This window comes from Pseudophryne corroboree, chromosome 4 (genome assembly GCF_028390025.1).
Source record: "Pseudophryne corroboree isolate aPseCor3 chromosome 4, aPseCor3.hap2, whole genome shotgun sequence".
NCBI classification, from domain to species: domain Eukaryota; kingdom Metazoa; phylum Chordata; class Amphibia; order Anura; family Myobatrachidae; genus Pseudophryne; species Pseudophryne corroboree.
This window is the reverse complement of record NC_086447.1, coordinates 709,161,995-709,234,083: the sequence shown is the minus strand read 5'-3', so window position 1 is coordinate 709,234,083 and position 72,089 is coordinate 709,161,995. Positions and strand designations below refer to the sequence as shown.

Here is a 72,089-nt window from a genome sequence, read left to right as displayed (position 1 = left end):
CTCAGCCTCAGTGTGCTGCATGATAATATCATCTATGTATATCTGACTGTGCTGAGTGCTCACTGCTCATACAGCTGAATTGTGGGGGAGACTGGGGTGCAGTTATAGCAGGAGTACAGTGCACACTTTTGCTGCCAGTGTGACTGACCAGTGACCACCAGTATATTGTCTGCCTGAAAAAGTTAAACACTCCTGTGGTGTTTTTTTTTTTTTATTCTATAAACGCATTCTGCTGACAGTGTCCAGCAGGTCCGTCATTTATTATATTATATAAATATTTACCTGCAGTAGTGTTATATTTTTTTTGTTCATCTCTATCATCTTTATCATCTCTATACTAGCAGACGCAGTACGGTAGTCCACGGCTGTGGCTACCTCTGTGTCGTCAGTGCTCGTCCATAATTGTATACCTACCTGTGGTGGTTTTTTTTTTTCTATCTTCTTCATACTAGTAGTTTAGGAGTCTGCTGACAGTGTCCAGCAGGTCCGTCATTATATTATATATACCTGCAGTAGTGATATATATATATTTTTTATATCATTATCATCTCTATACTAGCAGACGCAGTACGGTAGTCCACGGCTGTAGCTACCTCTGTGTCGTCAGTGCTTGTCCATAATTGTATACCTACCTGTGGTGGGGTTTTTTTTTCTATCTTCTTCATACTAGTAGTTTAGGAGTCTGCTGACAGTGTCCAGCAGGTCCGTCATTATATTATATATACCTGCAGTAGTGATATATATATATTTTTTATATCATTATCATCTCTAAACTAGCAGACGCAGTACGGTAGTCCACGGCTGTAGCTACCTCTGTGTCGTCAGTGCTCGTCCATAATTGTATACCTACCTGTGGTGGGGTTTCTTTTTCTATCTTCTTCATACTAGTAGTTTAGGAGTCTGCTGACAGTGTCCAGCAGGTCCGTCATTATATTATATATACCTGCAGTAGTGATATATATATATTTTTTATATCATTATCATCTCTATACTAGCAGACGCAGTACGGTAGTCCACGGCTGTGGCTACCTCTGTGTCGTCAGTGCTCGTCCATAATTGTATACCTACCTGTGGTGGGGTTTTTTTTTCTATCCTCTTCATACTAGTAGTTTAGGAGTCTGCTGACAGTGTCCAGCAGGTCCGTCATTATATTATATATACCTGCAGTAGTGATATATATATATTTTTTATATCATTATCATCTCTATACTAGCAGACGCAGTACGGTAGTCCACGGCTGTAGCTACCTCTGTGTCGTCAGTGCTCGTCCATAATTGTATACCTACCTGTGGTGGGTTTTTTTTTCTATCTTCTTCATACTAGTAGTTTAGGAGTCTGCTGACAGTGTCCAGCAGGTCCGTCATTATATTATATATACCTGCAGTAGTGATATATATATATATTTTTTATATCATTATCATCTCTATACTAGCAGACGCAGTACGGTAGTCCACGGCTGTAGCTACCTCTGTGTCGTCAGTGCTCGTCCATAATTGTATACCTACCTGTGGTGGGGTTTTTTTTTCTATCTTCTTCATACTAGTAGTTTAGGAGTCTGCTGACAGTGTCCAGCAGGTCCGTCATTATATTATATATACCTGCAGTAGTGATATATATATATATTTTATATCATTATCATCTCTATACTAGCAGACGCAGTACGGTAGTCCACGGCTGTAGCTACCTCTGTGTCGTCAGTGCTCGTCCATAATTGTATACCTACCTGTGGTGGGTTTTTTTTTTCTATCTTCTTCATACTAGTAGTTTAGGAGTCTGCTGACAGTGTACAGCAGGTCCGTCATTATATTATATATACCTGCAGTAGTGATATATATATATTTTTTATATCATTATCATCTCTATACTAGCAGACGCAGTACGGTAGTCCACGGCTGTAGCTACCTCTGTGTCGTCAGTCACTCATCATCCATAAGTATACTAGTATCCATCCATCTCCATTGTTTACCTGAGGTGCCTTTTAGTTGTGCCTATTAAAATATGGAGAACAAAAATGTTGAGGTTCCAAAAATAGGTAAAGATCAAGATCCACTTCCACCTCGTGCTGAAGCTGCTGCCACTAGTCATGGCCGAGACGATGAAATTCCATCAACGTCGTCTGCCAAGGCCGATGCCCAATGTCATAGTACAGAGCATGTAAAATCCAAAACACAAAATATCAGTAAAAAAAGGACTCAAAAATCTAAAATAAAATCGTCGGAGGAGAAGCGTAAACTTGCCAATATGCCATTTACCACACGGAGTGGCAAGGAACGGCTGAGGCCCTGGCCTATGTTCATGGCTAGTGGTTCAGCTTCACATGAGGATGGAAGCACTCAGCCTCTCGCTAGAAAAATGAAAAGACTTAAGCTGGCAAAAGCACAGCAAAGAACTGTGCGTTCTTCGAAATCACAAATCCACTAGGAGAGTCCAATTGTGTCGGTTGCGATGCCTGACCTTCCCAACACTGGACGTGAAAAGCATGCGCCTTCCACCATTTGCACGCCCCCTGCAAGTGCTGGAAGGAGCACCCGCAGTCCAGTTCCTGATAGTCAGATTGCAGATGTCAGTGTTGAAGTACACCAGGATGAGGAGGATATGGGTGTTGCTGGCGCTGGGGAGGAAATTGACAAGGAGGATTCTGATGGTGAGGTGGTTTGTTTAAGTCAGGCACCCGGGGAGACACCTGTTGTCCGTGGGAGGAATATGGCCATTGACATGCCTGGTGAAAATGCCCAAAAAATCAGCTATTCAGCGTGGAAGTATTTCAACAGAAATGCGGACAACAGGTGTCAAGCCGTGTGTTGCCTTTGTCAAGCTGTAATAAGTAGGGGTAAGGACGTTAACCACCTCGGAACATCCTCCCTTATACGTCACCTGCAGCGCATTCATCATAAGTCAGTGACAAGTTCAAAAACTTTGGGCGACAGCGGAAGCAGTCCACTGACCAGTAAATCCCTTCCTCTTGTAACCAAGCTCACGCAAACCACCCCACCAACTCCCTCAGTGTCAATTTCCTCCTTCCCCAGGAATGCCAATAGTCCTGCAGGCCATGTCACTGGCAATTCTGACGAGTCCTCTCCTGCCTGGTATTCCTCCGATGCATCCTTGAGTGTAACGCCTACTGCTGCTGGTGCTGCTGTTGTTGCTGCTGGGAGTCGATGGTCATCCCAGAGGGGAAGTCGTAAGACCACTTTTACTACTTCCACCAAGCAATTGACTGTCCAACAGTCCTTTGCGAGGAAGATGAAATATCACAGCAGTCATCCTGCTGCAAAGCGGATAACTGAGGCCTTGGCATTCTGGGCGGTGAGAAACGTGGTTCCGGTATCCATCATTACTGCAGAGCTAACTATAGACTTGATTGAGGTACTGTGTCCCCGGTACCAAATACCATCTAGGTTCCATTTCTCTAGGCAGGCGATACCGAAAATGTACACAGACCTCAGAAAAAGACTCACCAGTGTCCTAAAAAATGCAGTTGTACCCAATGTCCACTTAACCACGGACATGTGGACAAGTGGAGCAGGGCAGACTCAGGACTATATGACTGTGACAGCCCACTGGGTAGATGTATTGACTCCCGCCGCAAGAACAGCAGCGGCGGCACCAGTAGCAGCATCTCGCAAACGCCAACTCTTTCCTAGGCAGGCTACGCTTTGTATCACCGCTTTCCAGAATACGCACACAGCTAAAAACCTCTTACGGCAACTGAGGAAGATCATCGCAGAATGGCTTACCCCAATTGGACTGTCCTGTGGATTTGTGGCATCGGACAACGCCAGCAATATTGTGTGTGCATTAAATATGGGCAAATTCCAGCACGTCCCATGTTTTGCACATACCTTGAATTTGGTGGTGCAGAATTATTTAAAAAACGAGAGGGGCGTGCAAGAGATGCTGTCGGTGGCCAGAAGAATTGCGGGACACTTTCGGCGTACAGGTACCACGTACAGAAGACTGGAGCAACACCAAAAACGCCTGAACCTGCCCTGCCATCATCTGAAGCAAGAAGTGGTAACGAGGTGGAATTCAACCCTCTATATGCTTCAGAGGTTGGAGGAGCAGCAAAAGGCCATTCAAGCCTATACAACTGACCACGATATAGGAGGTGGAATGCACCTGTCTCAAGCGCAGTGGAGAATGATTTCAACGTTGTGCAAGGTTCTGAAACCTTTTGAACTTGCCACACGTGAAGTCAGTTCAGACACTGCCAGCCTGAGTCAGGTCATTCCCCTCATCAGGCTTTTGCAGAAGAAGCTGGATACATTGAAGGAGGAGCTAACACGGAGCGATTCCGCTAGGCATGTGGGACTTGTGGATGGAGCCCTTAATTCGCTTAACAAGGATTCACGGGTGGTCAATCTGTTGAAATCAGAGCACTACATTTTGGCCACCGTGCTCGATCCTAGATTTAAAACCTACGTTGTATCTCTCTTTCCGGCAGACACAAGTCTGCATGGGTTCAAAGAACTGCTGGTGAGAAAATTGTCAAGTCAAGCGGAACGCGACCTGTCAACATCTCCTCCTTCACATTCTCCCGCAACTGGGGGTGCGAGGAAAAGGCTCAGAATTCCGAGCCCACCCGCTGGCGGTGATGCAGGGCAGTCTGGAGCGACTGCTGATGCTGACATCTGGTCCGGACTGAAGGACCTGACAACGATTACGGACATGTCGTCTACTGTCACTGCATATGATTCTCTCACCATTGAAATAATGGTGGAGGATTATATGAGTGACCGCATCCAAGTAGGCACGTCAGACAGTCCGTACGTATACTGGCAGGAAAAAGAGGCAATTTGGAGGCCCTTGCACAAACTGGCTTTATTCTACCTAAGTTGGCCTCCCACAAGTGTGTACTCCGAAAGAGTGTTTAGTGCCGCCGCTCACCTTGTCAGCAATCGGCGTACGAGGTTACTTCCAGAAAATGTGGAGAAGATGATGTTCATTAAAATGAATTATAATCAATTCCTCCATGGAGACATTCACCAGCAGCAATTGCCTCCACAAAGTACACAGGGAGCTGTGATGGTGGATTCCAGTGGGGACGAATTGATAATCTGTGAGAAGGGGGATGTACACGGTGATGAATCGGAGGATGATGATGAGGTGGACATCTTGCCTCTCTAGAGCCAGTTTGTGCAAGGAGAGATTAATTGCTTCTTTTTTGGTGGGGGTCCAAACCAACCCGTCATTTCAGTCACAGTCGTGTGGCAGACCCTGTCACTTAAATGATGGGTTGGTTAAAGTGTGCATGTCCTGTTTATACAACATAAGGGTGGGTGGGAGGGCCCAAGGACAATTCCATCTTGCACCTCTTTTTTATTTCATTTTTCTTTGCGTCACGTGCTGTTTGGGGAGTGTTTTTTGGAAGGGCCATCCTGCGTGACACTGCAGTGCCACTCCTAGATGGGCCAGGTGTTTGTGTCGGCCACTAGGGTCGCTGAGCTTAGTCACACAGCTACCTCATTGCGCCTCTTTTTTTCTTTGCGTCATGTGCTGTTTGGGGAGTGTTTTTTGGAAGGGCCATCCTGCGTGACACTGCAGTGCCACTCCTAGATGGGCCAGGTGTTTGTGTCGGCCACTTGGGTCGCTGAGCTTAGTCATCCAGCGACCTCGGTGCAAATTTTAGGACTAAAAATAATATTGTGAGGTGTGAGGTGTTCAGAATAGACTGAAAATGAGTGGAAATTATGGTTATTGAGGTTAATAATACTTTGGGATCAAAATGACCCCCAAATTCTATGATTTAAGCTGTTTTTTAGGGTTTTTTGAAAAAAACACCCGAATCCAAAACACACCCGAATCCGACAAAAAAAATTCGGTGAGGTTTTGCCAAAACGCGTTCGAACCCAAAACACGGCCACGGAACCGAATCCAAAACCAAAACACAAAACCTGAAAAATTTCCGGTGCACATCTCTAGTGATTAACTCTCTACAGTCTACCCTGATTCACGTGTGTCTGAACTCCGGCTTCCCAGCAACCATTCTCCAGCTTCTTCTCCAGCGATCCCAAGCATCACTTCATGCTTCACCTGTGCTTCTAAGTACAATAGTGCATTTCTATCTGCGAACCCCAGCTTCACGCAAAGCTTACCAACAATCCCAAAGTAACCATCGGTGTACCGTCATCGATTCCAAGTCACCATCGGTGTTCTGTCATCGATCCCAAGTATTTCTCTGAACTGTGTTTCCTATTACCAGTACCAAGTCATCAGTATACCTCTGAACTGTGTTTAATAAAACTTTTGAACTTTCCCTTGTTGTCGTGGTCACGCCTTCGGGCATTTGTTCTAAAGGTTCCCTGCATGTCCAAGAACCCTATACTGCCTCCCAGGTACACATATACCTCAGCCCCTACAACTGAGGCTTCCCCCTGGTCAGCACCAGCCCTCAGTTGTGACAGTAAGCACTGACCTAATGGATCCGGCCGGAGACCAGGTCCAAGCGACCAAGCCGATGCAAGAACTTGCAGCCTGCCTTGAACGTCAGGAGACTGCACAGGGCCATGTGATCCGCTGTCTCCAGGACCTCTCCTCTCGGCTGGATGGAATACAAGTAACCCTCCGTGGTTCAGGGGCGTCCAGTGTGCTGACTGCAGTACCTTTGGTGGTATCCCCACCCACCATTCCCGTTTCTGCTCCATGTCTCCATTTACCGACACCTGCCAAGTTTGATGGTTCCCCAAAAGCCTGTCGGGGTTTCCTAAATCAGTGTGAGATATATTTAAAGTTACAGCCTGGCAGTTTCCCAACTGACTGCACCAAGGTTGCTTACATCATCTCCCTCCTCAGTGGCTACGCCCTCGATTGAGTATCATTTCTATGGGAGAAGTCTGATGCCCTGTGTCACGATCTAGGTAATTCCTTATCAGTATTTACCTTCCAAATGCCTCCTGAGACAGTGTCCTAGTGTTCCAAGCCTGGATTCCATCTGCACTGTCTGTGTGCAGCACGCTGCATCTCATTGTCTCAAATCTCTTTACTGTGATTCTGGCAGCTTCATGGTTAAAGCTCACATTCAAGTTACAAACAATCTTTCCCTCCAAAAGCTACCATGGGCGCAGCCATGTTTTCCTAATCACATGTTACCTTTCAGCCTATCAGCTGCACTCTGCTCTCAGCCTGATTACACAGCAGCTGCACTCTGGTCTCTGGTTAATCAGCCAGCCAATCCCTGCTTCCCAGCAGGTATAAATATCCTATTCCTGGGGTGGAAAGATGTCAGTGCTTCAATTGTCTTCAGTGATTCCAGTGTGCAGTTCTCCCATGGACTTTCTCTGCAGTACAGCCTGACTCCCTGGTGATTATACTCTGCAGTGTAACCCGACACTCCAGTGATTAACTCTCTACAGTCTACCCTGATTCATGTGTGTCTGAACTCCGGCTTCCCAGCAGCCATTCTCCAGCTTCTTCTCCAGCGATCCCCAGCATCACTTCATGCTTCACCTGTGCTTCTAAGTACAATAGTGCATTTCTATCTGCGAACCCCAGCTTCACTCAAAGCTTACCAACAATCCCAAAGTAACCATCGGTGTTCCGTCATCGATTCCAAGTCACCATCGGTGTTCTGTCATCGATCCCAAGTATTTCTCTGAACTGTGTTTCCTATTACCAATACCAAGTCATCAGTATTCATCTGAACTGTGTTTAATAAAGCCTTTGAACTTTCCCTTGTTGTCGTGGTCACGCCTTTGGGCATTTGTTCTAAAGGTTCCCTGCATGTCCAAGAACCCTGTACTGCCTCCCAGGTACACATATACCTCAGCCCCTACAACTGAGGCTTCCCCTTGGTCAGCACCAGCCCTCAGTTGTGACAAGTTGATTCAGATAAAGTACCCGCCAATTAGCCCCTAACTGTCATGTTACAGGGTGTGTTTGAAAAATGACACATTCTGGTGGTACCTGGTGAAAATCACCAATGCGTTAGACTATGCGCCTCAGCTCTAGGTATTAGTGGTATTAGTAAGGCCTACTAGTATGAGTAACATCCATATCATCCATGTGAGAGTTGTGACAAGTGTATTCTGGGTTTAGATGTCCCTCAGAGTGGAAAAATAGCAGGACTTTGACATTACTACCTTAAAGACTTGTATTGCACTACATTTTTTAGAGCCACAATGTGGATAGCACTTATCTCCATATGAGGACATTGATATGTATTGCTCTAAACAGGAGCCATTCTTATGCTATTTTCTTACAGCAGTTCTCACAGCATGGGAACCTAATGAACACTGTATGATGTTTTCCCCCTAGCTTCCACCATACCCCTTAAACTGTCAAAACTACTGTACTATAATTTAAATATATAACTGTATGTTTCCTTGGTTTCCTATTTTCCTTTAGTATCCTACGCTTGAGCTTGATCAACATCATTGTTTATCAAAAACATTCTCCTGCGCTGAACAGTCATTTTTAAAAACCATAGAAAATACAATTACACATACTGTACTAGAGAATTACAGACAAGATGGAGATGCAGATCATGTGACAGAAGGTAACAAGAGCCCTGCTCATCAGAGCTTGCTGTTTAATGGATAAAACAAAAAAAAGAAATTTTTAAATAATATTTCACTTGAAATTCATGAAACTGTGCATTCCACTTTGTATTTTTTTTTTAGATTGCATATTTGACTCTTATTCTTTGACTGTTAGATCACCCCTCTCCTATGTCCTCCATAGTGACCATGAATACTGTATAGGTTTGCAATTGTTATGTCCAGCAACTTACCGCATCCCCTCTTTTTCTGCCTCCTTGAATTTTTTCCTTTGTTTGTTCTAGTTTATTAGTTCTAATATTTGTTCTGTTTTCCAGACCAGGAAAAAAATTCAAAAACAGAAATTTACAGGGAGCCTCTTGATGAGTTTGCAGTACAGTGTTTAGGGTCATGTTTATTTCTAAGTAAACTAACTTCTTGAGTTATTCATCAAGCAGTAACTTCAATATATGATGAGAGATATATGCTACGGTATGTTCAATCTCTTAATAGCTAGTGATTCTTTCTAAGTCAGTCACAGATCATATGGTTCAGTCTTAACTTAAAATCCATAAAGAGCTAATTCTATTGCCTCTGTTTCCTTCTTCATAGCACTGTTCTATTAATATTCTGGTCAGTGTGGCTTGTTTATCCTTCATTTATATTACATTTTATCTGTCTTCCTCTGTAATCACATTCTGGAAATCTAAATTTTAAAAATAATCAGCATTGTAAATTCTCAAACTTAACTAGACATGATAAAACATCAATTAAAGGTTGGAAAATTATTTATTTAAACTAAAATTTAAACATGTGCCCCTGCTATATTTCTTTTGTTTATAAAATACATTTTAAGTTCTATGTTGTCGGTCCCATTAAAATACAGGTGTTTTACAACTTACATTAGCGTAAATGAATTTTTAGTAAAATAAAGAATTTTGCAAGTTAATAATTAGTGTTAGATTATATTGGGGGTCATTCCAAGTTGATCGTAGCTGTGCTAAATTTAGCACAGCTACGATCATTCAAACTGACATGCGGGGGGACACCCAGCACAGAGCTAGTCCGCCCCGCATGTCAGTGCCGCCCCCCCCCCACTGAAGTGCAAAGGCATTGCACAGCAGCGATGCCTTTGCACTTCAAGAGTAGCTCCCGGCCAGCGCAGCTTTAGCGTGCTGGCTGGGAGCTACTCATTGTTCCCTGGCCTGCAGGGCTGCGTGTGACGTCACGCAGCCACTGCGGCCTGCCCCCCGTTCGGTTCAGCCACGCCTGCGTTGGCCGGACCGCTCCCACAAAACTGTGGCTAAACACCGCCGTTCTGCCCCCTCCCGCCCAACAGTCACCTCTGCCTGTCAATCAGGCAGAGGCGATCGCAGCCCTGCTACGCCCTTCGGCCATCTGGCATGCGCCGGCGCACTATGGCACCGGCGCATGTGCAGTAGGGACCCGTTCGCTCGGCTGTGACAAAAAGCAGCGAGCGAACGGGTAAGAATGACCCCCATTGTTATAATAATAGTTTCCAGATCTCTTTTTGTGTAAAATATTTCTGGGTAAAGTACTACCATAGATTTTTTTGTTGTTAGTTATCACTGTAGGGAAAAAGCTAATTAATGTGCAATGCAAAATAAATGATTGAATAAAGATATATTCATACACTAATACACTAAAAAGGCCAAGTATTAAAACTGGGCTGAGATGTTTTTTTCTCTCTCGAATAGATGCACTTTTCTCCATCCAAAGAAAAAGAAATTTCTTTATAAGTGAAATCAAATTAGTAAAAACAAACAAACAAACAAACAAATAAATAAATAAATAAATGAATACACAAACACATTTCTGGTCTTTTACATTTCCTTTAAAGGAAAGGAATATTACTATAACATTATTTACTAATTTTTTGCTGCCATTTTATCGACCTTCTATCACCTAATAATCCTAACAGCTAATTTGAAGGTTTGTGCTGACACAGTTTTATGGTTTCCTTAATTAGAATATAATCAATTAAGACAGTGGAAACAAAGAGAATGTTTTTTAATTATGCATGCTAATCCTGACATTGGCTCGACAGCCATGTTTTAAAATATCCCTGGTTACATGTTTCCAATTAGCAGATTTACATGATTTATTTTATCACTTGACCCACAATTGTTTATATTTCCCTGCTAGGAAGGAAATATTATTAAGAATAAATTCAAAAATTATTAAATGTGTTTTCCTATATATTTAACAATATAATGTGTAATGCTAAACACAATTTTTTGGATATGGCTGATTAATTTAAGTGTATAACAATACAATTATTTTATTGGTATAACTACGATTACCATGCTCCCTTATTATAAAATGTCCTTTATAATGTCACCCTTACTTACCACTATGCATATTTTATGCACAAAAGTTGATTTAATTGTATCTATTCTATCACATATCATATCACCAGCTTTATAACACTGTACATCATTGTCACTATGATACTATGATGTTATAATCTAGTGGTAAACAGAAAGTACTGGCTGGAAATCTATATTCTGCATAGAAAGAGCAATTTTATAAATTGCTTTCGGTTTAGATATGATAAAATAGATTTTATTTTGTCTTGAGGTCTGCAGTATATGAAACATTTTAAAGCTATGGGGTTTTCTTAAGGGAGATGATTTGCTAACCAAATTATAATCCCTTTAAAAATAAATTCTTCTCAACAAATTACAATTCAAAAGGAATCTTTTGTAAATGTAACTTATTATTATTATTATTATTATTATCCTTTATTTATATGGCCCCACAAGGGATCTGCAGCACCCATTACACAGTACATAATCAAATGAGAAAACAAGAAAACAGCACTTACACTTCAAGACAATATAGGACATGTATAGAAAACCCAGGGTTGGGTGCTATCAAAGGGAGTAAGGAGTATAAGATTCTGTAAGAAAAGGAAAGGCACATAAGGAAAGAAGTCCCTGCTCTTGCGAGCTTACAATCTAAAAGGTGATGTGCTAACAGAAGGGGTGACACAGAAGGGGTAGACAGTGAGCATAGACAAGAGGGTTTGGAGGAGAGTTGGCTGGGTTTGGTGAAGAAGTGATTTTTGAGAGCCCGTCGGAAGTTTTGTAGAGAGTTGGAGAGTTGGATGGGGAGAGGTAGAGCATTGCATAGATAGGGAGCAGCACATGCAAAATCTTGTAGGTAGGAGTGGGAGGAGGCAATCAGTTGGCAGGAGAGATGGCGTGCATTAGCAGAGCGAACAGGACAGGTGGGAATGTAAAGAGAGAAAAGGTCAGAGATGTAAGAGGGAGTAGAGTGGGTGAGGGCTTGTAAGTGAGTGTGAGATGCTTGAATTGGATTATGAATGGGAAGGGTAGCCAGTGTAGGACCTGCAACAGAGAGGATGTGGATGTAGTACGTTTGGTGAGAAAGATGAGATGGGCAGCATCATTGAGGATAGATTGGAGTGGAGAGAGGCATTTTTGAGGGAGGCCAGATAGGAGGAGATTGCAGTAGTCCAATCTGGAGATGACCAGTGAGTGGATGAGGGTCTTAGTAACGTCCTGGGTGAGAAAGGGTCTGATCCTGAAGATGTTTTTTAGATGAAAATGGCAGGTTTGTGAGAGGTACTGAATATGTGGTTTGAAGGAGAGGGAGGAGTCAAGGATTACTCCAAGACATCACACTTGGGGACTAGAGGAGGTAGTTGTGCCATCAATGGATAATGAAATTGTGGGACGTGAGGTTATGCAGGAGGGAGGGAAGATGATCAGCTCAGTCTTAGACATGTTAAGTTTAAGAAAGCGCTGGGACATCAAGGAGGAGATAGCAGAGAGACAGTTGGAGATACAAGTGAGGAAAGCAGGGGAGAGGTCAAAGGGAGAAAGGTAGATTTGGATATTGTCAGCTTAGAGATGATATTTTAAGTCAAAAGAGCTAATGAGCTCATTTAATGAGGATGTGTAGAAAGAGAAAAGGAGAGGCCTAAGAAGAGAACCTTGGGGGACACCTGCCAGTAGAGGAAGTGGGGGGTAGGTGGAGTCATGAGAGGAGACAGAGAAGGAATGGTCAGAAAGGTAGGAGGATAGCCAGGAGAGACCAGTATCATGCAAACCAAGTGAGTAAAGGATCTGCAGGAGGAGAGGGTGGTCTACAGTGTCAAAAGCAGCAGAGAGGTCAAGGAGAATAAGTAGAGAGTAGTTAACCCTGGATTTAGCAGCAAGTAGGTCATTGCAGACTTTCGTGAGGGCAGTTTCAGTGGAGTGCTGAGGAGTGCTGAGGACGGAAGTTTTAGTGGAGTAGAGTGCTGAGGAGTGCTGAGGATGGAAACCAGACTGGAAAGCAGTGAGTGGGAAGAAAGAAAGACAGTAAGGTGGTTGTAGACAATACACTCAAGTAGTTTGTAGGCAAAAGGGAGAAGAGAGTTGGATCAAGGGTAGGTTTTTAAGAATAGGGGAGACAAGTGCATGCTTGAAGGCAGAAGGGACAGTGCCTGATGAGAGAGAAAGATTGAGAAGATGGGCAAGATGGGAACAGGCAGAAGAAGAGATGATGTAGAGAAGGCGCAAGGTAATAGGGTCAAGTGGGGAGGTGGAGGGGGGTGAGGACCGGATGAGGACCATGACTTCCTCTCCAGATATAGGGAAGAAAGTTGTCAGAGTTGGAAGGAGGGAAGGAGAGGGGGGTCTAGAAATGGAGGAGGGGGGTTGCTCAGGTTCTGGTGGGTTGTTATGTCCTGATGAATGGAGTCATTTTGGATGTGAAGTAGGTGGCAAAGTCAAGAGCAGAAAGTGAAGAGGGGAGTTGAGGCAGGGGTGGGCAGAGGAACGAGTTGACAGTGGCAAAGAGGCACCGGGGATTAGAGGATTTGAAGGAGATGAGCTTTTTGAAGGAAGATTGTTTAGAGAGGGTAAGGTCAGCAAAGTAGGATGAGAACATAAATTTGTAGTGGAGTAAGTCGGCCTTAGAGCGTGATTTCCTCCACTGTCACTCAGCGGTATGTGAGCATTTTTGCAGATATCTTTTGCATTTGGTGTGCCAGGGTTGAGGTATTGATCTGCGAGGGTGAATAGTGGTTGGTGGGGTGACAAAGTCAAGAGCAGAGGTAAGGGATGCATTGTATAGAGAAGTAGCTTGTTCAGGGCAGGAAAGAGAGAGAATAGGAGAGACCAGAGAGTCAAACAGGAAAGATAGGGAAGTGGTGTCAATAGCCTCAATATTACGCTTTGTGATGGTAGTCTTAGGTGGTAAAGATGGAGAAGCAGATAGAGATAGGTTAAAAGCGAGCAGGTGATGGTCAGAGAGGGGTAACAGGGAGTTGGAGAAATCAGAAAGATCACAGCGGTGAGTGAAGACCAGATCCAGTGAGCTTCCACTCACATGGGAGGGGGAGGAGGTCCACTGGGAGAGACCAAGAGAAGAGGTGAGGTAGAGGAGTTTAGAGGCAGTTGATTTTGTGTGGTTATTCATAGGGATGTTGAAATTGCCTAGGATAATGGAGGGAATGCCAGAAGAGAGGAAGTGAGGAAGCCAGGAAGCAAAGTTGTCAAGGAATTTGGAGGGCATGCCAGGGGGGTGGTAAATGACAGCTACTCAAAGAAGAACAGGTTGTAAGAGGTGTATGGCATGGACCTCAATTGTAGAGAATGTAAGGGATGGTTCTTGTGGTATTAGTTGGTATGAGTAGCTAGAGGGTAGTAGGAGCCCAACACCACCACCGTGGTGACCCCCAGGTCAGGGTGTGTTTGCGAATGTGAGACCCCCAGCTGAGAGAGCAGCAGGAGAAACTGTGTCAGAGGGTGTAATCCAGGTTTCAGTGATGGCTAGGAGATGCAGGGAATTTGAGATGAAATGGTCATGGGTGGGGACCAGTTTATTACAGACAGATCTGGCATTCCAGAGGGCACAGGAGTGAGGCAGAGAGTCTGAGGGAGTGATGTGAATAAGATTATCAGAGTTGCTGTAGCAATGAGGTGAGATGGATTTAGAAGACAGGGATACAGAGGATGTAGTGAGGGTGCTTGCTCCTGGGCTAGGAAGGGACACTGCAGCAGTTGAGCATGGAGGAAGTAAAGTGTGGTACAGAGGGATATGAGGTGAGGTAGGAAGAGGAGAGAGCAGGGCAGAGTGGTGGACGATTGGGCCCATGGTAGGGTAGCGGTGAATGACAGTGGGGTGTCAGGGAAAGAGTGGAAGTGAGGCAGTGGAGTGGATGGGAGACAAAGGAGGGTAGAGAGAAGGAAATGTAGGAGACTAGAGGAGAAGGATAGAGGTGGGAGCAGGGGACAGAAAAAAGGATAGGGCAGACAAGGAGTGTTGGGGGGTCATAGTGACAGGCAAGACATGCTGTAGTGTGGATTAGGTAAATAGTAAGATACATTTGTAAATAAGAGTGGTTGTTGTAAGATGAACAGAGCAGTAGAATTGCAGAAATGCAGGTGAAAGTACAGTGGCATTAAAATTTGGTTACAGCAGAAAGTTTATGTTGTTGCAGAAATTGAAGTCGAAGGATGTGTTAGAAATGAGAGCACATGAGAGGTTTAGCAAAAAGCAAAGGTAATTCATACTGGATCTGCAAGTATGTAAAGACAAAATGATATAGGTTTAACATGTGCATGAAGATGTTTGTGAATACTGCAAATAAATAAATATACAAGTAACAGAAGAGAAATTAAAAATTGTAAGTGCGTCAAAAACATTGAAATACAGTGCTTATTGTCCAGGTTACACAGACAGGATTTGCTATATGTGAAAAGAAGGAGAACTTACAATTGTGCCAATGAAGATCTTTGTGATCCTGATTATGGATGGAAACTTGATCTTACATATGTTCCTTTCTGCAAACGGGTTGCATAGTGTTCACAGAGTGAAAGTTGGAGGGTGATACATTTTCATATCCAGTTGATATTGATAAGTAGTTCATCTGTTGTTATTTGTGTTGTTAGATGTTTTAATTCTGTTTTCGTCCAGACATACTGACATACTTACATAAGGACATACTGGGCTTCTAAACTCTAATTATATGCTAAAGTAATTTAATTGCTATTACTATATTGTCAGTTTGAAACTGTATCCCTCTGCTTTGTGATGTGTCTATTGTATTGCCATTTTTTGTCCAATTTCTTTTACTATACCCACCCCATGTGCAATCATCTGCCATACTGTTATCCCCCAGCCCGCCTTTTTTCAGTCTCACCTCTGCTTCCCGCTCTTCACCCTCACCAAAATCATCTCTCGTAATTCTCTCCCCATATTTATCAACACTCATACTTCTATCCATTCCCAAATTAATTTGCCTACCTATTCCTCTCTCTCTTTATCTGACTTTTCCTTGATTTCCCTATTTCCTTGCTCTCTCCCTCTCAGATTCAGGGCTTTAACTAGGGTGGAATGGAGAGTGCCACTGCACATAGCACCACAGGGTAGTGGGCGCTGTTGGTGGCACTTGTCAATAATCTGTTTTAATTACTTTTCACTTGTAACAAAATGACTGTCTTATATTGTATCTGCATTAAAATAATTACCTTCTAAACTATTCCTCTCTCTCTTTTTCTGACTTATTCTTGATTTCCCTCTTCCTTGCTCTCTCCCTCTCAGATCCAGGGCCATAACTAGGGTGGAGCAGAGCGTGCCACCGCACATAGCGCAAAAGGGTAGTGGGCGTTGTTGGTGGCACTTATAGATGACCTGTTTTAATTACTTTTCACTTGTAACAAAATGTCTTATATTGTATCTGCATTAAAATATTTAACTTCTAAACTATTTTCTTTAATGCAACATGACTTGCATAACTATGGTGGAGTAAAAAAAGAAAACATTACGTTTCCGGATTGGAATTACCATCAAGAATAATAGACCAGTGATTAGTGATGCTATCTCAGTAATCAATATGCCATATATTTGTGGATAAACTCTTTGTGTAGTTTAATAATGAGCAGCAATGGTTGTCACTATTTTTAATTAGAGGTCCTACAGAAAGAATGTAAAACGTAAGTATGCCACTAAACATAAATAATTTATTGTATCACAATGAGATTCAGTTGCTTACTTCAATGACCTTTCTACTATGCTTTTTTTCAGAGGTTAGCACAGCAACAATCTCCAATGTAAAGTAAAGAAAACAAAATAGACAAAATGTTGTGAGTGAAAGAGCAAAACAATTGTGACATTTTTTTTATGTTTGCTCCAATAAATTGCAGTAGTGATATATCACATAATAAGTTGTAAAAATGTTTTGATTAACAGCGAAAACACTTAAAAGCTAAATAGAAATGTAGTTTTGAAAGACAGCAATGTATGCACTGCACAAATGTACCTACATAGGGTTAATATGCATTACAAACCTGTCTAAAATATATATTTATTTTGAAAGAGTATGACCAGTAATAATGTGTTCAGTAGCAAAATATACGTAGTAATATTTGCTGTAGTAGAATTACTGTATGCACAGTAATATGCCTCAGTAATATACCATCAGTAGTAATATACTCAGTAGAAGTAATATGTACAGTAGGTAATTTTCACTACAGTATTAATATGCCAAATAATGTGCTCAGTAATAGGAAAATTACTAGTAATTTATCCATCACTAATAACACAGCTAGTAATGTAGGAATCTGTCACTGTGTGTGTAGGGCGGCATGTTTAATGCTAAAACACTTGTAAGGTTAAAATATTGTATTTTAAGTAACATTAGAAGTTTGAATAAATCCCGGCACCAGCATAGTCACTCTCGTCATAGTAACTATTAACACATATTCATCCTGTATGTGGGAAGAATTCAGTCTCTGAACAATTTTGTTCTACTGACACCCTTTTAATTATCTGCAGTTTTTTTATGGTGGAACACCGGGGTTCACAGTACCTTTTCTTCTGATCTAATTTGCAATTCTTTTAACTAGTTTCAGAAATGGGACGAAATCAGTGAAATCATTTTAAAAATGACTACTAAATTGAATGCAGAATCTATTATAAATGATGTATCAGCGTGTAGTCTTAGGTAAGTATCACGTCCTTTTTTCTGAGTACTGTCACTTTTTTCTTAGAAAAAAAGCATTGATTCTCTGTTTAATAATTAAGCTTTTTTTTCAGGGATTTAGGTACACTCTATTACACTGCCAAATGGTTTATATGTACATGGGCCTGCTAATGTACCTGCTAGTTAGACTGACATGTATATACTGTAGTAAGGGTTGAACAAATATAAGATTTTTTTATATTATTTATTTTGTTTTCTCCCCAGCACATGTAAGCTTTATCTATAAACCTCATATAGTCTGAGGATTGTCCGTAACAATAAAACCTTAACATCTTAACACTTAATTATAATAAATAAAGACACGGAGACTTGAATTTGGCAGAAAATGTTAGCTATTTATTTAAGTGAACCATTAACTGTGAATAATTAAACTAAAGTATGGTGGCCAGAAAGAACGGCTAAAACAACCCTATCCCATAAACCAACTATCTTATAAAGAAAACTGATGTAAACCTTCCAACATACAATAGGTATCCGCTCAACCTCCATCCTGACTACCCACCCATGAAGGTGATGAGGCTGCCACCCGAGAAGCCGGTCCAGCAGATGTAAAAACCAGTCAGCGAAGGAGCAGGGCAGAGTGGTGGGCGATTGGGCCCATGGTAGGGTAGAGGTGAATGACAGTGGGGTGTCAGGGAAAGAGTGGAAGTGAGGCAGTGGAGTGGATGGGAGACAAAGGAGGGTAAAGAGAAGGAAATGTAGGAGACTAGGGGATAAGGATAGAGGTGGGAGCAGGGGACAGAAAAAAGGATAGGGCAGACAAGGAGTGTTGGGGGGTCATAGTGACAGGCAAGACATGCTGTAGTGTGGATTTGGTAAATAGTAAGATAAATTTGTAAATAAGAGTGGTTGTTGTAAGATGAACAGAGCATCATACTGGATCTGCAAGTATGTAAAGACAAAATGATATAGGTTTAACATGTGCATGAAGATGTTTGTGAATACTGCAAATAAATAAATATATAAGTAACTGAAGAGAAATTAAAAATTGTAAGTGTGTCAACAACATTGTAATAGAGTGCTTATTGTCCAGGTTACACAGACAGGATTTGCTATATGTGATAAGAAGGTGAACTCACAATTGTGCCAATGAAGATCTTTGTGATCCTGATTATGGATGGAAACTTGATCTTACATATGTTCCTTTCTGCAAATGGGTTGCATAGTGTTCACAGAGTGAAAGTTGGAGGGTGATAAATTTTCATATCCAGTTGATATTGATAAGTAGTTCATCTGTTATTATTTGTGTTGTTAGATGTTTTAATTCTGTTTTCGTCCAGACATACTAACATAAATACTTTAGGACATACTGGGCTTCTAAACTCTAATTATATGCTAAAGTAATTTAATTGCTATTACTATATTGTCAGTTTGATACTATATCCCTCTGCTTTGTGATGTGTCTATTGTTTTGCCATTTTTTTGTCCAATTTCTTTTACTATACCCACCCCATGTGCAATCATCTGCCATACTGTTATCCCCCACCCCGCCTTTTTTCAGTCTCACCTCTGCTTCCCGCTCTTCACCCTCACCAAAATCATCTCTCGTATTCTCTCCCCATATTTATCAACACTCATACTTCTATCCATTCCTAAATTAATTTGCAACCTATTCCTCTCTCTCTTTATCTGACTTTTCCTTGATTTCCCTATTTCCTTGCTCTCTCCCTCTCAGATTCAGGGCTTTAACTAGGGTGGAATGGAGAGTGCCACTGCACATAGCACCACAGGGTAGTGGGCGCTGTTGGTGGCACTTGTCAATAATCTGTTTTAATTACTTTTCACTTGTAACAAAATGACTGTCTTATATTGTATCTGCATTAAAATAATTACCTTCTAAACTATTCCTCTCTCTCTTTCTCTGACTTATCCTTGATTTCCCTCTTCCTTGCTCTCTCCCTCTCAGATCCAGGGCCATAACTAGGGTGGAGCAGAGCGTGCCACCCCACATAGCGCAAAAGGGTAGTGGGCGTTGTTGGCGGCACTTTTCAATTATCTGTTTTAATTACTTTTCACTTGTAACAAAATGTCTTATATTGTATCTGTATTAAAATATTTACCTTCTAAACTATTTTCTTTAATGCAACATGACTTGCATAACTATGGTGGAGTAAAAAAAGAAAACATTAAATTTCCGGATTGGAATTACCATCAAGAATAATAGACCAGTGATTAGTGATGCTATCTCAGTAATCAATATGCCATATATTTGTGGATAAACTCTTTGTGTAGTTTAATAATGAGCAGTAATGGTTGTCCCTATTTTTAATTAGAGGTCTTACAGAAAGAATGTAAAACTTAAGTATGCCACTAAACATAAATCATTTATTGTATCACAATGAGATTCAGTTGCTTACTTCAATGACCTTTCTACTATGCTTTTTTTCAGAGGTTAGCACAGCAACAATCTCCAATGTAAAGTAAAGAAAACAAAATAGAAAAAATGTTGTGAGTGAAAGAGCAAAACAATTGTGAAATTTTTTTTATGTTTGCTCCAATAAATTGCAGTAGTGATATATCACATAATAAGTTGTAAAAATGTTTTGATTAACAGCGAAAACACTTAAAAGCTAAATAGAAATGTAGTTTTGAAAGACAGCAATGTATGCACTGCACAAATGTACCTACATAGGGTTAATATGCATTACAAACCTGTCTAAAATATATATTTATTTTGAAAGAGTATGACCAGTAATAATGTGTTCAGTAGCAAAATATACGTAGTAATATTTGCTGTAGTAGAATTACTGTATGCACAGTAATATGCCTCAGTAATATACCATCAGTAGTAATATACTCAGTAGAAGTAATATGTTCAGTAGGTAATTTTCACTACAGTATTAATATGCCAAATAATGTGCTCAGTAATAGGAAAATGACTAGTAATTTATCCATCACTAATAACACAGCTAGTAATGTAGGAATCTGTCACTGTGTGTGTAGGGCGGCATGTTTAATGCTAAAACACTTGTAAGGTTAAAATATTGTATTTTAAGTAACATTAGAAGTTTGAATAAATCCCGGCACCAGCATAGTCACTCTCGTCATAGTAACTATTAACACATATCCATCCTGTATGTGGGAAGAATTCAGTCTCTGAACAATTTTGTTCTACTGACACCCTTTTTAATTATCTGCAGTTTTTTTATGGTGGAACACCGGGGTTCACAGTACCTTTTCTTCTGATCTAATTTGCAATTCTTTTAACTAGTTTCAGAAATGGGACGAAATCAGTGAAATCATTTTAAAAATGACTACTAAATTGAATGCAGAATCTATTATAAATGATGTATCAGCGTGTAGTCTTAGGTAAGTATCACGTCCTTTTTTCTGAGTACTGTCACTTTTTTCTTAGAAAAAAAGCATTGATTCTCTGTTTAATAATTAAGCTTTTTTTTCAGGGATTTAGGTACACTCTATTACACTGCCAAATGGTTTATATGTACATGGGCCTGCTAATGTACCTGCTAGTTAGACTGACATGTATATACTGTAGTAAGGGTTGAACAAATATAAGATTTTTTTATATTATTTATTTTGTTTTCTCCCCAGCACATGTAAGCTTTATCTATAAACCTCATATAGTCTGAGGATTGTCCGTAACAATAAAACCTTAACATCTTAACACTTAATTATAATAAATAAAGACACGGAGACTTGAATTTGGCAGAAAATGTTAGCTATTTATTTAAGTGAACCATTAACTGTGAATAATTAAACTAAAGTATGGTGGCCAGAAAGAACGGCTAAAACAACCCTATCCCATAAACCAACTATCTTATAAAGAAAACTGATGTAAACCTTCCAACATACAATAGGTATCCGCTCAACCTCCATCCTGACTACCCACCCATGAAGGTGATAAGGCTGCCACCCGAGAAGCCGGTCCAGCAGATGTAAAAACCAGTCAGCGAAGGAGCAGGGCAGAGTGGTGGGCGATTGGGCCCATGGTAGGGTAGAGGTAAATGACAGTGGGGTGTCAGGGAAAGAGTGGAAGTGAGGCAGTGGAGTGGATGGGAGACAAAGGAGGGTAAAGAGAAGGAAATGTAGGAGACTAGGGGATAAGGATAGAGGTGGGAGCAGGGGACAGAAAAAAGGATAGGGCAGACAAGGAGTGTTGGGGGGTCATAGTGACAGGCAAGACATGCTGTAGTGTGGATTTGGTAAATAGTAAGATAAATTTGTAAATAAGAGTGGTTGTTGTAAGATGAACAGAGCATCATACTGGATCTGCAAGTATGTAAAGACAAAATGATATAGGTTTAACATGTGCATGAAGATGTTTGTGAATACTGCAAATAAATAAATATATAAGTAACTGAAGAGAAATTAAAAATTGTAAGTGTGTCAACAACATTGTAATAGAGTGCTTATTGTCCAGGTTACACAGACAGGATTTGCTATATGTGATAAGAAGGTGAACTCACAATTGTGCCAATGAAGATCTTTGTGATCCTGATTATGGATGGAAACTTGATCTTACATATGTTCCTTTCTGCAAATGGGTTGCATAGTGTTCACAGAGTGAAAGTTGGAGGGTGATAAATTTTCATATCCAGTTGATATTGATAAGTAGTTCATCTGTTATTATTTGTGTTGTTAGATGTTTTAATTCTGTTTTCGTCCAGACATACTAACATAAATACTTTAGGACATACTGGGCTTCTAAACTCTAATTATATGCTAAAGTAATTTAATTGCTATTACTATATTGTCAGTTTGATACTATATCCCTCTGCTTTGTGATGTGTCTATTGTTTTGCCATTTTTTTGTCCAATTTCTTTTACTATACCCACCCCATGTGCAATCATCTGCCATACTGTTATCCCCCACCCCGCCTTTTTTCAGTCTCACCTCTGCTTCCCGCTCTTCACCCTCACCAAAATCATCTCTCGTATTCTCTCCCCATATTTATCAACACTCATACTTCTATCCATTCCTAAATTAATTTGCCACCTATTCCTCTCTCTCTTTATCTGACTTTTCCTTGATTTCCCTATTTCCTTGCTCTCTCCCTCTCAGATTCAGGGCTTTAACTAGGGTGGAATGGAGAGTGCCACTGCACATAGCACCACAGGGTAGTGGGCGCTGTTGGTGGCACTTGTCAATAATCTGTTTTAATTACTTTTCACTTGTAACAAAATGACTGTCTTATATTGTATCTGCATTAAAATAATTACCTTCTAAACTATTCCTCTCTCTCTTTCTCTGACTTATCCTTGATTTCCCTCTTCCTTGCTCTCTCCCTCTCAGATCCAGGGCCATAACTAGGGTGGAGCAGAGCGTGCCACCCCACATAGCGCAAAAGGGTAGTGGGCGTTGTTGGCGGCACTTATCAATTATCTGTTTTAATTACTTTTCACTTGTAACAAAATGTCTTATATTGTATCTGCATTAAAATATTTACCTTCTAAACTATTTTCTTTAATGCAACATGACTTGCATAACTATGGTGGAGTAAAAAAAGAAAACATTAAATTTCCGGATTGGAATTACCATCAAGAATAATAGACCAGTGATTAGTGATGCTATCTCAGTAATCAATATGCCATATATTTGTGGATAAACTCTTTGTGTAGTTTAATAATGAGCAGTAATGGTTGTCCCTATTTTTAATTAGAGGTCTTACAGAAAGAATGTAAAACTTAAGTATGCCACTAAACATAAATCATTTATTGTATCACAATGAGATTCAGTTGCTTACTTCAATGACCTTTCTACTATGCTTTTTTTCAGAGGTTAGCACAGCAACAATCTCCAATGTAAAGTAAAGAAAACAAAATAGACAAAATGTTGTGAGTGAAAGAGCAAAACAATTGTGACATTTTTTTTATGTTTGCTCCAATAAATTGCAGTAGTGATATATCACATAATAAGTTGTAAAAATGTTTTGATTAACAGCGAAAACACTTAAAAGCTAAATAGAAATGTAGTTTTGAAAGACAGCAATGTATGCACTGCACAAATGTACCTACATAGGGTTAATATGCATTACAAACCTGTCTAAAATATATATTTATTTTGAAAGAGTATGACCAGTAATAATGTGTTCAGTAGCAAAATATACGTAGTAATATTTGCTGTAGTAGAATTACTGTATGCACAGTAATATGCCTCAGTAATATACCATCAGTAGTAATATACTCAGTAGAAGTAATATGTACAGTAGGTAATTTTCACTACAGTATTAATATGCCAAATAATGTGCTCAGTAATAGGAAAATGACTAGTAATTTATCCATCACTAATAACACAGCTAGTAATGTAGGAATCTGTCACTGTGTGTGTAGGGCGGCATGTTTAATGCTAAAACACTTGTAAGGTTAAAATATTGTATTTTAAGTAACATTAGAAGTTTGAATAAATCCCGGCACCAGCATAGTCACTCTCGTCATAGTAACTATTAACACATATCCATCCTGTATGTGGGAAGAATTCAGTCTCTGAACAATTTTGTTCTACTGACACCCTTTTAATTATCTGCAGTTTTTTTATGGTGGAACACCGGGGTTCACAGTACCTTTTCTTCTGATCTAATTTGCAATTCTTTTAACTAGTTTCAGAAATGGGACGAAATCAGTGAAATCATTTTAAAAATGACTACTAAATTGAATGCAGAATCTATTATAAATGATGTATCAGCGTGTAGTCTTAGGTAAGTATCACGTCCTTTTTTCTGAGTACTGTCACTTTTTTCTTAGAAAAAAAGCATTGATTCTCTGTTTAATAATTAAGCTTTTTTTTCAGGGATTTAGGTACACTCTATTACACTGCCAAATGGTTTATATGTACATGGGCCTGCTAATGTACCTGCTAGTTAGACTGACATGTATATACTGTAGTAAGGGTTGAACAAATATAAGATTTTTTTATATTATTTATTTTGTTTTCTCCCCAGCACATGTAAGCTTTATCTATAAACCTCATATAGTCTGAGGATTGTCCGTAACAATAAAACCTTAACATCTTAACACTTAATTATAATAAATAAAGACACGGAGACTTGAATTTGGCAGAAAATGTTAGCTATTTATTTAAGTGAACCATTAACTGTGAATAATTAAACTAAAGTATGGTGGCCAGAAAGAACGGCTAAAACAACCCTATCCCATAAACCAACTATCTTATAAAGAAAACTGATGTAAACCTTCCAACATACAATAGGTATCCGCTCAACCTCCATCCTGACTACCCACCCATGAAGGTGATGAGGCTGCCACCCGAGAAGCCGGTCCAGCAGATGTAAAAACCAGTCAGCGAAGGAGCAGGGCAGAGTGGTGGGCGATTGGGCCCATGGTAGGGTAGAGGTAAATGACAGTGGGGTGTCAGGGAAAGAGTGGAAGTGAGGCAGTGGAGTGGATGGGAGACAAAGGAGGGTAAAGAGAAGGAAATGTAGGAGACTAGGGGATAAGGATAGAGGTGGGAGCAGGGGACAGAAAAAAGGATAGGGCAGACAAGGAGTGTTGGGGGGTCATAGTGACAGGCAAGACATGCTGTAGTGTGGATTTGGTAAATAGTAAGATAAATTTGTAAATAAGAGTGGTTGTTGTAAGATGAACAGAGCATCATACTGGATCTGCAAGTATGTAAAGACAAAATGATATAGGTTTAACATGTGCATGAAGATGTTTGTGAATACTGCAAATAAATAAATATATAAGTAACTGAAGAGAAATTAAAAATTGTAAGTGTGTCAACAACATTGTAATAGAGTGCTTATTGTCCAGGTTACACAGACAGGATTTGCTATATGTGATAAGAAGGTGAACTCACAATTGTGCCAATGAAGATCTTTGTGATCCTGATTATGGATGGAAACTTGATCTTACATATGTTCCTTTCTGCAAATGGGTTGCATAGTGTTCACAGAGTGAAAGTTGGAGGGTGATAAATTTTCATATCCAGTTGATATTGATAAGTAGTTCATTTGTTATTATTTGTGTTGTTAGATGTTTTAATTCTGTTTTCGTCCAGACATACTAACATAAATACTTTAGGACATACTGGGCTTCTAAACTCTAATTATATGCTAAAGTAATTTAATTGCTATTACTATATTGTCAGTTTGATACTATATCCCTCTGCTTTGTGATGTGTCTATTGTTTTGCCATTTTTTTGTCCAATTTCTTTTACTATACCCACCCCATGTGCAATCATCTGCCATACTGTTATCCCCCACCCCGCCTTTTTTCAGTCTCACCTCTGCTTCCCGCTCTTCACCCTCACCAAAATCATCTCTCGTATTCTCTCCCCATATTTATCAACACTCATACTTCTATCCATTCCTAAATTAATTTGCCACCTATTCCTCTCTCTCTTTATCTGACTTTTCCTTGATTTCCCTATTTCCTTGCTCTCTCCCTCTCAGATTCAGGGCTTTAACTAGGGTGGAATGGAGAGTGCCACTGCACATAGCACCACAGGGTAGTGGGCGCTGTTGGTGGCACTTGTCAATAATCTGTTTTAATTACTTTTCACTTGTAACAAAATGACTGTCTTATATTGTATCTGCATTAAAATAATTACCTTCTAAACTATTCCTCTCTCTCTTTCTCTGACTTATCCTTGATTTCCCTCTTCCTTGCTCTCTCCCTCTCAGATCCAGGGCCATAACTAGGGTGGAGCAGAGCGTGCCACCCCACATAGCGCAAAAGGGTAGTGGGCGTTGTTGGCGGCACTTATCAATTATCTGTTTTAATTACTTTTCACTTGTAACAAAATGTCTTATATTGTATCTGCATTAAAATATTTACCTTCTAAACTATTTTCTTTAATGCAACATGACTTGCATAACTATGGTGGAGTAAAAAAAGAAAACATTAAATTTCCGGATTGGAATTACCATCAAGAATAATAGACCAGTGATTAGTGATGCTATCTCAGTAATCAATATGCCATATATTTGTGGATAAACTCTTTGTGTAGTTTAATAATGAGCAGTAATGGTTGTCCCTATTTTTAATTAGAGGTCTTACAGAAAGAATGTAAAACTTAAGTATGCCACTAAACATAAATCATTTATTGTATCACAATGAGATTCAGTTGCTTACTTCAATGACCTTTCTACTATGCTTTTTTTCAGAGGTTAGCACAGCAACAATCTCCAATGTAAAGTAAAGAAAACAAAATAGACAAAATGTTGTGAGTGAAAGAGCAAAACAATTGTGACATTTTTTTTATGTTTGCTCCAATAAATTGCAGTAGTGATATATCACATAATAAGTTGTAAAAATGTTTTGATTAACAGCGAAAACACTTAAAAGCTAAATAGAAATGTAGTTTTGAAAGACAGCAATGTATGCACTGCACAAATGTACCTACATAGGGTTAATATGCATTACAAACCTGTCTAAAATATATATTTATTTTGAAAGAGTATGACCAGTAATAATGTGTTCAGTAGCAAAATATACGTAGTAATATTTGCTGTAGTAGAATTACTGTATGCACAGTAATATGCCTCAGTAATATACCATCAGTAGTAATATACTCAGTAGAAGTAATATGTACAGTAGGTAATTTTCACTACAGTATTAATATGCCAAATAATGTGCTCAGTAATAGGAAAATGACTAGTAATTTATCCATCACTAATAACACAGCTAGTAATGTAGGAATCTGTCACTGTGTGTGTAGGGCGGCATGTTTAATGCTAAAACACTTGTAAGGTTAAAATATTGTATTTTAAGTAACATTAGAAGTTTGAATAAATCCCGGCACCAGCATAGTCACTCTCGTCATAGTAACTATTAACACATATCCATCCTGTATGTGGGAAGAATTCAGTCTCTGAACAATTTTGTTCTACTGACACCCTTTTAATTATCTGCAGTTTTTTTATGGTGGAACACCGGGGTTCACAGTACCTTTTCTTCTGATCTAATTTGCAATTCTTTTAACTAGTTTCAGAAATGGGACGAAATCAGTGAAATCATTTTAAAAATGACTACTAAATTGAATGCAGAATCTATTATAAATGATGTATCAGCGTGTAGTCTTAGGTAAGTATCACGTCCTTTTTTCTGAGTACTGTCACTTTTTTCTTAGAAAAAAAGCATTGATTCTCTGTTTAATAATTAAGCTTTTTTTTCAGGGATTTAGGTACACTCTATTACACTGCCAAATGGTTTATATGTACATGGGCCTGCTAATGTACCTGCTAGTTAGACTGACATGTATATACTGTAGTAAGGGTTGAACAAATATAAGATTTTTTTATATTATTTATTTTGTTTTCTCCCCAGCACATGTAAGCTTTATCTATAAACCTCATATAGTCTGAGGATTGTCCGTAACAATAAAACCTTAACATCTTAACACTTAATTATAATAAATAAAGACACGGAGACTTGAATTTGGCAGAAAATGTTAGCTATTTATTTAAGTGAACCATTAACTGTGAATAATTAAACTAAAGTATGGTGGCCAGAAAGAACGGCTAAAACAACCCTATCCCATAAACCAACTATCTTATAAAGAAAACTGATGTAAACCTTCCAACATACAATAGGTATCCGCTCAACCTCCATCCTGACTACCCACCCATGAAGGTGATGAGGCTGCCACCCGAGAAGCCGGTCCAGCAGATGTAAAAACCAGTCAGCGAAGGAGCAGGGCAGAGTGGTGGGCGATTGGGCCCATGGTAGGGTAGAGGTAAATGACAGTGGGGTGTCAGGGAAAGAGTGGAAGTGAGGCAGTGGAGTGGATGGGAGACAAAGGAGGGTAAAGAGAAGGAAATGTAGGAGACTAGGGGATAAGGATAGAGGTGGGAGCAGGGGACAGAAAAAAGGATAGGGCAGACAAGGAGTGTTGGGGGGTCATAGTGACAGGCAAGACATGCTGTAGTGTGGATTTGGTAAATAGTAAGATAAATTTGTAAATAAGAGTGGTTGTTGTAAGATGAACAGAGCATCATACTGGATCTGCAAGTATGTAAAGACAAAATGATATAGGTTTAACATGTGCATGAAGATGTTTGTGAATACTGCAAATAAATAAATATATAAGTAACTGAAGAGAAATTAAAAATTGTAAGTGTGTCAACAACATTGTAATAGAGTGCTTATTGTCCAGGTTACACAGACAGGATTTGCTATATGTGATAAGAAGGTGAACTCACAATTGTGCCAATGAAGATCTTTGTGATCCTGATTATGGATGGAAACTTGATCTTACATATGTTCCTTTCTGCAAATGGGTTGCATAGTGTTCACAGAGTGAAAGTTGGAGGGTGATAAATTTTCATATCCAGTTGATATTGATAAGTAGTTCATTTGTTATTATTTGTGTTGTTAGATGTTTTAATTCTGTTTTCGTCCAGACATACTAACATAAATACTTTAGGACATACTGGGCTTCTAAACTCTAATTATATGCTAAAGTAATTTAATTGCTATTACTATATTGTCAGTTTGATACTATATCCCTCTGCTTTGTGATGTGTCTATTGTTTTGCCATTTTTTTGTCCAATTTCTTTTACTATACCCACCCCATGTGCAATCATCTGCCATACTGTTATCCCCCACCCCGCCTTTTTTCAGTCTCACCTCTGCTTCCCGCTCTTCACCCTCACCAAAATCATCTCTCGTATTCTCTCCCCATATTTATCAACACTCATACTTCTATCCATTCCTAAATTAATTTGCCACCTATTCCTCTCTCTCTTTATCTGACTTTTCCTTGATTTCCCTATTTCCTTGCTCTCTCCCTCTCAGATTCAGGGCTTTAACTAGGGTGGAATGGAGAGTGCCACTGCACATAGCACCACAGGGTAGTGGGCGCTGTTGGTGGCACTTGTCAATAATCTGTTTTAATTACTTTTCACTTGTAACAAAATGACTGTCTTATATTGTATCTGCATTAAAATAATTACCTTCTAAACTATTCCTCTCTCTCTTTCTCTGACTTATCCTTGATTTCCCTCTTCCTTGCTCTCTCCCTCTCAGATCCAGGGCCATAACTAGGGTGGAGCAGAGCGTGCCACCCCACATAGCGCAAAAGGGTAGTGGGCGTTGTTGGCGGCACTTATCAATTATCTGTTTTAATTACTTTTCACTTGTAACAAAATGTCTTATATTGTATCTGCATTAAAATATTTACCTTCTAAACTATTTTCTTTAATGCAACATGACTTGCATAACTATGGTGGAGTAAAAAAAGAAAACATTAAATTTCCGGATTGGAATTACCATCAAGAATAATAGACCAGTGATTAGTGATGCTATCTCAGTAATCAATATGCCATATATTTGTGGATAAACTCTTTGTGTAGTTTAATAATGAGCAGTAATGGTTGTCCCTATTTTTAATTAGAGGTCTTACAGAAAGAATGTAAAACTTAAGTATGCCACTAAACATAAATCATTTATTGTATCACAATGAGATTCAGTTGCTTACTTCAATGACCTTTCTACTATGCTTTTTTTCAGAGGTTAGCACAGCAACAATCTCCAATGTAAAGTAAAGAAAACAAAATAGACAAAATGTTGTGAGTGAAAGAGCAAAACAATTGTGACATTTTTTTTATGTTTGCTCCAATAAATTGCAGTAGTGATATATCACATAATAAGTTGTAAAAATGTTTTGATTAACAGCGAAAACACTTAAAAGCTAAATAGAAATGTAGTTTTGAAAGACAGCAATGTATGCACTGCACAAATGTACCTACATAGGGTTAATATGCATTACAAACCTGTCTAAAATATATATTTATTTTGAAAGAGTATGACCAGTAATAATGTGTTCAGTAGCAAAATATACGTAGTAATATTTGCTGTAGTAGAATTACTGTATGCACAGTAATATGCCTCAGTAATATACCATCAGTAGTAATATACTCAGTAGAAGTAATATGTACAGTAGGTAATTTTCACTACAGTATTAATATGCCAAATAATGTGCTCAGTAATAGGAAAATGACTAGTAATTTATCCATCACTAATAACACAGCTAGTAATGTAGGAATCTGTCACTGTGTGTGTAGGGCGGCATGTTTAATGCTAAAACACTTGTAAGGTTAAAATATTGTATTTTAAGTAACATTAGAAGTTTGAATAAATCCCGGCACCAGCATAGTCACTCTCGTCATAGTAACTATTAACACATATCCATCCTGTATGTGGGAAGAATTCAGTCTCTGAACAATTTTGTTCTACTGACACCCTTTTAATTATCTGCAGTTTTTTTATGGTGGAACACCGGGGTTCACAGTACCTTTTCTTCTGATCTAATTTGCAATTCTTTTAACTAGTTTCAGAAATGGGACGAAATCAGTGAAATCATTTTAAAAATGACTACTAAATTGAATGCAGAATCTATTATAAATGATGTATCAGCGTGTAGTCTTAGGTAAGTATCACGTCCTTTTTTCTGAGTACTGTCACTTTTTTCTTAGAAAAAAAGCATTGATTCTCTGTTTAATAATTAAGCTTTTTTTTCAGGGATTTAGGTACACTCTATTACACTGCCAAATGGTTTATATGTACATGGGCCTGCTAATGTACCTGCTAGTTAGACTGACATGTATATACTGTAGTAAGGGTTGAACAAATATAAGATTTTTTTATATTATTTATTTTGTTTTCTCCCCAGCACATGTAAGCTTTATCTATAAACCTCATATAGTCTGAGGATTGTCCGTAACAATAAAACCTTAACATCTTAACACTTAATTATAATAAATAAAGACACGGAGACTTGAATTTGGCAGAAAATGTTAGCTATTTATTTAAGTGAACCATTAACTGTGAATAATTAAACTAAAGTATGGTGGCCAGAAAGAACGGCTAAAACAACCCTATCCCATAAACCAACTATCTTATAAAGAAAACTGATGTAAACCTTCCAACAAACAATAGATATCCGCTCAACCTCCATCCTGACTACCCACCCATGAAGGTGATGAGGCTGCCACCCGAGAAGCCAGTCCAGCAGATGTAAAAACCAGTCAGCGAAGGAGCAGGGCAGAGTGGTGGGCGATTGGGCCCATGGTAGGGTAGAGGTGAATGACAGTGGGGTGTCAGGGAAAGAGTGGAAGTGAGGCAGTGGAGTGGATGGGAGACAAAGGAGGGTAAAGAGAAGGAAATGTAGGAGACTAGGGGATAAGAATAGAGGTGGGAGCAGGGGACAGAAAAAAGGATAGGGCAGACAAGGAGTGTTGGGGGGTCATAGTGACAGGCAAGACATGCTGTAGTGTGGATTTGGTAAATAGTAAGATAAATTTGTAAATAAGAGTGGTTGTTGTAAGATGAACAGAGCATCATACTGGATCTGCAAGTATGTAAAGACAAAATGATATAGGTTTAACATGTGCATGAAGATGTTTGTGAATACTGCAAATAAATAAATATATAAGTAACTGAAGAGAAATTAAAAATTGTAAGTGTGTCAACAACATTGTAATAGAGTGCTTATTGTCCAGGTTACACAGACAGGATTTGCTATATGTGATAAGAAGGTGAACTCACAATTGTGCCAATGAAGATCTTTGTGATCCTGATTATGGATGGAAACTTGATCTTACATATGTTCCTTTCTGCAAATGGGTTGCATAGTGTTCACAGAGTGAAAGTTGGAGGGTGATAATTTTTCATATCCAGTTGATATTGATAAGTAGTTCATCTGTTATTATTTGTGTTGTTAGATGTTTTAATTCTGTTTTCGTCCAGACATACTAACATAAATACTTTAGGACATACTGGGCTTCTAAACTCTAATTATATGCTAAAGTAATTTAATTGCTATTACTATATTGTCAGTTTGATACTATATCCCTCTGCTTTGTGATGTGTCTATTGTTTTGCCATTTTTTTGTCCAATTTCTTTTACTATACCCACCCCATGTGCAATCATCTGCCATACTGTTATCCCCCACCCCGCCTTTTTTCAGTCTCACCTCTGCTTCCCGCTCTTCACCCTCACCAAAATCATCTCTCGTATTCTCTCCCCATATTTATCAACACTCATACTTCTATCCATTCCTAAATTAATTTGCCACCTATTCCTCTCTCTCTTTATCTGACTTTTCCTTGATTTCCCTATTTCCTTGCTCTCTCCCTCTCAGATTCAGGGCTTTAACTAGGGTGGAATGGAGAGTGCCACTGCACATAGCACCACAGGGTAGTGGGCGCTGTTGGTGGCACTTGTCAATAATCTGTTTTAATTACTTTTCACTTGTAACAAAATGACTGTCTTATATTGTATCTGCATTAAAATAATTACCTTCTAAACTATTCCTCTCTCTCTTTCTCTGACTTATCCTTGATTTCCCTCTTCCTTGCTCTCTCCCTCTCAGATCCAGGGCCATAACTAGGGTGGAGCAGAGCGTGCCACCCCACATAGCGCAAAAGGGTAGTGGGCGTTGTTGGCGGCACTTTTCAATTATCTGTTTTAATTACTTTTCACTTGTAACAAAATGTCTTATATTGTATCTGCATTAAAATATTTACCTTCTAAACTATTTTCTTTAATGCAACATGACTTGCATAACTATGGTGGAGTAAAAAAAGAAAACATTAAATTTCCGGATTGGAATTACCATCAAGAATAATAGACCAGTGATTAGTGATGCTATCTCAGTAATCAATATGCCATATATTTGTGGATAAACTCTTTGTGTAGTTTAATAATGAGCAGTAATGGTTGTCCCTATTTTTAATTAGAGGTCTTACAGAAAGAATGTAAAACTTAAGTATGCCACTAAACATAAATCATTTATTGTATCACAATGAGATTCAGTTGCTTACTTCAATGACCTTTCTACTATGCTTTTTTTCAGAGGTTAGCACAGCAACAATCTCCAATGTAAAGTAAAGAAAACAAAATAGAAAAAATGTTGTGAGTGAAAGAGCAAAACAATTGTGACATTTTTTTTATGTTTGCTCCAATAAATTGCAGTAGTGATATATCACATAATAAGTTGTAAAAATGTTTTGATTAACAGCGAAAACACTTAAAAGCTAAATAGAAATGTAGTTTTGAAAGACAGCAATGTATGCACTGCACAAATGTACCTACATAGGGTTAATATGCATTACAAACCTGTCTAAAATATATATTTATTTTGAAAGAGTATGACCAGTAATAATGTGTTCAGTAGCAAAATATACGTAGTAATATTTGCTGTAGTAGAATTACTGTATGCACAGTAATATGCCTCAGTAATATACCATCAGTAGTAATATACTCAGTAGAAGTAATATGTACAGTAGGTAATTTTCACTACAGTATTAATATGCCAAATAATGTGCTCAGTAATAGGAAAATGACTAGTAATTTATCCATCACTAATAACACAGCTAGTAATGTAGGAATCTGTCACTGTGTGTGTAGGGCGGCATGTTTAATGCTAAAACACTTGTAAGGTTAAAATATTGTATTTTAAGTAACATTAGAAGTTTGAATAAATCCCGGCACCAGCATAGTCACTCTCGTCATAGTAACTATTAACACATATCCATCCTGTATGTGGGAAGAATTCAGTCTCTGAACAATTTTGTTCTACTGACACCCTTTTAATTATCTGCAGTTTTTTTATGGTGGAACACCGGGGTTCACAGTACCTTTTCTTCTGATCTAATTTGCAATTCTTTTAACTAGTTTCAGAAATGGGACGAAATCAGTGAAATCATTTTAAAAATGACTACTAAATTGAATGCAGAATCTATTATAAATGATGTATCAGCGTGTAGTCTTAGGTAAGTATCACGTCCTTTTTTCTGAGTACTGTCACTTTTTTCTTAGAAAAAAAGCATTGATTCTCTGTTTAATAATTAAGCTTTTTTTTCAGGGATTTAGGTACACTCTATTACACTGCCAAATGGTTTATATGTACATGGGCCTGCTAATGTACCTGCTAGTTAGACTGACATGTATATACTGTAGTAAGGGTTGAACAAATATAAGATTTTTTTATATTATTTATTTTGTTTTCTCCCCAGCACATGTAAGCTTTATCTATAAACCTCATATAGTCTGAGGATTGTCCGTAACAATAAAACCTTAACATCTTAACACTTAATTATAATAAATAAAGACACGGAGACTTGAATTTGGCAGAAAATGTTAGCTATTTATTTAAGTGAACCATTAACTGTGAATAATTAAACTAAAGTATGGTGGCCAGAAAGAACGGCTAAAACAACCCTATCCCATAAACCAACTATCTTATAAAGAAAACTGATGTAAACCTTCCAACATACAATAGGTATCCGCTCAACCTCCATCCTGACTACCCACCCATGAAGGTGATGAGGCTGCCACCCGAGAAGCCGGTCCAGCAGATGTAAAAACCAGTCAGCGAAGGAGCAGGGCAGAGTGGTGGGCGATTGGGCCCATGGTAGGGTAGAGGTAAATGACAGTGGGGTGTCAGGGAAAGAGTGGAAGTGAGGCAGTGGAGTGGATGGGAGACAAAGGAGGGTAAAGAGAAGGAAATGTAGGAGACTAGGGGATAAGGATAGAGGTGGGAGCAGGGGACAGAAAAAAGGATAGGGCAGACAAGGAGTGTTGGGGGGTCATAGTGACAGGCAAGACATGCTGTAGTGTGGATTTGGTAAATAGTAAGATAAATTTGTAAATAAGAGTGGTTGTTGTAAGATGAACAGAGCATCATACTGGATCTGCAAGTATGTAAAGACAAAATGATATAGGTTTAACATGTGCATGAAGATGTTTGTGAATACTGCAAATAAATAAATATATAAGTAACTGAAGAGAAATTAAAAATTGTAAGTGTGTCAACAACATTGTAATAGAGTGCTTATTGTCCAGGTTACACAGACAGGATTTGCTATATGTGATAAGAAGGTGAACTCACAATTGTGCCAATGAAGATCTTTGTGATCCTGATTATGGATGGAAACTTGATCTTACATATGTTCCTTTCTGCAAATGGGTTGCATAGTGTTCACAGAGTGAAAGTTGGAGGGTGATAAATTTTCATATCCAGTTGATATTGATAAGTAGTTCATCTGTTATTATTTGTGTTGTTAGATGTTTTAATTCTGTTTTCGTCCAGACATACTAACATAAATACTTTAGGACATACTGGGCTTCTAAACTCTAATTATATGCTAAAGTAATTTAATTGCTATTACTATATTGTCAGTTTGATACTATATCCCTCTGCTTTGTGATGTGTCTATTGTTTTGCCATTTTTTTGTCCAATTTCTTTTACTATACCCACCCCATGTGCAATCATCTGCCATACTGTTATCCCCCACCCCGCCTTTTTTCAGTCTCACCTCTGCTTCCCGCTCTTCACCCTCACCAAAATCATCTCTCGTATTCTCTCCCCATATTTATCAACACTCATACTTCTATCCATTCCTAAATTAATTTGCCACCTATTCCTCTCTCTCTTTATCTGACTTTTCCTTGATTTCCCTATTTCCTTGCTCTCTCCCTCTCAGATTCAGGGCTTTAACTAGGGTGGAATGGAGAGTGCCACTGCACATAGCACCACAGGGTAGTGGGCGCTGTTGGTGGCACTTGTCAATAATCTGTTTTAATTACTTTTCACTTGTAACAAAATGACTGTCTTATATTGTATCTGCATTAAAATAATTACCTTCTAAACTATTCCTCTCTCTCTTTCTCTGACTTATCCTTGATTTCCCTCTTCCTTGCTCTCTCCCTCTCAGATCCAGGGCCATAACTAGGGTGGAGCAGAGCGTGCCACCCCACATAGCGCAAAAGGGTAGTGGGCGTTGTTGGCGGCACTTATCAATTATCTGTTTTAATTACTTTTCACTTGTAACAAAATGTCTTATATTGTATCTGCATTAAAATATTTACCTTCTAAACTATTTTCTTTAATGCAACATGACTTGCATAACTATGGTGGAGTAAAAAAAGAAAACATTACATTTCCGGATTGGAATTACCATCAAGAATAATAGACCAGTGATTAGTGATGCTATCTCAGTAATCAATATGCCATATATTTGTGGATAAACTCTTTGTGTAGTTTAATAATGAGCAGCAATGGTTGTCCCTATTTTTAATTAGAGGTCTTACAGAAAGAATGTAAAACTTAAGTATGCCACTAAACATAAATCATTTATTGTATCACAATGAGATTCAGTTGCTTACTTCAATGACCTTTCTACTATGCATTTTTTCAGAGGTTAGCACAGCAACAATCTCCAATGTAAAGTAAAGAAAACAAAACAGACAAAATGTTGTGATTGAATAGTAAAACAATTGTGACATTTTTTTTATGTTTGCTCCAATAAATTGCAGTAGTGATATATCACATAATAAGTTGTGAAAATGTTTTGATTAACAGCGAAAACACTTAAAAGCTAAATAGAAATGTAGTTTTGAAAGACAGCAATGTATGCACTGCACAAATGTACCTACATAGGGGTAATATGCATTACAAACCTGTCTAAATATATATTTATTTTGAAAGAATATGACCAGTAATGTGTTCAGTAGCAAAATATGCGTAGTAATATTTGCTGTAGTAGAATTACTGTATGCACAGTAATATGCCTCAGTAATATACCATCAGTAGTAATATACTCAGTAGTAGTAATATGTACAGTAGGTAATTTTCACTACAGTATTAATATGCCAAATAATGTGCTCAGTAATAGGAAAATGACTAGTAATTTATCCATCACTAATAACAGAGCTAGTAATGTTGGAATCTGTCGCTGTGTGTGTAGGGCGGCATGTTTAATGCTAAAACACTTGTAAGGTTAAAATATTGTATTTTAAGTAACATTAGAAGTTTGAATAAATCCCGGCACCAGCATAGTCACTCTCGTCATAGTAACTATCAACACATATCCATCCTGTATGTGGGAAGAATTCAGTCTCTTAACAATTGTGTTCTACTGACAACCTTTTAATTATCTGCAGTTTTTTATGGTGGAACACCGGGGTTCACAGTACCTTTTCTTCTGATCTAATTTGTAATTCTTTTAACTAGTTTCAGAAATGGGACGAAATCAGTGAAATCATTTTAAAAATGACTACTAAATTGAATGCAGAATCTATTATAAATGATGTATCAGCGTGTAGTCTTAGGTGAGTATCACGTCCTTTCTTCTGAGTACTGTCACTTTTTTCTTAGAAAAAAAGCATTGATTCTCTGTTTAATAATTAAGCTTTTTTTTCAGGGATTTAGGTACATTCTATTACACTGCCAAATGGTTTATATGTACATGGGCCTGCTAATGTACCTGCTAGTTAGACTGACATGTATATACTGTAGTAAGGGTTGAACAAATATAAGATTTTTTTATATTATTTATTTTGTTTTCTCCCCAGCACATGTAAGCTTTATCTATTAGTAAAGTCAGTTATGAGTTGGCTGCACCCTACTTCTATGACTGAGACTTTGGCATTGCATGCCATGGCTGTCATGCTCTACTATTATTGATTAATTGCGGTCAGGAGAATGACTGGAACACTTATACATCGATTGTTTAATCCACTCCGAGTTTACTTATCCTTAAAGAGGAGAATTATATAAGCTAAAAGTACTTACAGGGTTTTAGGTGCTTGAATAACTTTGCTAGATTCCTGTATTAAAAACCTGTTTGATTTAAAATATAAAATAAATGCATTGTGCTATTCATTTCGCTAACTTTCTAAATTCAGAAGAACCCAACTGTGGTTAATTTTACATTTAGTTGTTATTCCTATACATCACCATTTGTGTGAAAATAACTATTGTTCAGTCTAATGGAAAATGTTTCCATCTAGGAGGACCCATATGTCAGTTTTACTGAATCAGACAGAAGCTATGTCTTTTGTTCATTTTAGATTTTAAGATTCCTGTTTTTTTATAGAATGTAACAAGTTGGATATAAGCCATACAAATGCACCTGCTGTTTCGGTAAAAATTAAAAAAAAAAATAAAGTTATAAAATAATTTATAAACAGTATACATGTTTTAAATTGATGTCAACATGAGGTTTAAAAAAATATTTAATGTTAAAGGCTTTGCAAATGTTTTGCCTTCTAAAGCAAGACTTATAGAGCATTTGCAGCTAAATTTGTTTTAAAGTCATTTATATTCTACCTGGTACACCTGCATTTGAATAGAGCGGATGATTAAAATGATTAATTACCATTAAATGATAGCTTCAGCTTGGTACGTGTCAGTTAGATGATGATGTGGACAGTGCAATTTAAAAATCATGTAACAATTTCATTGCAAAATGCGTATTGTATGCATATATTAATTATTGACTTACACCTTAGGACTAGAAGCACAGAAGAAAAAAAGGTTTCTGCAATGCCACTGTCTGGGCAGTTTGACATGCTTAAAACAAAACATTATCCTTACAATGAAATGTTTTCTCCCCTCCTGCATGCCACCTTTTTTTATGGATTTTGCTTATAATTAAACAGTTTCTTCTACTGAGGACCTTATATCAGACTTACCACATGACATACTTTTAGGCAATGTAATTTACTGTTCATTTTAAACTTCTATAACTTTTAATTGTAAATTAAATTACACATAATTAAACAGTTCACTTTCAAAAATGAACTTATGTTTAACAATATAATTTCATTTAATATTGATGACATTTAATGTTAATGTTAAAGTGCAGAATTTCTACAATGAAGGTTATTTACTAAGTTAAAATTTGTAGTTCATGCCATACATAATGTAATATTGCTGCAATACTAATGCAGTGCTGAAAAAAAGCAAATATGCTATATAATTATCCACTCAGAATATGGGTTTTTTTTGTATGTGGTATGTTGAAAATTGTGTTTATAGTACAACTGCACTAAAATGCACCTTAGTGCGAGAAGCAATTCTCAACCAATTTGAACACCTACATGTAGCCATATTGGACATTAGTTCTTTAAGAGTCTATGTACTAAGCATTGGATGGAGATAAAGTGGACAGAGATAAAGTACCAGCCAATCAGCTCCTAACTACCATGTTAATGGCTGTGTTTGAAAAATGACAGTTATAAGCTGATTGGCTGGTACTTGATCTTTGTCCATGTTATCTCACGCCAAGGCTTACTACTGTACATAGAGGTCATAGTTTGGTGTTCATGCCAATCATCAGAATCAGGACATATATGATGGGTTTAAATGTGCGGTACCTTATTGAAAAGAATTAACAAATACATTTGCCTGATCTTGTTAACATTTTAGCTGAAAGTAGATGTGTTTAGATTAATGTAAATTGAGAGCTATTGAAGTCATCATTTTTACGTTCATTTTATGTTAAAAGGTCTACCTATAAACTTAGTGCATTGATATTGCTGTTATTAATTTCATTTTTATTATCATTTTTCTTATTGTATTATCATAATTTATTTATAAAGTGTCAATGTATATAACCAATGCTGTAAAATCAGACAACACTGAACACATCATGTTAATATGTTAATCAAAAGAGTATCCAAAAAATGTCTGTCAATCTGAGAGACATCAATCATCAGGTACAATATGAAAGCATTTTTGGAGATGGCCTTGTATGATAAAGGAAGAGATAGCCATAGTTTTAAGTTCCGAAACTTCACAGAGAAATTGGAAGGTAGGCATCATTCCACCTCCAGCCAGAAATATGGAAATGGCTGGTTGTCGGTACATTATTCTGCCCTAATAAATGTGTGAGTTGGCACCAGCATCATCAGGGTAACTAGGATTAAGGGGGACCTTACAAATAGGAGAGGTGGATAAGTTGCCCAAGAAACCATTCAGCTTCTAGCTATAATTTTATAGACTGTAGTTGATAAATGATAGCCAGGACCTGATTGGTTGGTATGACCAACCTCTACACTTGTCCTTTTTAGAAGATTTAATACATTTTCCCCTAGAACTCTCAGCACTAGATTGGCAGCTATTTTATTACATACCTGCACAGCACCAATGGAACACTTTGATATTTTGCCCCAAAACTAGTTTTATGGTTATTTTAACTTAGTTTCACAGCACTCTGTCCAGCTGCTGAATCTGGATAAAGTGGTATGAAACTAGATTAAAATATCCAGTTTCATATTAATAGTGTAGGCATATGCAATGGGGAATTATGGGTGAAAACAATCCATCTAGACAATTTACTATTTAAAGCTGTTACTCTGTCATTACTAGAACTGCACATGTTGTTGAAGTAGCTCTTATTTACAGGCTATTAAATGATGTCACTGGCAGAATCACATAAATGGTTCAATATTTATTACATCACTGATGTAACACAATGTCCTCTGTGATTACATCTGAAATCACCTAGATTATCAAATGAAAGGTCATAAAAGTGTTTATCATAAATATATCAAAATCAGATATTGCCAAATATAACATTATAAGAATGTATTTTACAACTTTTATTTTTTCTCTGTTATTGGAAACTAAAATCATCATCCTTTTAGCAATATGTACCGTAGGAAGACTATTTCTCTACAATAGAAAACAGGTAGAACTGATGCTTTGAGTCTATATGTAGATACATTATTTAAGATTTAAAAACAGCATGGTAACAAGTTGATATGTTTAAAGAGAGCCCATCAGTCAGTTCTAATCTACATTTGGCAAGGGAAATTCTAACACCTATTTGCATGTATAAATGACATTTTTGTCAAGAAACTTAGTAAGGGAAAGAGAAAGCAGGAGATCAGATGGTTTTCTTAAAAAAAAGTTCTCATGTCTACTGCTTGTTGAATAACTCTGTGTAAAGGAGTAATTGTGTACTTGTTAGTTTCTGTTATTATAACCTAATTTACTGTTCTGTGCACTTGCAGTCATACACATGCAAAAACAAAAACAAAAAAAACAAACAAAAACAAATGTACAGCTGTGTGGTGTGACATGCAGGAAAATGGAATCAATGAAAAAATGCCATTGAAAAACAACATCAATTCCATGAAAATGTCAAATAAAGGATGGTAAAATGGTGCTTTAACTGTTTGAAAGTAACCTACAGTATCTGTAATCCTTAATTATAATTGCTATGTACATCATTTATGTATTTAATTAGGCAGTACGGATGGTGTAATAGCTAGCATTATTGCCTCACAGCACTGAGGTCATAGGTTCTATTCCCGCCATGGCCCTGTGTGGAGTTTGTATATTCTCCCTGTACTTGGGTCGGTTTCCTCCAGGTTATCTGGTTTCCTCACTTAATCCAAAACACATGCTGGTAGTTTAATTGGCTCCCAACAAACTTAACCCCAATGTGAATATGTGTGCATGCACATGTAATAGTGAATATTGGCCCTCATTCCGAGTTGTTCGCTCGGTATTTTTCATCGCAACGCAGTGAAAATCCGCTTAGTACGCATGCGCAATGTTCGCACTGCGACTGCGCCAAGTAACTTTACTATGAAGAAAGTATTTTTACTCACGGCTTTTTCATCGCTCCGGCGATCGTAATGTGATTGACAGGAAATGGGTGTTACTGGGCGGAAACACGGCGTTTCAGGGGCGTGTGGCTGAAAACGCTACCGTTTCCGGAAAAAACGCAGGAGTGGCCGGAGAAACGGTGGGAGTGCCTGGGCGAACGCTGGGTGTGTTTGTGACGTCAACCAGGAACGACAAGCACTGAAATGATCGCACAGGCAGAGTAAGTCTGAAGCTACTCTGAAACTGCTAAGTAGTTAGTAATCGCAATATTGCGAATACATCGGTCGCAATTTTAAGAAGCTAAGATTCACTCCCAGTAGGCGGCGGCTTAGCGTGTGTAACTCTGCTAAATTCGCCTTGCGACCGATCAACTCGGAATGAGGGCCATAGTGTGTAAGCTCCACTGGGACAGGAACTGATGTGAATGGCAAGATACTCTCTGTAAAGTGCTGCGGAATGTGTGCGCACCATATAAATAACTGGTAATAATAATAATAATGTTACTCATTATAATTAAATATTGGAAATTATGATATATTTCTTTTAGTAATGTTTTATTTGCATTTTGAATTGAATTACACCCTCTACAGTATAAAGCAAAACAGTATTTGTGAGAAAATTCAGCATGCCATCACTCTAATAATATTTTTCAAAAACAGAGTTTCCAAAGACAATTTCAGTTCACAATATGCTTTAATCAGTTAAGTGTTTCATCTAATAAAAGCATTCTTCAGAAAATGGAATTTGATTATAACATCTTGTTTATAGCAACCATGTTGTCTATCAAGCTTTCCGTCAGCAACTCCATTTAACATAGCATGATACTTTCTGAGGAGGAAGAAAGATTTCGTGGTGAACATTCCATTGCTTGCTGGTTATTCTAGATAACAATGACAATAATGTAGCTCTGTTCTCTTTGGGACAGCAGCCAAGCACCACAGAAAAGAATGCTTTTGCTGTTATCAAATTTGTAACAATCACAGAGTAAACATAACTTATAATTTCCCCTAACATACTTGGCACCTCTAATAGGTATTGTTATTAGCCAGTATATGCATTGACCTTAAGAAAGGCAGTGGTCTCATGCGGTTTGGCTTGAACAGCATAAGATTAAGTTTAACCCTCCAAAACACTGTATAAGAAATCCAGTGGATTGTAGGGCAAAATAACTGGTGATGTACTGCAATATGTGGTGATTGTAAACACACAGAAAAATAAACAGCCTTGATTAATTTAATATCTGATCTATTATATTTTTTCAGTCATGTGTCCAATGTGTAAGAAAGAAAAAAAATGACAATAATTTATGGTGTCTTTCAATTATATGCATATACTAAAATAAAGATTTATGTAATGCTTCAAAAGACAATCTACATTGTGTTGTCTCTACCGTGCATGCACCAAATGTGATACATTTCATGCTCAAACAAAATAATAAAGATGCCATAAAAACAAATATCCTGTGTTGTGTCAAATCATACTTACTTTAACCCCATTTAATACCATACTTGGAAGGGCTGTAACTGTGATGTGCAAGTGTTGTTGTTACACAAGGAGCAGAGCCCTGGCGGCAGCACCATTGCTGCCCTGCAGCATCTGTATATAGCATGCATGATGCACTGTGCAGCATGTGGAGCCGCCTGAATTGTTCTTAGGACGCTCCAGGTGAGCAGTGCTCTACTAAGCTGTTGGCCTAGCACCCTTGTTGTTATGTCATTACATCATTGGTCTAGGGGGATTGGGGGGGCATAAGGTACATTGCATTCCTGTTACAGAGCTTGAACTCTGTGACACCAAATATGACAGAAGTATGCAGAATTTATTTTCTTGCATTTGTCATAAAATAAACAAATCCAAATCCAAATACAGTGAAGCTCTATGTGCCAATTCTCATATGATCCCCTAATAATCACAATCACTTGAAAATAAATTTAAGTTATATACTCTATATTCTTTCATTGCAGTCTGCTATTAGAAGAGTCTGTGCTGCTTGATTATGATTGTGGTTTCTACTTCCCCTCCAGGCGGGGGCGTTTCAGCAGAGGAGAGGGCCCGTGTGTACCTCCAAGTGGGCCCCCTCCTCTGTACGGCACTGGAGGCTCCAGCATTGTGCAGAGTCTACTGCACATGTGCAGGTCTCTGGAGACAAGGTGTCCACAATGATCCACAGACTAATTTGGCTACTGCGCATGCACGGTGGCCATTTTGGTGGCCATTTTAGCTGAAACCGCTGCGCCCGACGCTGGACTCTAGAAATGTAAGTATTAAAATGGGTTCAGTGTGTGCAGTGTGGCCCCCCCTGGACCCAGGGGCCCATGTGCACCACACACATTGCACCCATTATAGAAACGCCAATGCCTGCAGGGCTTAAAGTATGCAGAGAGAGGGCCAGTGCCAGGGTTTTTAGAAACCCCCTGCAAACTATAAATTTGCGCCTTACATCTCATCATTTATAAAGGGACAGTGGTCTCACAAGGAAGGGTTATGGTCACACAATAGTTACCCCAGTTCAAATTACGCCACACAGTAGTACAATCTTATTCGCATTTCATTACACATAGTGACCCTGAATCATATTACACCACATAGTAGTGACCCTTCACATTACGACACACATGTTACATCACTCAGCAATGCAACTTATTAATGGTATGCTACACAGTGGTACCACTTATGCAAGTTATGCCACACAGTAGTGCCCCTTATACACAATGATCGCAGTAGTGCCTCTTATACACAATTCCCACAGGAGTACTGCCCCTTACACATAGTGCACAAAGTAGTAGTGCCATTTATGAACATAATGCCCACAGAAGTGCCTCTTATGCACATAGTGCCCAAAGTAGTGCCCCTTATACAAATCTTTGTCACTCCAGCTGCTCACTACCTGTGTTCCCCCAACAGCTACATGCTATGTGTCTCTCCAGCAACTTCCCTGCCTCTCTGTCACTCCAACCCTCTCTCAGAGTGTCTTCAGCATGCACAGAGCCAGCTCCTCTTCACTTTAGAGATGGTGATGGCATGACATCACATACACAATGCTGGAAAAAGATGCTGCTGTGACCTAAGGAGGGGACAAATACCATCCAACAGACACAGCATGTGTGTGTACCAGGAGGGGTGGGCCATAGGTAGAGCATTGAGCCACCAGGACCTGAGGAAGGGGGAGGTGGCTGTAGCTTTTCAGTGACACTACAACTGCCTGCATCATCTATTGACATGGCTAGTGGGGCAGGTTTTCTGTTGGAATTACTATGCAGGGTTATGAAGGAGATAGAACTAGTTCCACCTACCATTACAGGTGATGGCACTCAGTTCCACCCTGTCACCCCCCATTTTAACCGCCTGCTCCCCTGACCATAGTAGGTATACAGAGTGATGAATATTCAACTATTTTAAGGCATGTGTCATGAAAAGTCAAAATTCAGAATGTCAATAGGCAGAATGTAGACACCAACATGTCAACATGTTCTGAATGTCAACAGTCTGAATGTTGACATGTATATTAGGTTGTAAGGAAAAATGTTGGCATTCACTAACGTTGATATGGATAGAATGTCGACTTTTAATATATCAACATTAGAATGTCAACATACAGTTTTTGTTGAAAGTGGAGTGCACTGCTGTGCAGACTCCATGTTGCTACTCCTCCAGGGCAGCTTCATTCCCTGTACCAAGATGACACCAAGGCTATTACTGAGAATGTGCTGAGCTATCTTGAAACTGTGTTAGATTGCCACCGCAGAAGACAGTTTTCTTCCATTTTTCTCATTTTGACCTGCGATTACTTGCCATTTTTGCTGCTTTGCCATCATCCTGCACCAATGCTTGGTACCTACATACACTTACTGGCTGGTGAGCTGTATGACATCCCACTCTGTTGATGCTCTGCTCCATCTTCCAGTGTGCATAACAGTGAGTATGGCTGTACCTTTTTTTATCATTTTCAATATAATCACCCCACTGGATAAGCAATTGTGTTGTTCATTGATTCATGGAATTCACTGATGTGTACAGAAACTCTGCCATATCATCAAACCTGTACACACATATTTCCATAAGTTAATGGGCCCAGACACACAAGTTTTAAGTACACAGGCCCCAAGCTACTAGAATGCCCACAGCAGCACATTGAAGCCATCTGAGGCATATAAGCAGCCCAGACTGCTTCTTGAACACATAATGTTTACAGTGCAGTGTAGCAAAATGGCAACAGATTAGAGCACAGAAGCAGTACAATTAAGTTTGTAAGAAGCATACATACAAGAGCTACACCTATAAAGTAGTTTATCAAGCTAAAAGGTGCTGAGAATTATACAAACTGGAAGTTTGCTATGGAAATGCAATTAAAATGTAAAAGATTGTGGAAAGTGACTGTAGATCCTGGTGACAGTCCAATCCAAGGCTATGTAGAGAGAGCCATGAGTTACTATTGGCTTATGTGTAGAGCAACATGTAAACTCTATAATACATATGTAAACTCTATAATACATGGAAAGATGTCAGCGAAAAGTCGTGAACAGCATACCAAGATGTCTCATGAGAAGGATAAATTGAAGACATTATTGTATAACACCAAGTTATGGCAATGCAACAGCATGAGTTACTGTATTACCAAAACAATGGGGGTCATTCTGACCCGATCGCACGCTGCAGTTTATTGCAGTGGTGTGATTGGGTAAGAACTGCACATGCACCGACAGAGGCGGTCGCTGGGTGGGGGGGGGGTGGGGGGGCGGAACGGTGGCCTTTGGACGCCGTTTCGTGTGCACGGTCTTGCCAATGCAGGTGTGGCCGCACCGAATGGGGGGCGGGCCGCAGTTGCTGCGTGACATCACACGCAGCCGCTGCGGGCTCGGGAGCGATGAGTAGCTCCCGTACAGCACATTAAAGCTGTGCTGGTCGGGAGCTACTCTTGAAGTGCAAAGGCATCGCCATCGTCTCAGTGATAGCATGCCTTAATACCCAAAGTGTGGCAGGGAATGCTGGAATGTGTTTTTCCACAGCAGCTGCAGGGGCACAGGTTGAAGACACATGTTGTTGTATATAAATTAGTAAAAACTTAAAAAAGAAAAAGAAAAAAAATATGCTTACTCTCCGCCAACGCTGGCCACTCATACTCATCTACATCTGGGGCCACAGCTAGCCACTCAGCCTCCTCATCAGAAGAGGGGGTGGGAGGTTGGGAGGGGGAAGTGGCTTGAAAGGGGGTGGGAGGTTGGATGGGGAAGGTGGATCAGATTGAGTGGGGGATAGAGCATGAGGGATAGAGGGAGGTTTAGAGGGGGTGGAAGCTTGAGGGAGGAAGGAGGTTCATAGAGGTGGAAGCTTGATGGGGAAGGCGGTTCAGAGAAGGAGGAAGCTTAAGGGGGGGCAAGAAGATCAGAGGGGGAGGAAGATTGAGGAGGGAAGGAGGTTCAGAGGGGAAGTGCTAGGCGTGTCGGCTCTCGCCGGCGCCCCTACCATTGCCAAGCAACGTCACGGCCACCGCGCCTCCCTGTTCCCCTGCACGGCGCCTAGCAATGCCAGGACACCATGCGCGCTGAGTGGCCGGGTCCCTGGCAACGCCAGGACGCCGTACGCACTGAGCCGCCGGGTCCCTGGCAATGCCAAGACGCCGTGCGCTCGGAGCCGCCGGGTCCATGGCAACGGGGACGGCACAGGCAGACCGCATTCCCCGTTGCCATGTTAATATTATAGACACCTGTTTAACTCTGAGTCGTGCAGCAAGGCAGCTGCACGACATCACTAATTAGGCTCTCTATAGCCATTGGAGGGCTCCCTGTTATATTCTGTCTCTGTGCATTACACAGACGCCGGTGATAGCTTCCCGTGAGCTGTTCCTGCTCTGGAGAAAATTCCCTGTCCGGTGTTCCGTTTCCAGTCATCTTGTTCTGGTGGTCCTGACTCCTGGTGTCGGAAGCTAATCCTTGTACTTCTCCCTGCCTTCCTGTTGGTTGTTACCTGCGTTTGAGATTAGAAGATTTCAGTTCGCTTACGGTTGTTCCCGGTGTTGTGAGTAGCGGCCTTCAGCCACGCCTTGCGGCCTTGGCTGTGGAATTCCGTTTATTCTTGTTCCTTTTGGTGTTTTTGCGGAGGTGTTCTGCCATAGCTGTCCTTCCTGGTATACGGCGGTGCCGTGTAGGGTTTGGATAACGTACCTTGGTTTCCTTTCCCTCTGGTGGCCGTGCCACACATACCATTAGTTTGTAGTTTTGTAGTAGCCCCTAGCTCAGTTGTTGTGATTAGTTAGAGGTCCCCTTGTTATCATCCCGTCTCTGTTTACGCCTTGTCTCATACTAAGACTGGGGGGCATCAGAGTAAGGCAAACCTAATCCGCCCTTCAAACGCGGCTGCAGTGGGCCCAAGAACACATAGTCTCGCAGGCGTAGACGGACCACGCGGGGGAAACAACTGAGTTAGGTTGCTAGGGGTTATTATTTATACCTAGTCATAATTTCAGCATCACGTTCTTGTGCTCGGGACTTACCACTCCATATCTTTCGTTCGGAGCACAAAGAACGTAACAGGAAGGAAGATTGAGGGGCTGATGGAGGTTCAGAGGGGGTGGAAGATTTGAGGGGGGGAGGGAGTTTGATGAGGGCATGGTTCTTGAGGGGGTGTGAGGATTTGCTGAGGGGATTGTTGTCTTTGCTGCTGCCTCCTTCATGCTCTGCCTAAGGAGAGAGTAACACAGTTTTTTTTATCTATTTTACTTAAATTTTGAAAACAAAAAAACCATTAGCTACTCGATAATGCACAATTCAAAATGTGATTTAGTAGGTATTTGTCCATTGAGAAATAAATATTAAAAAAGGTATTTGTAAAGTCCCCATTTACAAAAAAAATCTTTAAATGTGTTGTCAAAATAGAAAAGGACCATATGTCATATCCATTGTTCAGTATATGTGTGATTTATGTGTACTAATTTAAAATCAGTGCATATGTCATGTGCATATGTCATATCAACATACAACCCACACACATACTGTATACCTGCATACAAACATCTATGCCTACAGAAAATCATTATCACTTTATACAAGCAAAACAACATACACACATTTAAGGTTGCAAATATTACTATGCATTCACAGCCTCTCGTTTCAGCTGTGGACGCTGATGAGAGGCTGTAGACGCTGACTAGATCAGGGGGCTGGAAGCGGAAGTGATGAGCACGTGCGGGAGGAGGCCAGGAATCTGGAAGCGGTGCCTGGCTGAGCGGATGACGGGCTGAGCGGGCTGTGTACAGCAGAACGGGCAGCAGGAGAATCGCTGCTGCCGCTGCTCTGTGTGCGCTTCAGCTGCTGTGTGTGTGGGAGTGAGTGAAATTGTGTGAGTGAGAGGGCACTGCTGGACCGTTGCTGCTACCGTGGCTTGTGGAGTGAGTGAGCAAGTAAGTGTATGAGGGCCACATTTACATGTGTGTGTAAGTGTGTGAAATAGGGAAGTGTGAGTGCTACTGCTGGGTGAGTGACTGAGTGTGCGCTGCTGGGGGTGAGAGTGTGAGTGCTGCTGCTGCTGCAGGGTGAGAGTGAATGAGGGAGTGCTGCTAGGGGAGGAAAGCGTGTGAGGGGTGCTGCTGCTTGGTGAGTGAGTGTGCACTGCTGCAGCCACAGCCTGCGTGTGAGAGGTCTGCGGACTGTGGATGGAGTAGATGCCAGAAGCCGGGTGCATGGCAGCAAGTGAGAAAGAGGCGCAGAGAGCTGGAGCAACTGCAAGGAGGAGCGGTGACGCAGGAGAGAACCCACTCAGATACGTATTGATTATATACTTTATTGTGTATGTGATTGAATTGGCTATTTCTGCTGTTTTGAGAATAGAGATGAGCGGGTTCGGTTCATCGAGATCCGACCCACCCCACCCCCGAACTTCACATGGTTTACATGGGTCTGAGGCAGCCTTGGTTCTTCCTGCCATACTCGCAAAACCCGAACGGGGGAAAACGTCATCATCCCGCTGTCGGATTCTTGCGAGATTCGGATTCCATATAAAGAGCCGCGCGTCGCCGCCATTTTCACTCGTGCATTGTAGATTGAGCAGAGAGGACGTTGCTATGTTCTCTGCCTGAATAGCCCAATATCAGCTAAATATCAGCTCAATATCTGTGCTCAGTATCAGTGCTGCATTGTGGTGACCAGTATATAGTAGTACAGTACAGTAGTCCATTGCTGTATCTTGCTGCTCCGTGTCAGTTCTAGTGTCTTGAACAGTGCTCAATATCTGTGCTCAGTATCAGTGCTGCATTGTGGTGACCAGTATATAGTAGTACAGTACAGTAGTCCATTGCTGTATCTAGCTGCTCTGTGTCAGTTCTAGTATCCTGAACAGTGCTCAATATCTGTGCTCAGTATCAATGCTGCATTGGGGTGACCAGTATATAGTAGAACAGTACAGTAGTCCATTGCTGTATCTTGCTGCTGCTCCGTGTCAGTTCTAGTATCCTGAACAGTGGGGGTAATTCCAAGTTGATTGCAGCAGGAATTTTGTTAGCAGTTGGGCAAAACCATGGCCCTCATTCCGAGTTGATCGCTAAGTTTTTCGTTCGCACAGCCTATTAGTAAAGTTGCGTTAATGTAGTAAATTTGCGAACATCCGCCCCCAACGTATTTTAGCACATTCGCACGCATTATTACACAAAGTGGGCGTACGGCAAATGACATCGCAACAATGCGAAATCCTCGCAGCAATGCGAACCCATCGCATAAACACATACTTCTTCGTACAAATACTAAGTTGTAGTATATTTACACATTTTTCAGTTAAAGTGATCACTTTTGCTGAAAAACGCACCACAATTTGTTTTTATACTATTAAGTGGACTAACACCTTCCAAATCAAAGTCCACAAGCCCTCCTCAATAACAAATCCAATTAGTGAATTAATTGAAATGGTCATGATCAATTAAGTATTTGTTGAAATCCCAGAAAAACACTTTGTAGCCATAAAATAACCTCCTTTTATTTACATGTTTAATATAAATATAGATGTTTGCAATGTGCTTGGTCTAATGTGTTTTTAGAATTTATTAAAGTACAGTTTTTGTATGTGAATGAAGGTGTATGCATGTTTAAAAAGCCAATAACATGTTTTAGTTGTTGATTTTAAAAAACTTACGTTAGATGTTTGAAATGTTTAAGGTAAGAAATGTTTGTTCTGCAATCTGCTGTTCCTTTATTGCATGACTAAATAATAAAGAGCCGCTGAAGTTTTTAAATTTATTAGTTTATTTTTTTTTAAAAGTGGAATACTGATATTATCCTTTTTTATAATATATAAAATTATAATAATAAAATTAACAAAATTTTTGCATGGCGTCCAAAAGCCCCACCAAGGCCTGGAGATGGCGCCTCATACTGCCAACTATATCCTGCAAGGATGTTGGATCTCCAACGGCAACATCTGTAATTAAGAGATAACAAACATTACTAACTTACTCACATTGCTTATTAGCCTAGCAAGGCACAAAGCACACTTTAATGCATGCAGGTCCAAACTGCATTCCTCCTGCTTGTGTGAAACTACATATACCAGCAGTCGTTGACTCAGTTTTGGTGCCAGGGAATGAAAAACCTGTGTAAGGGCATGCTGGGATGTGTAGTTTTTCTACAGTTGCAGTTGCGCAGTTTGGACAGGCCTGCTTAATGGCAAAGTTGATACCTCATGACTGTTTTAGGGTTCAATCATTAGCCTTAAAAAAAGCCAGCATGCTCAGTTTTTTTGTGTGACTTATTCCAATTGTAAAGAGCATGGCCTACATTTGCTCCTATGTGATTTCATTGTAAGATGTAGCGTTGGCCATAGCAAACAAGGCTAAATAAATTTAATAACTTGTAGAAGTTGTTCCCCAATAGTCAAGATTAATTGTATTGTTTGTTCTGGGCAACATCCCATGTTAAAGTTATGGTGGTAATTCCAAGTTGATTGCAGCTTTAAAAATTTAAGTAGTTGCTCAAAACCATTTGCACTGCAGGGGAGGCAGATATAACATGTGCAGAGAGAGTTAGATTTGGGTGTGATGTGTTCAATCTTCTATCTAATTAGCACATTAAAAATAAAGCAGCCAGTATTTACCCTGCACAGAATCAAAATTACCCAATCACATCGAAGTCTCTCTGCACATGTTATATCTGCCTCCCCTGCAGTGCACATGGTTTGGCCCAACTGCTTAAATTTGTCCGGCATGCAAACATCTTGGTTTTTCCCCCTATGTTCCATCTTCAACACTGTTACACCATGTTGCCATTCATTCACATCCTTTATTTGTGGCATGATTTAAAAGGGGTTTGGTCCTGCCTCCTCACACTGCATATCAATATCTTCCGAAGGCCACCATATCATAGCATTCCCACACTCCCTGAAAGCTGCCCTTACTAAATAAGTGCAAACAGGGTTTATTTTATTTTTTTTTCATTTTGTGAATGTAACTTTCCCACCACAAATCAGTGTGTCATTAGTCTACATAACAAAGTGAAGCATGTGTTTTGTAAGTTTAAATTTTCTGACTACACAGGCCCAAGTGTAAATCGACAACAACATACTAAACTCCACTCAGGTCTAACTGTTGGCCTTCAAAACTAACACATATAAACCCTGTTGTCCTGCCAACCCTGGCTACCTAATGAGTGTCAACCTAGAGTGGACACACAAAATATTGCACACATACACACTGTACATATAATGACACTCACAAATATGTAAAGGCAACATGTACACCATGAGGAAAATATCCAAATTTTGTCCTGGGGACAAGAATTCAAACAGTACAACCCTGCATGTTTTGGCATTGTAAGTGTAAGTGGGTAATCATTTCGACACCAAAACCAAACTTACTTTCCACGGCAACATCCTGACTCCCGGATGGTTCGTCAGGGGCTTCCTGTGCCCATTCACTGGGTGGTGAGCTTGGCATGATCGGTGAAGCCGGCTGAGGGATGGTGAAAGGAGGAGGGATTGGGGAAGGAGGAGGGATTGGGGAAGGAGGATGGATTGGGGAAGGAGGAGGGATTGGGGAAGGAGGAGGGATTGGGGAAGGAGGCTGGATTGGAGCAACAATTTCAGAGGGGGGGTCTGATTGCGAGGGCGAGGGGGGTGGAGAGAAATGTAAGGCAATAGAGGGTGAGGGGGGTTCAGATGGGGATGACGAAGATGAAGGAGAAGGGGTATGGGAAGGAGGAGAAGGGGTCCCAGAAAGAGATGGAGAGGTGTGGTGAGAAGGGGAATGGAAAGTGGAGTGGGCCAGGGAAGATGAGGGGGCCTTGGAAGATGAGGTGGACTGGGAAGATGATGGGGACTGGGAAGCTGAGGGGGACTGTGAAGGGGAGGGGGAGTGAGAAGGGGAGGGGGACTGTGAAGGGGAGGGGGAGTGAGAAGGGGAGGGGGAATGAGAAGGGGAGGGGGAGTGAGAAGGGGAGGGTGAGTGGGAAGGGGAAGGGGGTGGGGAGTTGTGCCGTTGTTGTTGTCCTAGAATGTAAATATTGTAAACATTGTTAAATTATGCAAAATTGCATAGTATTCATTTGTTCATATCAATGTTCTGTTACATATTTTTTTTTTAATATATTTTTTTTTGAAACTCAAACATGTTAAGATCCTCTTCATGTTGGCCACAGCAAATAAAATGTTTCAAAACGTGAACTTTGAAGCTCATTCCTTAATCTAGTCCATTGAGTCATAGTGATTGGTCTAGGCACCATCACCAGATTAGTATTCAAGGCACCTTATTATATAGCCAGCACTGATCCAGTATTTTGGAGCAGTTTCCAGGCTGCTTCTTATTTCTTGAAAACATGCACTTGTTTCGTGTCACTTTACTACAGTCAGTACTGTTTTCCCTAACCACACACACTGTCCTAATTTCCTAAAAAATACACTGAAGGATGCAATTAGCCTACCACTTACTGTAAAATCTTGGTAATTCCAAGGGGATTACAGCATGAATTTATTTTGCATTTGGCCAAAAGCATGTGCTCTGCAGGGGTTGCATATATAACATGTGCAGAGAGAGTTAGATTTGGGTGTGTTTAGAAATTATGGCCATGGAAAATCCAGCCTGTTTTATTTTAACACTGCAAATTTAAAAAATGCTTTAACACACACCACCACAATCTTACACACTCTGCACATGTTACATATGCTTCCCCTGCAGTGCACATGGTTTTGCACAATGGTTTTCAACAATGCGTCGGAAACAAAGAAAAACAAGCAAACATTAGCACATTTTAAGTTAAAAATCGTATGTAATGTAACTTACTTCGTGTATGGAGAGCACGGATTTGCTGGCGGATCTCCGCCAACAGATCTGGAGTCCGCCTGCGGAGATCACTCCAGCGCCTCTCCAGCTGGATGATTGTCCGCCTGCTGCGGACGCGAGTCCGCAGCAGGCGGCGGACCTCCGCGTAGGCCTCGCGCTTCACCCGATTGGGGATGAAGCGCCCAACGCGGCCTACGCGGCGGTCCATCACCGCCACCAGCACGCGGAGCTCCCGCCTGGAGAACGGTGCTGCACGCATCATGGCAATGGCGTTTTCCTTATTTGGGCATATATTTATAGTGTCTGGTAGCATGTGATTGGCCAAAAATATGTCATTTCTAATAACTTTATTGATCTTTGCAATGCTGTGAAGAGCAGAGTGTTATTTTGCACGAGCGGAAATTCGCATTAGCAGAAGCGAAAATGTTTGTTAGAAACAATTAGATAAAACACACAGAGACAGACTTTACTGAAAATTACTAAACATATCTGTGTACTCACCACAGGTCGTGTGATCATTCAGCTGGACAGTCACAAAGTGTCAAACATTGAGTATCATTTGTTTGTGTGTTTGTTTACATAATCAGGATTTGAGGATATAAAATAAATAAGGACACTATTTATTAACATTACAGTATTTAAATTATTACATAAACATTGTCAGCTTAACGTGTTTTTGTTTTTTATGTTTAAAAAGAAAAAACCATTCAAACACAACAACAGCATTCCCCAATCACTTTACAAGAACATACTAAATGCAATCATGTTTAAAAATACATAAGCATACTGGGTTGTATTATTTGTGCAAATATAAATGGGAAAAACACTATACCTGAAATGTTCTGCTACGATTCTTGCCCTCACTTGGCTCCCCCTCCGTGTCACACTCCCCCCACCGAAGCGTGGCACAACCCCTGGCTCCTCATCAGGCAATTCCTCTGCCTGAGGAAGCTCAACACTACTCCTTACCGCGATATTATGGAGTATTGCGCACAGGACCACTATTTTACTTGCCATCTCCGGCGAATACATGATGTCGCCACCCGTGCGGTGGAGCACACGAAAGCGCCCTTTCAGGACACCAATTGTGCGCTCCACCAGCTGCCTAGTGGCAGTAAGCGCGGAGTTAAATGCCATCTGTGGTCCTGGCCTGGGATTACGGTAAGGAGTCATGAGCCAGGGGGTGCAAGGATATCCACGGTCTCCTGTTGGAATAAGAGCCACATTTTAGATCTCAAATTTCATATATTGTTGTTACTTTTTAACTAAAAAATTTGAGCAACAACTCACCCAATAACCACATGTCTGGTCGTTGACTTGATCTTAATCTCTGCCATATCCCTGATTGTCTAATGACATACGCATCATGGGAACTCCCTGTAAACTTTGCGTTCAGGGAAAGGATCTGGAGGGATGGCCCACAAACAACCATTACATTCAGAGAATGAAACAGTTTCCTGTTTCTATAAATTTCTTCATTATGTCTTGGTGGCTGAATAGCAACATGTGTGCCATCCACAACCCCAATAACATGTGGAAAGCGACTACCACCTTCCGCAAATTGCCGCTTCACCACATCTAGGGCACCAACATCCAAAGGCATAGCAATAAATTGCTTAACACGCTTGATGAAAGCCTGGCAGACACGTCGCAGGACCTTACTGAACTGGCCCTGCGACATGCCAACCAGGTCTCCAACAACATGCTGGAATGATCCTGTGGCCAAAAAATGTAACACTGCAAGGAATTGTGTCAATGGTGGTATTGCTGTAGGATACCGAATTTCAGACTCCAGATCACTCTCTATTATGGAGAGAGTGTCTAGGATTAGATGTGGTGGCAGCCGGTATCTACGCACCACCACATCATCTGGCATCCCAAAAAGTATGACACGGGTTCTGAAAATTGGTGGCCTAGCACGCCTCCGTTGCCTTGGTTGATGAGGAGCCGGCTGTGGTTGTGGGGCTGGCGGTTGGGGTGGGAGTGCTGGCGTGGGTTGGGGAGGTAGGGCTTCTGCCGCAATATGTATTGACATCACACACTTTTTGGAGAGAATGTTAAGAAATGTCAATTTTAAAAAAATCAAAGTTTTACTAAATTTAACACAATAACTGTTTTTACAATTGTGGTGTCAACTTACTGCAGGAGCGTACATTTTTTCTGTGTTGAATTCATGTAAAAAATACAAAAATAAAAAGCAAATAAAACTAAATTTAATATTTGGATATAAAAAACATATATTAATGCAAAAAATCTTTTGAAAAACAAAAAAAAAATAAAAAAAAAAAATTTAGTACCTAGTCCAGGAAAGACAAACACTACTTTGCAGATCAATCCTGGAAACCCCAAACACTTTGTTTAGCAAACTTTACACAAAAATTAATTAAAAATTAAAAAAAAAAACAAGCACCAACACAGGCCAACGACACTTACCTGCTCCTAAAGAAATAAAGTCTTGTTTTTGTGGACCACACCCAAAATTAAAGTCAAAATTGGTTTTTTTCACCAAAAAAACAAAACCTACAAGAGAACACAAATGACAGTCAAAAACAGCATACAGACACTTCCAACAAACAAACTCCAACACAGGCCAACGACACTTACCTGCTCCTAAAGAAATAAAGTCTTGTTTTTGTGGACCACACCCAAAAATAAAGTCAAAATTGGTTTTTTTCACCAAAAAAACAAAACCTACAAGAGAACACAAATGACAGTCAAAAACAGCATACAGACACTTCCAACAAACAAACTCCAACACAGGCCAACGACACTTACCTGCTCCTAAAGAAATAAAGTCTTGTTTTTGTGGACCACACCCAAAAATAAAGTCAAAATTGGTTTTTTTCACCAAAAAGTAGATTCCTAGAAGAGAACACTAATGACAGTCAAAACAAAGAAGCACGGGAATATTTTCACAAATGGACTTGCAAAATATATATGTGTTATAAAAATTAAAACATTAAAATGTATTACAAAAACTTGCAAACACAAAAAAAAAAAAAAAAAAACACAATACTCACAAACGAAAATACACACAAAAAATGACTGCCTATATTCAAAACGCAAAGAAAAGGACAAAGGTATGCTTGACAATTACTCACTCTGCAAATTCCACTAGCACCTTCACGCACAAGCCAACAAACAAATGAAACTCCAAACTACCTACACTCACAGCGTGCAAACTCGGCCCTTAAATAAGCAGTGCAATCATTCACCAGATTAATAGTGTACACCTGTGTGAATTAACGATTCGCACGTAGGTATATAAGCGCACACACCTCGGCGTACACGTCATCACAAACATGGCTTCTCGTGAGCAAATCGCAGCAGAGATAGACCGCATTGCAGAGCAGCAGATGGCATTGCAGAAACAACGCTTAGAGTGGCAAAGGCGCTTGTTAGAATCCGCCTCTGCGGATGTTGAGGCAGGACCTAGTACTCTGCAAATTTCTGCTTCTGAACCTCAAGAATTGAGTGTGGATACCCTGCCACACACACATAGTGAGCAAACTGAGGGAGAATTGACTTTAGCCACACAAACACAGTAGACAGAAGCTGCTAGTGAGGAGGAAGATGGAGATGACCAACCTGAAGAAACCTCACAGGCTACCTCCAGACGGAAAAAAAGACAGCCTGCATTCACTAAGAGGGAGTTGCGTGTCTTGGTCACGCAGGCCATGTCCAAAATACATAGGGGCCCCAAAAACATGGGGGCTGCTTCCAAAGAACGCATCTGGAGAGACATCACAAAATCTGTGAATGAAGTTGGCTCTGTCGTCAGAACATCACAGGAAGTGAGACGACGGTAAGTGCATCTTGAGAATCCATTTTCTGTGCTAAGTTGCCTAAAAAATGTAGTTACATGTCATGTTATGTCTAGCAAACACAAGCAGAACATGTGTGCTAGATATTTACTTTGAACAATAAGAAGACTCAACTTTTTCCCTCTTTCACAATATTTATGTAGGTGGGCCGACTTCAAATCCCGCCTGAAGGCAAAGAGGGCTGCGGAGTGGAATGCCTCAAGGGCAACAGGGGGGGGACCACCTGTCGCTGTGGAGTATACTGACTTGGAGGAGATGGCGATGGCCTGTGTGAGTTCTGAGGAGGGCCAAGGGGTGTCTCATATGGACACGGACCTGCCTGAGATTGTGACGGGACATGACTTGGAAGGTAAGTTTACACATGTATTTGTCTGAAATTTGAACTGTATTAATAATCTTAAACTAATTTTGACTCCAACTTTTCCCCCACACATTCTTCTATTTGCTTGCCACAAAACACAGCACAGGGGGGTGAACAGTTTGAGTCACAGGCCGGTTATGTGGTTGAGGCTGAGGTGGAGGGACCTAGTGGGTCTGCCAGTGTGGGCCAACAAAACCCACCTATGCAGGTTCCTACTGGCCCCCCCACCCAACCCTCTGCTATCCCGGAGATCCTGCTTGAAATTGCTAGGTATGGTGAGAGCCTAAACACATTTCAAGACGGGGTCATCCGGGAGGTAAGCCAGATAACTGTCCGGCTCACTGAGATCCGAACCTGTGTTGAGCAAGGTGTTGCTCAACTCTGCCAAAGTCTGGCAGAGATCAGGCAGGCCCAAGAACAACTGGCCTCCTCAAACCAAAGCCTTGCAACTAACATCTTGCAAGGGCTCCAGGCCATCGCTGTCTCCCTTGCCCACAGTGGCAGAGAGCCAACCACATCGGCTCCCTCCCCTGCCCCTGCCCAGGAAGAACAGGACACTGGGCAGGCCCAACGAAGGTCACTCCGCAGACCAAGCAAAGAAGATCAGCCTCAGGCGGGGCCAAAAAGAAGAAAGTGATGTCTCTCCAGATGGGCAGCACCCATGTTTTTGTAGTTGCCTCTATGTTATTTTGGACTTGGCTTGTGTGGCCAGAATGGATCACTCCCTCTTAGTGAAATGTCTTTTTTTCTGTTTGGAGGAATTGTAGCCTGTGAGTTTCTTTTAAAAAACAACAGAGCCATCTTCCTCTCACTAGTGTGCTGTGTATTGTTGTGTTTGTGTGGTGGATACTAATTATTTCTCAGTTTGTGTCACATTTTTGTGTGGCAGGGTGTGAAATATGTTGAATTTATAAGATACTTTTGTCAGAAGCAGAAATTTGCAGAGTACTGAGTTCTGCAATATAATTTTTGTCAGTGCCATCTGCTTGGTGCTTGGTCTATCTCTGCCTGTGAGACTCATGTGGAGCCATGTTTAAATGTTGGATCATATTATTTCTGAAATAAAAAATATAATTTCAAAATGTGTGCAATTTCTTGAAGGTAATGCATTAGCAAAATCTTACTTACAAAAATATTCTGTCAACATATAGACACTTGGTGACCAATCTGCTAATTCTCCTTAAAAAATTTTTAATAAAAAAAAAAATGTTTGTTTTGCACCACACTTTAAGGTCCATATTAATAAAACAGACACGACAACTTGATAAAATATCTTTGGACAACATGACATCATTGAAAACATTGACAGATGTTAAAAACCTATATTATTGTGACTTTGAAAAATAAATCAGTGTATGCGGCATTATGTGGGTGCTGGTTAATTGATCAGAATGTTGCAGAATTATCTAACTTTAAATACAAATGTAACTTGTTTGTATTTAGTAGTCTAACACACATTCAAACATTTCGGCACAATGCTTACACACCAAGTTAAACACAAATAACAACCTTATTTAGCAGTGTGTGAGATTAATATGTGAGTAGAATAAACATGTAATGTGTGTTCAGTCAATTGCTGGTTGGTAACTTTCATGGGCTCAGTAATTAACAAGTAATTGAACATCAGATGAATGTGCTCTCCAATTAACTGCTAATTACTGCATACACACTTGTACCAGTACTTCGCAAATGTAGAGTAACTGCAGACCTACTCTGCTGCTGCGTGAATGTTGCTACGGTTTCCTATGTTAGTTTTAACAGCGACAAAGTTTATGTGCGAAAAACACGCCCATTGCAAGTTGCATACTCCCACACAGTACGCCCACTTTCACGCCCATGTCGGAGCATTGCGAAGTCTCGCCTCCGCCACGCCCACGCCACTCCTTGTTTTCGTTTGGCAGTTACGGCTTTTTTTGTTCAAAGTAATTTTGCACAGTTGTCGTACGTATGTCTTCGCGCATGCGTAATCACGCATTTGCGCATGCGCAGATACTTACATTTCGGACATTTGCGATGCGATGACTCTTAGCGATCAACTCGGAATGAGGGCCCATGTGCACTGCAGGGGAGGCAGATTTAACATGTGCAGAGAGAGTTAGATTTGGGTGTGGTGTGTTCAATCTGCAATCTAAATTGCAGTGTAAAAATAAAGCAGCCAGTATTTACTAGTGATGAGCACCGGAAATTTTTCGGGTTTTGTGTTTTGGTTTTGGGTTCGGTTCCGCGGCCGTGTTTTGGGTTCGAACGCGTTTTGGCAAAACCTCACCGAATTTTTTTTGTCGGATTCGGATGTGTTTTGGATTCGTTTTTTTTTTTCAAAAAACCCTAAAAAACAGCTTAAATCATAGAATTTGGGGGTCATTTTGATCCCAAAGTATTATTGACCTCAATAACCATTATTTCCACTAATTTTCAGTCTATTCTGAACACCTCACACCTCACAATATTATTTTTAGTCCTAAAATTTGCACCGAGGTCGCTGGATGACTAAGCTCAGCGACCCAAGTTGCCGACACAAACACCTGGCCCATCTAGGAGTGGCACTGCAGTGTCACGCAGGATGGCCCTTCCAAAAAACACTCCTCAAACAGCACATGACGCAAAGAAAAAAAGAGGCGCAATGAGGTAGCTGTGTGAGTAAGATAAGCGACCCAAGTGGCCGACACAAACACCTGGCCCATCTAGGAGTAGCACTGCAGTGTCACGCAGGATGTCCCTTCCAAAAAACACCCCCCAAACAGCACATGACGCAAAGAAAAATGAAAGAAAAAAGAGGTGCAAGATGGAATTGTCCTTGGGCCCTCCCACCCACCCTTATGTTGTTTAAACAGGACATGCACACTTTAACCAACCCATCATTTCAGTGACAGGGTCTGCCACACGACTGTGACTGAAATGACGGGTTGGTTTGGACCCCCACCAAAAAAGAAGCAATTAATCTCTCCTTGCACAAACTGGCTCTACAGAGGCAAGATGTCCACCTCATCATCATCCTCCGATATATCACCGTGTACATCCCCCTCCTCACAGATTATCAATTCGTCCCCACTGGAATCCACCATCTCAGCTCCCTGTGTACTTTGTGGAGGCAATTGCTGCTGGTCAATGTCTCCGCGGAGGAATTGATTATAATTAATTTTAATGAACATCATCTTCTCCACATTTTCTGGATGTAACCTCGTACGCCGATTGCTGACAAGGTGAGCGGCGGCACTAAACACTCTTTCGGAGTACACACTTGTGGGAGGGCAACTTAGGTAGAATAAAGCCAGTTTGTGCAAGGGCCTCCAAATTGCCTCTTTTTCCTGCCAGTATAAGTACGGACTGTCTGACGTGCCTACTTGGATGCGGTCACTCATATAATCCTCCACCATTCTTTCAATGGGGAGAGAATCATATGCAGTGACAGTAGACGACATGTCCGTAATCGTTGTCAGGTCCTTCAGTCCGGACCAGATGTCAGCATCAGCAGTCGCTCCAGACTGCCCTGCATCACCGCCAGCGGGTGGGCTCGGAATTCTGAGCCTTTTCCTCGCACCCCCAGTTGCGGGAGAATGTGAAGGAGGAGATGTTGACAGGTCGCGTTCCGCTTGACTTGACAATTTTGTCACCAGCAGTTCTTTGAACCCCAGCAGACTTGTGTCTGCCGGAAAGAGAGATCCAAGGTAGGTTTTAAATCTAGGATCGAGCACGGTGGCCAAAATGTAGTGCTCTGATTTCAACAGATTGACCACCCGTGAATCCTTGTTAAGCGAATTAAGGGCTCCATCCACAAGTCCCACATGCCTAGCGGAATCGCTCTGTGTTAGATCCTCCTTCAATGTCTCCAGCTTCTTCTGCAAAAGCCTGATGAGGGGAATGACCTGACTCAGGCTGGCAGTGTCAGAACTGACTTCACGTGTGGCAAGTTCAAAAGGTTGCAGAACCTTGCACAACGTTGAAATCATTCTCCACTGCGCTTGAGACAGGTGCATTCCACCTCCTATATCGTGCTCAGTTGTATAGGCTTGAATGGCCTTTTGCTGCTCCTCCAACCTCTGAAGCATATAGAGGGTTGAATTCCACCTCATTACCACTTCTTGCTTCAGATGATGGCAGGGCAGGTTCAGGCGTTTTTAGTGGTGCTCCAGTCTTCTGTACTTGGTGCCTGTACGCCGAAAGTGTCCCGCAATTCTTCTGGCCACCGACAGCATCTCTTGCACGCCCCTCTCGTTTTTTAAATAATTCTGCACCACCAAATTCAAGGTATGTGCAAAACATGGGACGTGCTGGAATTTGCCCAGATTTAATGCACACACAATATTGCTGGCGTTGTCCGATGCCACAAATCCACAGGAGAGTCCAATTGGGGTAAGCCATTCTGCGATGATCTTCCTCAGTTGCCGTAAGAGGTTTTTAGCTGTGTGCGTATTCTGGAAAGCGGTGATACAAAGCGTAGCCTGCCTAGGAAAGAGTTGGCGTTTGCGAGATGCTGCTACTGGTGCCGCCGCTGCTGTTCTTGCGGCGGGAGTCAATACATCTACCCAGTGGGCTGTCACAGTCATATAGTCCTGAGCCTGCCCTGCTCCACTTGTCCACATGTCCGTGGTTAAGTGGACATTGGGTACAACTGCATTTTGTAGGACACTGGTGAGTCTTTTTCTGAGGTCTGTGTACATTTTCGGTATCGCCTGCCTAGAGAAATGGAACCTAGATGGTATTTGGTACCGGGGACACAGTACCTCCAACAAGTCTCTAGTTGGCTCTGCAGTAATGATGGATACCGGAACCACGTTTCTCACCGCCCAGAATGCCAAGGCCTCAGTTATCCGCTTTGCAGCAGGATGACTGCTGTGATATTTCATCTTCCTCGCAAAGGACTGTTGGACAGTCAATTGCTTGGTGGAAGTAGTAAAAGTGGTCTTACGAGTACGACTTCCCCTCTGGGATGACCATCGACTCCCAGCAGCAACAACAGCAGCGCCAGCAGCAGTAGGCGTTACACGCAAGGATGCATCGGAGGAATCCCAGGCAGGAGAGGACTCGTCAGAATTGCCAGTAACATGGCCTGCAGGACTATTGGCATTCCTGGGGAAGGAGGAAATTGACACTGAGGGAGTTGGTGGGGTGGTTTGCGTGAGCTTGGTTACAAGAGGAAGGGATTTACTGGTCAGTGGACTGCTTCCGCTGTCGCCCAAAGTTTTTGAACTTGTCACTGACTTATGATGAATGCGCTGCAGGTGACGTATAAGGGAGGATGTTCCGAGGTGGTTAACGTCCTTACCCCTACTTATTACAGCTTGACAAAGGCAACACACGGCTTGACAAATGTTGTCCGCATTTCTGTTGAAATACTTCCACACCGAAGAGCTGATTTTTTTGCTATTTTCACCAGGCATGTCAATGGCCCTATTCCTCCCACGGACAACAGGTGTCTCCCCGGGTGCCTGACTTAAACAAACCACCTCACCATCAGAATCCTCCTGGTCAATTTCCTCCCCAGCGCCAGCAACACCCATATCCTCCTCATCCTGGTGTACTTCAACACTGACATCTTCAATCTGACTATCAGGAACTGGACTGCGGGTGCTCCTTCCAGCACTTGCAGGGGGCGTGCAAATGGTGGAAGGCGCATGCTCTTCACGTCCAGTGTTGGGAAGGTCAGGCATCGCAAACGACACAATTGGACTCTCCTTGTGGATTTGTGATTTCGAAGAACGCACAGTTCTTTGCTGTGCTTTTGCCAGCTTGAGTCTTTTCATTTTTCTAGCGAGAGGCTGAGTGCTTCCATCCTCATGTGAAGCTGAACCACTAGCCATGAACATAGGCCAGGGCCTCAGCCGTTCCTTGCCACTCCGTGTGGTAAATGGCATATTGGCAAGTTTACGCTTCTCCTCCGACAATTTTATTTTAGATTTTTGAGTCCTTTTTTTACTGATATTTGGTGTTTTGGATTTTACATGCTCTGTACTATGACATTGGGCATCGGCCTTGGCAGACGACATTGCTGGCATTTCATCGTCTCGGCCATGACTAGTGGCAGCAGCTTCAGCACGAGGTGGAAGTCGATCTTGATCTTTCCCTATTTTTGGAACCTCAACATTTTTGTTCTCCATATTTTAATAGGCACAACTAAAAGGCACCTCAGGTAAACAATGGAGATGGATGGATACTAGTATACTTATGGATGGACGAGCGACTGCCGACACAGAGGTAGCTACAGCCGTGGACTACCGTACTGCGTCTGCTGCTAATATAGACTGGATGATAATGATATAAAAAATATATATATATCACTACTGCAGCCGGACAGGTATATATTATATAATGACGGACCTGCTGGACACTGTCAGCACTGCAGACTCCTAAAGTAAGCTACTAGTATCAAGAAGATAGAAAAAAAAAAAAACACCACAGGTAGGTGGTATACAATTATGGATGGACGAGCGACTGCCGACACAGAGGTAGCTACAGCCGTGGACTACCGTACTGCGTCTGCTGCTAATATAGACTGGATGATAATGATATAAAAAATATATATATATCACTACTGCAGCCGGACAGGTATATATTATATAATGACGGACCTGCTGGACACTGTCAGCACTGCAGACTCCTAAAGTAAGCTACTAGTATCAAGAAGATAGAAAAAAAAAAACACCACAGGTAGGTGGTATACAATTATGGATGGACGAGCGACTGCCGACACAGAGGTAGCTACAGCCGTGGACTACCATACTGCGTCTGCTGCTAATATAGACTGGATGATAATGATATAAAAAATATATATATATCACTACTGCAGCCGAACAGGTATATATTATATAATGACGGACCTGCTGGACACTGTCAGCAGCACTGCAGACTCCTAAAGTAAGCTACTAGTAGTATCAAGAAGATAGAAAAAAAAAAAACACCACAGGTAGGTGGTATACAATTATGGATGGACGAGCGACTGCCGACACAGAGGTAGCTACAGCCGTGGACTACCGTACTGCGTCTGCTGCTAATATAGACTGGATGATAATGATATAAAAAATATATATATATCACTACTGCAGCCGGACAGGTATATATTATATAATGACGGACCTGCTGTACACTGTCAGCAGCACTGCAGACTCCTAAAGTAAGCTACTAGTAGTATCAAGAAGATAGAAAAAAAAAAACACCACAGGTAGGTGGTATACAATTATGGATGGACGAGCGACTGCCGACACAGAGGTAGCTACAGCCGTGGACTACCGTACTGCGTCTGCTGCTAATATAGACTGGATGATAATGATATAAAAAATATATATATATCACTACTGCAGCCGGACAGGTATATATTATAATGACGGACCTGCTGGACACTGTCAGCAGCACTGCAGACTCCTAAAGTAAGCTACTAGTTTCAAGAAGATAGAAAAAAAAAAAAAACACCACAGGTAGGTGGTATAAAATTATGGATGGACGAGCGACTGCCGACACAGAGGTAGCTACAGCCGTGGACTACCGTACTGCGTCTGCTGCTAATATAGACTGGATAATAATGATATAAAAAAAATATATATATATCACTACTGCAGCCGGACAGGTATATATTATATAATTAATGACGGACCTGCTGGACACTGTCAGCAGAATGCGTTTATAGAATAAAAACACCACACGACGAGTGTTTAACTTTTTCAGGCAGACAATCACAATATACTGGTGGTCAGACAGTGGTCACTGGTCAGTCACACTGGCAGTGGCACTCTGGCAGCAAAAGTGTGCACTGTTAAATAATATGTACTCCTGCTACTGCTCCCCAGTCTCCCCCAAAATTAAGCTGTGTGAGCACTGAGCACTCAGCACAGTCAGATATACATAGATGATGCAGCACACTGAGGCTGAGCACAGATATGGTATACTGTTACTGTGTCACTGTGTATCGTTTTTTTTCAGGCAGAGAACGGATTATATTAAATAATAATATAATAAAACTGCATTGGTGGTCACTGGTCAGTCACTAGTAAACTCTGCACTCTCTGAGTACTCCTAAGCTCCAGTAAATCAAGTGTCTCACTCTCACTCTCTCTCTTCTAATCTAAATGGAGAGGACGCCAGCCACGTCCTCTCCCTATCAATCTCAATGCACGTGTGAAAATGGCGGCGACGCGCGGCTCCTTATATAGAATCCGAGTCTCGCGATAGAATACGAGCCTCGCGAGAATCCGACAGCGGGATGATGACGTTCGGGCGCGCTCGGGTTAGCCGAGCAAGGCGGGAAGATCCGAGTCTGCCTCGGATCCGTGTAAAAAGGCTGAAGTTCGGGGGGGTTCGGATTCCGAGGAACCGAACCCGCTCATCACTAGTATTTACCCTGCACAGAAACAAAATAACCCACCCAAATCTAACTCTTTCTGCACATGTTATATCTGCATCCCCTGCAGTGCACATGGTTTTGCCCAACTGCTAACTTATTTGCTGCTGCAATCAACTTGGAATTACCCCCAGTGCTCAATATCTGTGCTCATGATCAGTGCTGCATTGTGGTGACCAGTATATAGTAGTACAGTACAGTAGTCCATTGCTGTATCTTGCTGCTGCTCAGTGTCAGTTCTAGTATCCTGAACAGTGCTCAATATCTGTGCTCAGTATCAGTGCTGCATTGTGGTGACCAGTATATAGTAGTACAGTACAGTAGTCCATTGCTGTATCTAGCTGCTCCGTGTCAGTTCTAGTATCCTGAACAGTGCTCAATATCTGTGCTCAGTATCAGTGCTGCATTGTGGTGACCAGTATATAATACTACAGTACAGTAGTCCAGTGCTGTTCTCGCTGCCCAGTGTCAGTTCTAGTATCCTCATCAGTGCTCAGTATCACTGGTTAGTGTCATGTCAGAACAAAATGTTTTGGAAGTTGTGGAGGTGTCTTCCTCAGAGGAGTCTGTACCAGGTACTCAGGATTGCCATGAGTGGTTTCATCCCGTTAGGATGGAGAGAGAATGGCTGGATAGCCTAGGAAATAAGATTCCTCAGAGTTCATTAGGGCATACTCTAGTAATTTTTTAGAAAAAAGCTACGAAGAATGATCTAGATATGGATCAGTCCATTTCATCTAGGACCCCCTCAGCTCCTGATACGCAGGCCAACGCGGACATTGATGCCGACACAGGGATCGACACAGAAGCTAGAGGGGGGCACTATAATAGATTGGAATATAAAATTCAGCAATTTATCAATGCCATTAGGGATGTGTTAGAATAGAAATACCTATACAAATAGAGGAAAATTCTTGTATGCTAACTGCAAAATCATTAGTGACATTCCCGGTTTCGGAAGAGTTGAATACCCTATTTGAAAGATCCTGGTTAAACCCAGAAGAGGTTTTTCACATCCCCAATAAAATACTTAAGACATATCCCTTTCCTGAGGAGGATAGAAGGAGTTGGGAGATTCCTCCAATAATGGACATTTCGGTGTCCAGGCCATCAGGGGTAATTACATTACCTGTACCAGGCTCGGTCTCGTTAAAGGAGCCGACTGACCGCAAGATAGAGACAACTCTAAAATCCATTTACACAGATACTGAAGCCGCCCTTTGGCCCACTATTGCATGCACTTGGGTAGCTAGGGCTATGTTAAAATGGTCAGACAATTTAATAGAAGACCTTGATACAATCCATAGAGATGATGTTGTCTTGATTCTAGGTCACATAAAGGATTCGGCTAAATTCATGGTGAAAACCATGAGGGACATTGGGCTGATGAATTCTAGAGCATCCTCCATGGCAGTAGCGGGTCGCAGAGGTCTATGGATCCGCCAATGGAACGCAGACGCCGAATCCAAGAGGTACTTCCCCTTCGCAGGTGAGACACCACTTGGGGACACTCTGAATACAAATCCTACCGCAGCACCACCTGTGAGAAGATGTAACTCTGCTTCTCTGATGCAGTCCCCTTGGGCTGCCAGATCGAGAAAATTCGGGAGGGCCTACTTCTGCACGAGGCTAGGCCATAGAAAGAGCAGAAAGTCTGTACCCTCTACAGGTGCACGGGTTCAGAGGTTGGATTCTACTCCCTTAGCGTCCTCAGCGTGACGCGGAAGGACTCGCATGTGGGGGTCCACTGGGGGGGGGATCTCATCTACATGACTACAGGGTAGCCTTAGTGATTATTATTATATCCCGGGTAATAAAAATTATTACCCAGGGTTAGAAACTGGATTCAGGAGTTTCCCCCTGGCTGTTTGTTTAATCAGCCCTGCCAATTGTTAGGACAGTTGGTTTGTCCCTGTCATATAAAAAAACATTTTTTAAAGTGCCATCATGTCTGACACTTATGTATATGTCCAGTGGTACTGCCATTTGATATAATTCCCAACATTACTGCCATTTAATTCCAGTGATTTTGTCATTTTCTTCCAGTGATTTGGACCAATAAATAATACCATTGATTAGAACGAATAATTCCTGTGATATTGAGGTGTTTGTGTTGCTTAGCTTAGCCATCCAGCAACCACAGTGCACCTCTTCTCTATTCTTTGCATCATGTGATGTTTGGGGACTATTTTTTTAAAAGTGCCATCCTGTATGACACTTCCGTATATGTCCAGTGGTACTGCCATTTGATATAATTCCCGACATTACTGCCATTTAATTCCAGTGATTTTGTCATTTTCTTCCAGTGATTTGGACCAATAATACCATTGATTAGAACGAATAATTCCTGTGACACTGGCTTTTAATTCTAGTGATTTTATCATTTTCTTCCAGTGATTTGGACCAATAAATAATACCATTGATTAGAACAAATAATTCCCGTGATATTGAGGTGTTTGTGTCGCTTAGCTTAGCCATCCAGCGACCGCCATCCAGCGACCTTGGTGCACCTCTTTTTTTCTTTGCATCGTGTGCTGTTTGGGGACTATTTTTTTAAGTGCCATCCTGTCTGACACTGCAGTGCCACTCCTAGATGGGCCAGGTGTTTGTGCCACCCACTTGGGTCGCTTTGCTTAATCATCCTGCGACCTCGGTGCAAATTTTAGGACCAAAAATAATATTGTGAGGTGTTCAGAATAGACTGGAAATGAGTGGAAATTATGGTTATTGAGGTTAATAATACTATAGGATCAAAATTACCCCCAAATTATATGATTTAAGCTGTTTTTGAGGGTTTGAGGTTTTTAAAAAAAAAACACCCGAATCCAAAACGCACCCAAATCCAACAAAAAATCTTGAGGGAGGTTTTGCCAAAACGCGTCCGAATCCAAAACACGACCGCAGAACCAAATCCAAAACAAAAACACAAAACCCGAAAAATGTCCGTTGCACATCTTTAGTTGAGAATATTGATTTTTTTCACAGCTAGGTCACAGTCAATATCTTTTTGCATAGTTTGTATTGTTTTGCATTGTTCTTCGGAAGGTAATAGGGAGTTAGAGTTTCAAACAAATGGGAGGGGCCAAGATTGAGAGTCTCACTCAGTGCGTGTCGTGCAAGATGTACGTGCGCCTGGAGCAGCCAACCAAGTGCGAATACATATGCACGAGATGTGTGCGAACGGTTGCCCTGGAAGCCCAGGTAACTGATCTAGAGCAGATTGTTACTTGACTGAAGTGATATTCATAATCTCAAGCAAAGTTTAGAATGGTGGAGGAGTTGCAGGGTAGATGAGGATAATCAGGTAGCCAGTTGGGTCACTGTTAGAAGGAAGAAAAAGAGGTGGAGGCACAACATCTCTGAACTATCAAACCCGAACAAATTTGCCCAATAGTTTGAAGATTCGGTGGATGATAGTGAGGAAATGATGGAGCCGGAGGAGACTGTTCCCTCTAGCAACCAGAGGAGTGGTCCATCTGGCTCAGATGGGATGAAAGTTAGAGAGACACCCAGGCAGATGGTGGTGGTAGGTAACTCTATCATCAGGAAGGCAGATAGGGCAACCTGCTACCGGGATCATGATCACCGAATGGTCTGTTGACTCCCGGGTGCTCGGGTACAGCACATTGCGGACCGGGTAGATAGATTTTTGGGAGGGGCTGGGAATGACCCAGTGGTCTTGGTGCACATTGGCATCAACGACAAAGTTAGTGGTAGATGGGATGTCCTTAAGAAAGATTATAGGGACTTAGGCCAGAATCTAAAAGAAATGACATCTAAGGTAATATTCTCCAAAATATTACCAGTGCCATGCGCTAGCCCAGGGAGGTAGAGGAAGATCAGGGAGGTAAATGTGTGGCTTAGAGACTGGTGTAGGAATGAGGGGTTTGTGTTCTTGGAACACTGGGCGGACTTCTCAGTCAGGCACCATCTGTTTTGTCATGATGGATTGCACCTGAATGAGGAGGGGGTAGTGGTGATGGGGGAAAGATGGTTAGTAGGTTGGAGGAGCTTTTAAACTAGGAGCCTGGGGGAGGGTTTAGCTAGAAACTATGGGTCATGCAGTGAGAATAGTAAGGATGGTGGTAGTGAGCTAAATGGGGGTGGAGAAGGGGGGAGGGAAAAAGCAGCCAGCAAGGGTATTTTCATGGGTTCTAAAAAGGGTATTAACAAAGGTATTGCCAAAACATTAACTAACAACAATTATGTGTCATCATTACAGCATATAGAAAATGATGTATGAAGTATAAGGGAAAATACTTATGTCAGGGCGGAGAGTATAGACGGAAACATTGGGTTGATCAAAGAGAAGAATACGGTGGGCAGTATTAAGTATGGTGGGTGTGGAGAGGGAGCGAGAAGGACAGTCAGTAAGAGTAACTCTAGGGAGGCACTAGTAAACAATGATAGTATATCTTTAAAAAAAACAAACAGACAAGGGAACCGCTAAACTAAAATGTATGCTTGCAAATGCAAGAAGCCTAGCGGGCAAAATGGGGAAATTGGAATTGTTAGCATCAAAGGCTGAGTATGATATTATACTGTAGGTATTACGAAAACATGGTGGGACGACTCTCACGACTGGGTTGCAAACTTGGAGGGGTATTCTCTTTTGAGGAGGGACAGGGCAAGCAAAAGAGGAAGAGGTGTATGTCTTTATGTTAAACCATCTCTTAAACCATACTTAAAGGAGGTTATTTATGAGGGGACTGGCTATAATGTGGAGTCACTATGGGTTGAAATCTCAAGTGGGGGTATTGATGCAAAAAAACTAGTCACGTGCTACAAACAGCCAGAAATTAGCATACATGAGGAAGAACAACTCTTGCAGCAAATCAAAACGGCTGCGGGATTTGAGGACATCCTTGTGATTGGGGATTTTAATTATCCGGATATAAACTGGAGTAACGATTCATGTGTTAAAGCTAGGGGCAACATGTTCTTAAATATGTTAAAGGATCACTACTTGTCTCAATTAGTCAAGGACCCAATTAGGGGTAAAACTACTCTGGATCTAGTAATTACTAATAATGTCGACATTATATCAAACACTAAAGTTGGGGAGACTTTGGATAACAGTGATCACTATATGATCACATTCAACTTCAGTTTCAGGAAACATAGCTTTAAGGGTTCAACCAAAACATTTAACTTTAGGAGGGCTAATTCAGTATGCTGAGATTGCACTTAACGACATTAAGTGGGAAGTTTCGTTTCATAGCAAGTACACTTCGGAAATGTGGGATGCTTTAAAAGGGTTGCTAGATAGCAATATTCACAAATTTATTCCCTTGGGCAGTAAACGCAGGAGTACTAAACTCAAACCGAAGGTCAAGGCAGAAATGGATAAAAAGAAGCGTGCTTTCAAAGCATTTAAATCTAATGGAAAGGAGGAGTCATTCCATTATTACAAGGAATGCAATAAAAAATGTAAAAACACAATAAGAGCAGCTAAAATGGAAAATGAAAAGCAAATCGCTATAGAGAGTAAAACCAA

General features: G+C 40.7%; 1 protein-coding gene across 2 annotated transcripts; it reads right to left on the bottom strand.

Moving 5' to 3' along the window:
- Window positions 1-51,033: 51,033 nt before the first annotated feature.
- On the bottom strand, window positions 51,034-56,579 carry LOC134910205 (putative nuclease HARBI1). 2 transcript variants are annotated; one of them, XR_010176146.1, is made up of 6 exons: window positions 56,512-56,579; window positions 55,369-55,483; window positions 54,911-55,283; window positions 54,580-54,601; window positions 52,659-53,288; window positions 51,034-51,227 (listed from the first exon to the last, which is right to left on the bottom strand). XR_010176146.1 is itself a non-coding variant. In XM_063917970.1 (5 exons), exons 1-3 carry the CDS (start codon window positions 55,757-55,759, stop codon window positions 54,598-54,600), a joined length of 768 nt encoding a protein of 255 aa, XP_063774040.1. In that variant the 5' UTR covers window positions 55,760-55,937; the 3' UTR covers window positions 51,034-51,227; window positions 52,659-53,288; window positions 54,580-54,597. The 2 variants fall into 2 exon arrangements, 1 of the variants encoding a protein (XP_063774040.1); XM_063917970.1 differs by lacking the exon at window positions 56,512-56,579 and having other exon boundaries at window positions 55,369-55,937.
- Between the last annotated feature and the right edge of the window lie 15,510 nt (window positions 56,580-72,089).

Coding starts and splice junctions, on each gene's coding strand:
- LOC134910205 (XM_063917970.1), bottom strand. CDS start 55,759: ATGTCGCAGGGCCAGTTCAGTAAGGTCCTGCGACGTGTCTGCCAGGCT. Junction 55,284..55,368: donor ACCAGACATGTGGTTATTGG/GTGAGTTGTTGC, acceptor TTATTCCAACAG/GAGACCGTGGATATCCTTGC.